Genomic DNA, 72,089 nt, shown 5'->3' on the forward strand with positions numbered 1-72,089 from the left:
ATGTTGGAATACGATTGGATATTTGATGCTTTAAAATTGAGCTCAATGAAATGAATTCATCATGTGAAATTGTGCTTGACAGGTGAACTTAGTAATTGTGTATATTGTATAAGTGTATGAATGTTTGGTAAGATTTATGTTTTATGCCAATGAACTTACTAAGCTTCTATAAGCTTACTTGAGTGTATTCAATGTCTCTTGTAGATTGATGTGAAAATATATGGAGGATCGGATCACCACTGAGGATCACACTATCCAAATTATCTTCGGTAGCTTTTGTAAATTTTCCTTTTTTTTAACTTATATGGCATGTATATAGTTTGATGATTATATAAATGCTAAGACTTGTTTAATGAATACGTATTAAAGTAAAGGGTGATGAATATGTTAAATGGTATAATTATAATAGTAGTATGATTTGATATCAAATTGGTTAAAAAGGATTGGTTGGTTTGGATTGGTTTCGATTTTAAAAATTGCAGGGAAGGTTGAATATTTATAAAGGGGTTATATTGAGCTTATAAAAAAAATTTCCTATCATTTTGGTTTAATTCCAGTTTGGTCCCAAAGTATGTTTTGGGCTTTAAAGGCCCATCTAAAGGACATCATGACATATTTCGATATATGAAAAGTATTTAATACGTAATAACGAAAAATTAATTCAGTAAATTCCAGTGATGCCTCGTACCCTATTTTGGCAACGAATACGGGTAAGGGGTGTTACAATGCATACATGGAATTGAATATGTATAAGTGTAATTGTTGATGTTAATAGATGAATAACCATAAGTACTTATAATGGTATTATGAATTGAATTGGTAGCTTGTAAAGGAATGGTAATTGACAATTTGGTATGCGTATAATATGAGTTAGTGCAGTTAAATTGAATTTGTGTATGTTATGTTGTATTGGAAATTTTTAGCAAAAAGTTTTATGTGAATTGGCTATAATGCGAACTAGATTTGAATGTATACATATGCTTTAAATTTGTAATTGTTTTAGCTTGAATCATGGAAATACCACTAAGCGTATTTACTTAGCGTACGGTTTATTTTCTCCGTGCATAAGTAAAGTAGATTCCTGATAGTTTGTGTAGTAGATCCAACATCCATAAAACATTCCCCGATCAAAATTTGTATAAGTTCTATTTTGTGTTAAGTATGACATGTACCTAGGTCGAGTCAATTTTGGTGTAATACTATATCTATATACACCTTTGGATTAGAACTTGATGTATGGAATTAGTCAATTGGATGCAATATGTATGTGAATTCAAAATATGGTTTGAATTGGGTTAAATGCTGCAATTGTCAAAGGTTTTGGTAAATAGTTATGTATGTTAAGATTTGAATGAACTAAGGTAGATAGTTAAATTATAGGTGATATGATATTGGTACAAATGTTGAATAAGGAATTGTAATTCATAATTTGATAATTGAGGATTGCAAATGTTGCTTGGATGTGGGAGATGAATGTGTGAAATAGTTAACTGAAATTGTAGGTTGATGTTCATTAATATTTTGTAGAAACAGTTTGTCACGTTGCGACATCAAGCATATGTCGTTACAACAAGATCAGACCACCATGCCACGACGTGACGTTGAGCATGGGTTATTGAGACAAGACCTAGTCAATATATTGCATCACAATGAGGAATCCCCTGACGTCATGACATCAACCTGGAATTTTGAAAATATTATAGTTTTGTCCTAATCTGGTCTTTGGTTTAACAATAGAGCTTTTGTAAGCTCATATAAACTCAGAAATGAATACCAAATGTTTTATATACCAATTTAACTTTTATTAGGATGGTTTTATGTTATAATTGAACTGTGAATCGATCGTAGTTGGTCAAGTAACGAAGGTGTCACCTTGTAACTCGAACCCAATGATTGGGTTGAGTATAGGGTGTTACATTTAGTGGTATCAAAGCTATAAGTTTAGCTAGTTATCGAACTAAATCGAGCTCGAAATTGAGTCTAGAGGTGCATGCCAAAGTCAAGTTGAGTTTGGTTCGGGATTTGGATCTTACTAATATATTTCTTCTGTTTTATAGCTAAAAATGTTAGAAGAATTAAGAAATGATGCTTGAGATGATATTTATAACAGAGAATGCTCTGATAATATTTCTGGTTAATAGTTTGATTTAAATTAGGTCTGGTTGATGCCTTGATGTACTCTTTTCCTTTTAGTGGTTTTGATTTGTTATTCACCAATTAAGTTTATGACATGTTATTAACTTTCAAGCCATTTAATACATACAAAGGCAAGTTAACAATTTTAACAAATTCACTATGTTTTTTAAATGTAAAAGGACTAAATTGTTAGTTTACAAAGTAAAAGGATTAAAATGAACTTCTCAGCATAGTAGAGGAACCTTTGTTATACTTTAACCCAAAATCTTACTATAATAATTTGAGAGTAAAAAATTGAATGCGTGCGATTATTAAAAAGAAAAAAGAAAAAAAGTCTAAATAGAATATATTATTTTTTAAGACTATTTTTAAAATTGTTGGAGGAAGTGATTAAATCTATTTTTCTTAAAATAAAAATCTTAATAGTTTGAAGTTAAATTGACGATTTTTCATGGTTAAATATTAATTTTTTCAGATATTCTAACTTAATTATTTGTAAATTTTAATTATTGTGACCCATTTTCTCAAATACTTGAAGAATTTAATTTAAGAAAATCACATGCAAAATTTTAAACAATCAATTAAGCCATAGAATTATCAATTATGCAATATTATGTTTATTTTTTTGAAACCGTGTCATTCAAATACCAAACAAAAATTTTCACCACTACTTTAAACATGTCATAGCACAATAACTCTACGTTTTTTGTGACAGCCCTAAAGTGACCCTAGTCGAAAAGCGGTTTCGGGACCGCTAAACCGAGTCACCAAATTATTTGAATATGATAATTATTGTCTAAAATATGTGAATATGAATGTGTGAAAGTTTTAAGCTTCGATTTAGTTAATTGCATGTGAATTTAGTTAATAGGACTTATGTGTGACACTTTTGAAATGTGATAGGTTAATCTATAAGGATCTATTAGTGCATGTAATCAAAAGGGTGGACTTGCATGTCAATTTCCCCACTTAATTGGTAGTGGCCGGCCATGACAATGAGGGTGGAAAAAATGTGATGGGTAAAACATGTCATAAACATGTTATGTTAGTGTTTTATGGGAGGAATGATAAAATAAGGAGCATGGGTAATAAAATAATAGTGGTTAGTAGGAGGAGAAAGAGAAAAAGAAAGAGAAAAAAAAATGAGCTAGGCTACTCCTCCATTGCCGTGACTTGAGGAAGGAAGAAGAAGAGGATTTTCTTGCTTCATGTTCGGTTAGTTGGTGTTTAGGAGGAGGTATGTTTGATGTTGTTCCATGAGATTCATGCATGTTTTTAGTTGTTAGCTTGAGTTCTACCTAGCCCATGGTTTAAATCTTTGCTATGTGATGGAGATGATATTCGGCCATGGGTGTTGTCTTCTTGGTTGGTGTTTGATGTTGTGGTGATGAGGCATGAAGATGAGTTAAGTTTCGGCTAAGGTGGATTTGTGTTGATGTCATTTGCATGCTAAATGTGAAGCTTTGTAATGATACATGTGATGGTGGATTGATGACTCTTGGATTTTCTTTTTAGCATTTTTGAGTTAGACATTAAGTTCTTTGTTTAACCCATGACCAAAATTGAAATGGTATGGTGTCTTGATGCATTCGGCCATGGTAGGAAGTAGAAGAGAAATATGGTTGTTGTTCATGTTATTTGGATGAAAAATGGTAGTAAGGTGAAGTGCAAATGTTAGTATTTGATTACTAGTGTATATATGTGTATTAGCCGAGTTTTGAACTTGAAACAAAATGGTATGTAGTCAATACAAGTAACCATATTTGTAGGAAGTATTAAGCATATAATTGGCCTCAACATAGACATGCATATTCGGCCACATGAGATAGATTGGAGTTGCATGTATTCGGTTATGGGCGAGCATAATGATGAATCTATCTTGACTTAGATAATCGGCTCAAGGAGAATTTGTTAAAGTGCTTAGTTAATTGATATTAGGTTAATGATGTGTGTATTCGGTCATAAAGGTGCACATGAGGAAATGTTAGATTAATTGTATTAAAATTGCTCAATGTGATTAAAAATGCGTATGACCATTTTGTATTTGAGCTAAAGGTGGCCATATGACCTATCAAACTCCTTGTCATATTCGGCCATAAGCTAGCATAATGAGACTTTAATAAGTTAAATTTGTTTGAATTAGCTCAAGAGCTTAGAGGACCAAAGTTGGATAAGGGAAAGGAAAAAGTGATCGAATAGCCGCCGAAATCGTTCGACAACATCCGAGGTAAGTTTTTGAGTAATGGATCTTAGATTATGATTCGATTAGATCATGTTTTAAGTAAATCAAAATCATGCTCTTTGTATGTAACTATTGAGCCGAAAATGATAATGCTTGATAAGTGACTTGTGTTTGAATTCTAGTTATGAAAATGAAATATAGATGTGTCATGATTTATTGATATGTGCATGGATATTCGGATGATAACCGGGCTAAGTCCCGAAGGCATTTGTGCTAGTGACTAATTCCGGGCTAAGCCCGAAGGCATTTGTGCGAGTTACTATAACCGGGCTAAGTCCCGAAGGCATTTGTGCGAGTTACTATAACCGGGCTAAGTCCCGAAGGCATTTGAGCAAGTAGCTATATCCGGCTAAATTCCGAAGGTACTTGGTTTGGGAATGAGCGATCTTGATGTAATAATTTCAATTAATACGCTCGTAAAATCCCAACGATGAGGTACGTTTCGTATATGCATTGGAGTAGTTGATTCCTTTTAAATATTATTCGCTCAGTCAATTAATGAGCTTCCGACCTTTGGTTAAGTTGATCCCTTATGTGTGAATATAAGGGTTGGAAATGTGAAGTAGGACTGATTTTTGAGAATATGTGTATATGAAATTATCCGTTTAGTTATATGAATGCTATACTTCAGTTGTGCCTAATTTCATTGCTCAAAACTTACTAAGCATTAAATGCTTACTCCGTTCTTTGAATCTCTGTTTTATAGATTTTGGTTCGTCAGCTATCGGACTCAGGATTGTCGAAGTCGAAGTCGTCCACACTATCAAAGCCCTTTTGGTACACTTTTGGTTGAACTCTGAAAATGGCATGTATAGGAATACCCTTTTTGTTGTTGGTCATGTACCCTTTGGTTTTGTATAAATTTGGATAGCCATGCGAAAATGGCTTATATATACTTTGAGCATAGCATTATAATCGTTTTGTATGTTGTTCATTGAGAGGTATGGAAATGTTTGGTAACGATTAGCCATTGGAATGGTTAATCATGATCATTTTGGTGTTTTGTATGACAAATTCTAGTTGATTCATGGAAAACCATGAAATAGGTAAAGTTTACCTTAAAAATAGATGCTGACAGCAGCAGTGGTGTGGATTTGAAAAATCACTAAAAATAGTAGGAATGGAATTAAATAGTGAATAAATTATTTAATCGAACCTTGATGAATCTATTTTCATATGAAAGTAACGAAACGATCATATGAGCCGTATTTTATGAGATGCTTAAGTTTTCGTGAAACAGGGCCAGAGCGATTTCTGGATCCCCTGTTCTGACTTTGGAAATTCACTATAAATTAACCAGAGATAATTAGAAGTCATGATCTATATTTACAGATTCCTTTTCGAGTGTAGTTTCTTTAGAAACAAACGGAATAAGTATTGAAGCACTGTACAAGGAGATATCTAAGTCGTAATGCATGAAGGTCAGAGTAGTCAAACCCTGAAATAGGGGAGACTTTAACTAATAAACTGTACTAATTGGCTTGACCAAAAATTCTAAAAAAAAAATTGTAGATGGATATATGAGTCTACTTTCAGATAAAATTTACGAAACTGGTTTTCGAGTTTTGGAACTCAAGATATGAGTTTTAAGGTGACAGTGACGCAGTTAGCCAGCTTGTCTAGAAATTTTTTAAAATGGACTGTGAAAATAAATGAATTAAGTCTGTTAGCACCTCGTGCTCGACTCCGGCAACGGTCTCGGGTACGGGGTGTTACAATTTTAATGTTTGACCTTACATTTTGAAAAAAAAAATCAAATGTATTCATAGACAAGGAAAAACGCAGTGGACCAATAAGAGGGGAGGACATTTAAGAACTGAAGCCAATAGGCTTACCCCATACACATTCCTAGATCCAACCTCCTCTACTGGTACATTAAAACGATTATCCAAGTCTAAAACATGTGAGAGACAATCTCGTGTAAGTCTGTCATTAATAGTAGTTTGCATGTTACAAGGTTACTTTAGCAAGAGAATGAGCTGCCTTATTAGCAACCTTAAGAGTCCAAAAAAGGACAAGAATTGAATTTGAAATCGAAGTTGAAGACAATCCTGAAAAATCATACCAAAATCATAAATATAAAAGCTTCAAGTTGATAACGCATTCCAAGCTTGAAAGCAATCCATATCTAAAAGAATATTGCCTATATGCATTGAAAGGAGCCAAGCTAGTACCTCCATAATAGCAAAATTTTCAATCATATAAGGATCCATCCTCAGTTTGACATGCATAGAAACATACTTAACAAACATGCTTTTTGCATTGAGAATGATAGTGGATCATCTCGTATCATTCTCTTCACTAAAACATGCAACATCAATATTACATTTCAACATTCCCATTGGTGATTTAGATCAAACTGAGACAACATTTCTATGAGAAAAAATGGGCATTTGAATGTTGTTAAACATTTGTTAGCTTGGGGACTTAAATTGCAATTAGCCAAAGGTTCAAAATAGTAATTAAACTGTAACACCATATACCTATTCGCCATGTCCAGGTATCGGATGATACAAAGACCCAAATAACTTAATGATATTTATAATTCTACTCTAATTACATTCTTAAACACTTAAATTCAAATCCAAATATATTAAAACTCATACTGAACTAGTGATAAGTTCTTACAAATTTGATTTCCAATAACAAAATACAAATTTAAATTTAATTTCAAATGCAGATATAATCAACTTAAACTCTAAGGCGTAGCCTCTAAGGGTACCCTTCTATATACAGAACGACTTACATGCCTAACCCTCAAATTTGGCAGTGCCTGGCTTGGTCCCTGCACTTGATTTCCAAGTCCAAACCTTTATCCTGCAAACATACAGTAAATTTGTAAGTTCAAATGAACTTAGTGACATTTTGTGGAACAATGCAACAACAATATTTCGTAATTTTCAGGAAACAAATTTTAAAACAAAGATTTCAAACTTCCTATCTATCCTCGGTCGTCTGCAGATTTCACCAAAGTGGTCAACGCCTTGCCCTTTTCCATAGCTCACCACTGGCGTACCTATTCTCTGTCTTAGATATAAGCACGTCCTTTTCAATAATGGTTCTCTATAGTTCTGGCCTAATTCTACCTCATCTCAGATTCTTTTATATCTTAGTAAGCTTAACTCTTTCACAATTAACCATACACTTGGATGCAAAGTTCATTGCCTACCACTGGCTGTCTTCCACTTATGTTCTCCTTAAATTCGAATCCTTGCCTTGATCTGTTCATCGAATACTATAGGATTTCCGATGTTAAAACTTCCTCCAGTCCAAATTCATAGTTATAAACATGATGATAAGCTAACTATATAAATGCCCCATCTTCTTGGCGGATTCGTACTTTACAATCTAGCCTTAAACTATTAGTTCACCTTGTTCCCATCTTCTAAAAAATTGGAATTAACAGATAGTTCTCAACGAACCATACTCTCTGCTACTTTCTGGTGGACGATTCTTCCAAGGTAGCCCTTAGCGAACTTTTTCTTTTATTAGACTCTGCAATCCATCCTGCATTACATAGTCATGGTCAAACTTCCTTCTTCATTGTAGATTTCTGGTAGACTTTACCAACTAGACCTTTCGGGCAATCATTACGTCCAAGTGAATCTCAACGAACTTACTCGTTTCTAGATGCTTTTTTTCCTGCGAACCTTTAAGCTCAGGTTCCTCTTGATCATCTCATTATCAACCTCAATTTCGATTCACTTGCCAAAAAAAATTGTTGACTCGTTCCTACGAATACTTCGTACCTCAACATAGTTATCCCTTCTATTTCCTCTGCATTGTTTAGAGTCACATATTTCAGTTTCTTTTTCGTAACAATTTGGTGGAATCCCTCATCAATATGCTTACTTGCGTTCTCAGACATTTCTACCCACTTTTCTTATCTTCGTAATTTGGAGGATCCTTGGACTAACTCATTTACCAACATTCTCAGACTTGTCATAATCGTCCGATCATGCTACTAACTATGCGAGTCATCAAAAGATTTCTCTTTCCTTGTCCTATAAACTTCCTAACTTAACATTTTGATGGAATTTATCTGACGTCATAGCCCAACTATGGTCTTACAATGTATGAACCCATGTTTAATGTCCTGGCAAACTCATTTTGATGCCATAGCCTAGCTATGGTCTTACACATTGTGAATCTCATATTTAATGTTCTGGTGGACTCTTGATTTTGAAGAATCACTAAACATCTTCTAAGGTGTCACTTAAAAGGATCTAATAACTGTTTACATAGTGTTGCTCCGAAGGACCTAAGAACCATTTCCTCGATGTCTCCCCGAAGGACCTGTCGAATACTGCTGTCGCGTTTTCACTCCATAAAGTCGAAGGATCATCTTCATGGTATCGTTCTAGAGAGCCAGTCGATAACTATTCTCGTGGTGTTGTTCCATAGAGTCTATAGACCATCATCACGATGCCACTCTAGCGAGCTAGTCGACAACATTCTACGATGCTGCCATGCTCCCTTGTTGTCCTTTAACAGTCTGCTCATTCCTCCATTCTGCCAATTATTCCTAACTTCATCTACCCTATCAAGGTACATTACCTTCGTACTCTGTATATGCTATAATCATGAATTTCATACAATTCATTGTGCTAGTTATTATCCCATACAGTACATCATGCGTCTATCCATCACTCCATAACCATATAATAGTCATCAACTAGACTTGCAACATTATGTATACACAATTTAATTAATCTCCATGTTCATACCCAAGTATGATTTTAGACACAACCTAGAGTAGACACGAATAAGGTTTAAGCAAGCAACATTACATCAACTATCATCCAAAAGTCGAGTGTAGAAACTCACCTTGCTTCATTTATCCTTAACAATCTAGCTTGTCCAAACACTAGAGACTCATTCATCCTGAAAGCTAAGCATAACAATTATTTATTTGTAAATTCGAAAGTATTTCAAACTTTAAAACACAAAATCCATAATTATACAGAAACTTTTCAAAAATTTTCACTTCTCTTGCTCTAATCCACGAGTACAAAGAGGCTTAGGGGCTTACTAGCTTATCCAATTCTCTTCTTCCCGGACTCGAATCCCACGTTTACTTTCTTATGCAAAGCCTTATTGAATTTCTTTTTCTTCCTCTTCGGAGTAACCAAAAAAGACGTTGCAGATGGGAGGGAGATTGCCTGTTAATTCAGGATAATTCTTTCCTTTCATCACACATATATATATATATCTAAAATTTGCTTAGTCTCTTTAGTCCATTCTAGCCATTCACTGTTAGTTATTTTGTCTCCTATTAAGGAGATAGCAGGTCCCAAACTAACTAAACTAGAATTAATATCCAACTAATCACTATTCAGCCACTAAAATTTTTAAATTTCCTAGTAAAGCCCCCCAATTCACCAATCCATTCAATTTAATCCTAACTTTCCTTAAATTTTGGGACATAAAAGATAACCAAGTGTGACATAAACCACGATCAATTGGGTAACTTCTTTCCTTGTCTTTTTAGGGCTATACATTGAGGAGGACAATGTGTTATCTAAAGTGCGAGGGATGGGGGAACATAGAAAATGGGTTGTAGCAGATTAAACTAGTTTTTGTACTTGAGGAGCTTGAATACAAGCACTTTTATTATATTTTAATCAAGTTTTTATAAGTTTAGTTTGCATTCAATAAAAAGTTTATTTTGAGTCTTTATTGAACTTAGGGACCAAATGAGGCCTAAATGTGAGCTAACATATTTAGTAAGTGTGCAGGAGACCATAAAAGGGCATAGGAACTCAATTTGGTCACTGTGTTACAACACAGGAAGTTCAATGTTGCAACATAGGGAGTAGAATACAATAATCTCGAGATTGCCTTCGGTGTCGTGACATAGTTATGGGATGTCGTGGGACACCTCTGATGCTACCTTTGAACCTGAGCATACTGCCTTCAATGTCGCGACACGGCACTAAGGTGTCGCGACATCAGTCCTATACAGGAAATACTTACGAGGGCGTTTGGCTCACACAACCAAAATTTAAACACGAAAGCATCATCTAACCTAGGGTTAAGAATGACAGCGACCCCAACTCTATAAATATGCTTTTAAACACTTGTTAAAGGAAAACTTTTTATATTCTTAAGTATTCCTTGAAATTTTAGTTTTTAGTTTTCATTTCTTTTAGGCTTTAGGTTTATTTCAGTTCTTCGTATTCATGTTATTTAGAGAAGCTGCTTTGTAAACTTGGAACAAATCTTATGGATTTTGTGCTTACAATCAATCAAATACAATTCAGGGTTTCATACAGAAATAGAGAAACTAGGTTTGCCTATAAAGACACTTTGATTTGATCGAGGTGGGGAGTACTTATTGGATGAGTTCTTAGGTTACCTTGTAGAGAATGGGATACTGTCCCAATTAACCATGTCGAGAACTCTACAACAGAATGACATGGTGGAGATAAGGAATCGAACTTTGTTAGATATGATTCAATCGGTGTTAATTATTCTCAGTTGCCAATTTTCTTTTGGGGATACACTTTACAAACATCTTGCTACATTTTGAAAGATGTACCAATTAAGGTCGCACCGAAAACTCCATATGAATTTTGGCACAATAGGAAGCCAAGCCTAAAGCATTTTAGGATTTAGGGATACCCAACCTACATATTAGAAAAAGATAAGAGCAAGTTAGATTCAGAGACAAAATTGTGCATATTTGTATAATATTCTAAAGAAATGAATAGTGGGTTTTTTTTATAACCCAAAAGAGCAAACAATCATAGTGTCAACCCATGCTAATTTCCTTGAGGAGGGTTACATGAATAACTTTAAACCTCAAAGTAAAGAAAAACTTGAGGAACTTTTGGGAAATACACAAAACCCTACAGAAACGATTACGGATCCAACTCCTAATAGTAGACCAGCAAATGGTCAGCAACATAGGGAGCTTCGTCATAGTGGAAGGATCTCTCGTAGGCTTGAGTTCTTCCAATTTGGCGAAAGAGTTTTTAACACTAAGTCTACCGAACAGGAAGATGATGGCTCACTCACATTTGATTAAGTGATGTAGGCAAGGGCGAATCTAGGGGGCTGGAAGGGGCGCCGGCCCCCTCTAAAATGGAAATTTTTTTATTTTGGCCCTTTAAAATTTTTAAAACTTTATATTAGTAAAGGTAAAATTGCACTTTGGCCCCCCTAAAAATGAAAAAAATTGATTTAATTTTGGCCCCCTTAAAAAAAATTTTATGGCTTTGCCCCTAGATGTAAACTGTTGATTCTAAGCTCTAAGGAATAATAACTATGAGAGCTGAATGAATTTTATGAAATCCGACTCAATGCGAGAACTTGTAGACTTATTGTAATGGATAAAACCTATAACGTGTTAGTGGGCTACAAGAAGAAAAGATATTAAAATAAGAAAAAAGAGTAAATTCTTTCAAGTCACTTGCAAAAGTACTTCAAAAAGTTGGGATAAAACACAAAAAAAATTTAGGGTAAACTACACCACTTGTCCCTAAACTTTGTTTAAAATTACATTTCGGTCACCCAAATTTTAAAAGTTATATAATAGTCACTAACATTATTGAATTGTTACATTTTGGTCAATTGTCCGTTAACTACCATCAAGTGAATGACATGACACATTAATTTAAATAGTTAATTACTAATTTAGCCCTTAAATTCTAGCTAAAATTTTATTTTGAAAAAATTTTAAAAAAAATCTTAAAATTACAGTAAAAATTATTTAAAAAATTATTTAAAATATTTTTAAAAAATAAATCTGCTATCGATTTTTTTTATCTTTCTTTATCTTTTTTTTCTTAAGAAATCAAAGCCAGATTTCCATTAAAACAAAATTAAACCAAATTTTATTAAAGCCAAAATTTACATTCAAAGAAGCCTTGTTTTGGTGAATCATGAGGGTTTTTTTTTAATAATTGAGCTCTTTTTCAATAACGGGGAAACATTTTCATTTTCAATAAAATTCTCGATTTGATGAGAACTATTTAATGCAAACACTAATTTTACATGTTGAAGACACTCTCTAATACAATTCTAAAAGCACCTATTTCAATAAAATCATGGTTTTATTACTATTGAAATACAATAAAAACAAGTAAACAAAATCTTTCGATTTTGCATCTCATGGTTACGAAGAAGAAGATGAAGACAAAGAGTTCCTTTCATTGCTTCTCCACTTCTAGAAATGTGTTAATGACTTTGGGATTTTATTTTAAATTGAAATTTCACTTTTCATAATTTATTTCTTATAAATTTAAAACATTAACATTATTTTCTAAAATTTCAAACTCCATAGTCTTTGTTTAGAACCCAAAATTTTATATTAAGAATTTAAAATCCAAAAATTCTTAAATCTAATAACTTAAATATTAAAGCTTCTTAGTGTATTAAACAATAAGATCTTCAAGTTGGAAAGTTTGTAATAGCCAAGGGTATGCGAAAATGAGTAATTGAAATTTTATAATGGTGATTACACACCATCAAGAGATACAAAAGTATAGAATATGCAAAAATGAGTATTCACTAAAGTAGAAGAAGTAAACATTAAATAAATTTTTATGTACCTTTTAGTTGGAAACATGGGTGATGAAGATGAAACTAAATATTAACAAAAGCATGAGAAATTTGAAGATGAGTAATCAAAACTTTTAGTCGATTTATTTTTTTGCTTCAATCAATTTTTTATTTATTTATTTTTAGCTTCAATCAAGCATGGAAAATATTTTTGATATTTTTAAGTTTTTTTAAAGTAGGGAAGACAGTCTTGTAAAAAGACGATGGTTTTTGGGTTTCGACTTGAAAGTTTGATAATTATTTAAATATTTTTGTAAATTTATTAGAATTTTTTTACATATATATTTTGAACTTTTAGAAATTTTTTATTTAATATTTTTATTTTTAAAAATACTTTAACTTAATTTTTAATATAGTTTAAATAGTCTATATTTATCTTAAAGATTTTTAAAAAAAAATTTAGAATTATTGTTAAGAAAAATTTTAAAAATCAAAATGCTATTTTAGATATAGTTTAAGCACCAAATTAGTAATTAATCATTTAAATTAACATTTCACGTAATCATTTAACAGAAAAATTTAATGGAGGGGCTAATTTGCTTGTTTCAAAATGTATAAAGACTAATTTACTCATTTTTCAGTAGAAAGGCCGAAATGCAATCCACCCTTAAATATGGAGGATTCCTGTATACTTTTATTGATTTCATTATGCCAAACTCCACAAATGATTTATAAATGAAAAATATTATTTCTTCAATTAAAATTAAAAACTTTCATGACTAGTACTTATTTAATCCTGTCAAAAAAATATGTATTTGCTTATAAAAAAAGTAAAACAATGGTAAAAATATTATAGAGGCCTCTGTAATATGAGTTAGATTACTTAACAAATAAGTAAATTAATTTTTGTACATTAAATCAAAGAACAATTTAGTTATTTTTATTAAAAATTCCATCTATATGTACTATTAAAAATTGGCGTATCCAAAGGAATAACCAAATAGAGACACGGTTTACCACGAGTATATCATGCTGACGTATAAAGATTAATTTTTAATATTAAAAATAGATAAAATTTTTAATTGAAGGAATATATTGTACTTTAATTTAATGTATATGGATTAATTTATTTATTTTTTTGAGTGGAAAGTAGAAAATACAATCTCAAAAACCAACCTATAATTACTTGTTTAGTGGTAGTTTTAAAGTATAATTACTTGTTTAGTAGTAGTTTAAAGACTTATTATTGTTGCTGTTGTTATTATTATTATTAATAATTTATGTTAAATGATAGGTAGAAAGACATTATGTACCACATATGACCAAACAACATTAGCATTTAATGTACACAACTGTTAGAGCAAAACCAACCATCTGTATCTCAATGGAGATTACTACAACCTTATTAAATTCATTCCATTTAGTTTCCTCACCCATTGAAAGAGACTATCCAGCCACCCCTTCTTTACAAATCCTTTCTGGGTTATATTCAGTTCTATAGCTCAGCTTCTGAAACACCTCCCCCCCCCCCCAAATTCCACCATTGAAATGGCCTCAGCTACCAAGTTTTCATACCACAGACTGAAACATGAAGAAGAAGAAGGCCATGTGCTTGAAGCTGATGAAATTGCAGAGAGGTTGATGATGATGGGAAGACCAAGGCCATGCGTGAGGCTCAAAAGGGTGTCTGTCAAGAAAAGGTTTAGGGTTAAGGTTCCAAGCTTGAGGAGGTTGTTGAGGAAGAAAGTGAAGCTTGTGAGGGTTTCATTTGGTAAGATGGTGAAGAGATTTAAAGAAAGTCAAGCCCATTTGGGTGATCTTTTTGCTGGGAATTATATGTTTATTCAAGTCAATCCTACAACCATGAAATACTGCTTTGAAAAATCTTATGGAGGCCTTGCTTTAAATGGCTTGCCTTCGTCTAGGTGTTCTCTCTCTAGGATTGCTTGATGTTTGAAGGTTTGAAATTGTGTGTGTGTTGCCTTTTCTTGTATTAGATCTTGACTCATACAGGGTAGCTGCAACTTTTCTTTTAATACAAAATAGCCTAAGGGTTCCAAAGCTAAGATTCAACTTATTAAGTTTGGGGTTCATTTGCAATATGTTGTATGAAAATGGGAAAAATTTTCCATTTATGGAAAACTTAATTTCATTTGTGCAAATGATTCAATTGCAAGTTGCTAATGTTGCATGTGGCATTCCAATTTGTAAGTTAGGAAAACTCAGTTTTCAATACTATCAAAAAGAGATTTGTGTCTGAATTTTGTGAAAAAAGAAAAAAAAAATTAGCAGAAGACAGTTGGGGGATGGGAGTTAATGTAAGAAGTCAATGTCATCAAATGTAAGACACGTGTTGTTTATCGTGACACTTGTTTTTGACCTTTTTAGATCGTTCAAGATAGAATCCGTAAAGGGCAATAGTTTGGTTCATCTAACCCAATGATTTATAATTGTGAATTTTTTAGTTACAGTAATATCAATATCAATCTGTATATGTATTTTATTAAATGATGGTAATTTATAGTTTTTGTTTATTTATTATATAAAAATTTAATATTTAGCTTTTTATTTTAATTTGATGTGGTTTTATTTTTATTATTTAGTGTTTTATTAAGTTGGTATTACTTTCAACCGAGTCATCAACTTGAGTGTTAAATTATGAAAATGATTAAAATAAATTATATTATTCGTGGTACTTTAATCTTTTTCATTTAAGAAAAAAATAAAAATATGCATATGATGAGATTTTAACTCGAACAATTGTACTAGTAAAACTTTTAATTTATTACTCAGTTAAAGCTTTATTTTGATATTTTTATACATTTTAATTTTAATTATGCACAATTTATTACTTCCATCAATTGTATATACTAATAACGTATCTAATTGAGTTGGTGCCACAAATTAACTCGACAATAACTCAAGATTAATAACAACACAATGATAAACAATTAAATCTAATTTTTAATTTAGTACATACATATTTCATGTGTAATTATTACTAATTAGTTTTAAGTCATATGTTTCATTATTTATTGTATGTTATTTTTAAATACACATTTGTGGTTTCCACACACATTCATATGCGATATGATTTCTAGTTATTATTTAAGTCATTTACTGAGTTAGTATCACGAATCAACCAGACACCAACTCGGTTATGGAAATTATTGAAATATTCTTTTGTAATTAATTTAAGTTACATTATTTGAGAGTACATTAACCTTTTTAATTTAACAAAAATCAATAAAAATATACAAATGGTGGAATTTGAACCCACATAAAACTTTAATTTTATCACTTAACTAAAGCTAAAATTTGATGTTTTTCATATGTTTACTTTAATATGCGCAATTTATTACCTTCATCAATCATATATGATCTATACTATTATTTAGTCTATGACTGAGTTGGTGTCATGAGTTAATGGGGCACCAGATTGATTATGAAAATTACAAAAATATCTTTTCTTAATTAAAATAAGTTAAAGTTTTAAGGTACTTTAGTCTTTTTGGTCTTTTTAATTTATTGTATGTAATTTTTAAACACATCTTTGTATTCAAAATATGTCGTTTTCGCATGCATACGCTTGTGATAGAATTTCTAGTGTCATTAGTTAATTTCTATAATCAAGGGGGAAGTTGGAATTATTTATAAAGGGAGTCGGCTATTTATATAAAGTAGACATTGTTATAGGCCAATTTGGCCCACTTACATTACACCAAACCTAAACAATAACCCTTACGCAAAACCCATTACAATTAAACCAATCTATTAAACCCACTAAAAAAACCCAAATACCCAACAGCCCAATTACACCCAAATCCTAAACCAAATTCAAAAAAGCTATCACAAACCCTAGCCTCCCCCCACTTGCCTCAGCGCCGCAACTACCCTCCCACTTGCCTCTGCCAACACCATCCCTTGGTGCCACCTGCCCCATGGTCACCTCCACCGGCCACCAACTCACCTGCAAGGTCAAGCAGACATGCAACAATAAGAAACAGACCATGTAAAGGCTATAAAAAGCCATGAAAACCATTGTAAAAGGGTCGGCTCTTTTTCTTTTTTTTTTCTTTTTGGTGTTTATTCGAATGTTAAGGGAAAATCAATACCTAAGTTAGAGTACAACTCACATACAAGCAGTGATTCGAATACTCAAAAATCAGAGAATCAAAGATATCAAAAATCAAAAACTAGAAACCTAAGGTAATATATATATTTTTTGTTTTAGTTTCGTTTTCTAGGCCTATTTTCTACATATATATACTAAAACATATAAAAAAATATAAAACAAATTTTAAAAATAAAAAGAAAAATTAAAAAATTTTACCTAAGGCGATTTTCGGCCATCGTGTACGGTGGCCGGCGCTGCGGTGCGACGGCGGTGCACGATGGTCCGATGACCGACCGGTAACCGGCCTTTGGCCGGAATCCCTTCCCTCCTCCTCTCCCTCTTCTCTCCCTCTTCTCTCCCCCTTTTTTTTCTTTTCCTCGTTTCAAAATGAATTAAATTTTTTTTTGTCTTATATAGGGACCAAAACGGTGCGTTTTGGTCCCCTCATTTTAAATAAAACGACGTCGTTTTGGCCCCGGGTCCGGTCGACCCGACCCGCTCCAGCAAGGATCCGCGCGTTTTTTTAAGGGAGGGGTTATTTGCACATTTAACCACTCCACTTTTTAAATGTTTTGCAATTAAGTCTTTCATGTTTTTAATTTGGCCACATAATTTTCTGAGGTTTTCAATTTAGTCCCCGTGCATACGCAGCGTTTTAATGACTGGGAATATTGCGCTTTTGGTCCCTTTACGTTTCTCGCGTGTTCAAATAAGCCCTTTCTCTTCCTTTTATTTTCAAATTCGCCCCTAAAACTTTGATTTTAATTCAATTTTAGTCTTTTTTTCATTTTTATTTATTTATTTATTTTCATTTTTTTATCATTCCTAATATTATTAATACTATTATTTCTATTATTATTATTATTATTGTTTTTATTAATATTCTAGTTATTAAATATTATTATTTTAATGCATTATTATTTCTAGTTATTATTATTTCTAATATTATTATTATATATAATATTAGTGTGTGTTTTATTATATATGTATGTATATACATTTTTATATACAGTATTATTTTAATTACTTTATTCTAATAATATTATTATATTATTATTATTATATTATACTTAGATATATATATTTATTTTAAAATGTCTCGTTGTTTTACTATTATGTACATATGTATTTATTATTATATTATTTATCTTCACTATTATTTTTATTTTTTATCATTATTATACATATATGCGTATAGATATTTTAAGTACTTATCATAAAAATATTATTTTCTTATTATATTATTATGTATATTATTTTACTCATTTCTTCATTATTTTTTATTTTTTATTTTTTTATTTTAATACTCTTATTTAGGTTTTTTTTAAAAAATTATATTTTTCATATATCATGTTTTTTCTTTATATATTATATTATTTGTATATTTTATTGTATTGTATATATATATTTTAAATAATTATATTATGTATATATTTGTAAGTATCATACTATTCATATATTTTATTGTTATTTCATATATATATTATTAGTTATATATATTTTTATACTATTTCATGTATGTATTTTTTATATTATCCTATTATTGTTGTTAATATTAGTATATGTATATATCTTTAATATATATATAGGTACATATTTATGTGACATTATTAATAGGTGTTTTCAACATTATATTTATGTATGTATATATTATGCAAATATTTTAACATTATGCATTTTTATATACTATGTATATATATACCTTTTTAGTATTGTATCTTTATATGTATCATGTATATATTTCAAATGCTATATTATATTTTTTCTTACATGTTATCTTATATATATATATTTTAATAACTCTATATTATGTATGTATTTTTAACATAATACTATGTATATACTTTGTAATACTATTATCATGTTTATATTTAAAATATGTATACGTATGTCTATAGGTAACATTATTAGTATTTTTAATATTATGTTTCCATCACTTTACTTATTATTATTATATGTTTATATATGTTCGTCTCTATTTCTTGTTTAATGCTATTATTATCGTGTTTAGTATCATATCCATTACTTTTGTTTTCTACTATTATTATCGCATATACATTGTTAATGTTTTATATATTATTTGCTTCATATATTTTTAACTTTTTATTATTATTTATCCGTTCCGAAGTTAGCATATTAGTTCACATCTTATTTCAACATCAATGTTAGTTTTCTATCACTTTTATTGTCCTATCTAGAAATATTTTCGTTCATGTCTTCAAATTAATTATGATAAATAAGGCAACGTACCGATTTAACGTTTAGTCATCGATTTCATCGCTATGTTGGGTGAACATCAATCGACTTGTGTTAAGACTGTATGTCCTTCTCAAAAATCAAAAGAATTGAAAATCAAAAGAATTGAAAATCCTTGTGTTTCAACCAGATCACGACTAAATGTTACTTTGAACTTGCAATTTTGAAAATTAAGACAGCACTTGTAAAATAGGATACCAATTTTGGGCGTCGTGAGGGTGCTAATACCTTCCTCGCGCGTAACCGACTCCGTTCCCTGATTTTTATCTGGCTTTTGACGTAGACCTAAATTTAGCCTTCTTTTTGTTAGAAGAAAATGAATTTTCTTATCAAAAGATGATTTATTAGGTGTCCGATAACACCTAAAAAAAGATCGGTGGCGACTCCCTTTTTTTCATAAAATCGAAATTCCATTTTCAAATTTTCAATAAATCGCCACAATTAGCGACCAAGCTAAAGATTTTACGTCGCGACAGCTGGCGACTCCACTAGGGACCCTTTTTGAGAGTCGTGTCTAGAATTAAACTCGCGTTGTCAGAATTTTCGAACTTCCTTGTTCAAATTAACATTTAGTCGTGATCTTCAAAATTTGTTTTCAAAAAAATTCATGCATTTGCATCATGCTGTAAATATTCTTCTAACTTGTTTTATCTTGTTGGTTTTCAGCTCTAAATTTTTTAGTTTTTATAGTTTAGTTTTTTAATAAAACGTAAAGGTTTGTGAGTTTCTCCCCACACACCGTGCACTTGCATTTTGCATAACATGAGCTCTCTACCCGGGCTCCGTCCGTTTAAGTGAAAGTAAACGCTATGCCTTCGTGAGTTAACCCGTCCCTCCGCACAGGCTAGTGAATACTTTCGGGTTACATATGACTTATGCTTTCGTGAGTTAACTTTTCCCTCCGCATAGGCATAAGTAAATGTGATCCCTCAAATTGAACTTGTGAGCCTGTGATGGGCTACGACCGAGGCTTCATATTAATCTTAGTAGATGACAGTATGGGTAATTCGAGTACCTGTATAGAACCGAAACCACATATAGTGAACCGTACGAGCCACCTAATTAGAGCCATGCCTAACCTCCGTCTGTTAATAGTCACCAAAATAAGTACATGGGAGAAACGCCTCTTCTTTTTTTATTTCTTTGACATTTACACTTTCTATTTTGATTTTCTGTAATTCATACTTGTTGTACTAACCAAGATGTTTGTCTGTGTTCTTATTTTGCATCATGCATTGTAGGCATCATATTAGGAAAGTGTTGACTAGAGATTGGTTGCCAAAAAACAGGTTTCTCATGGAAGAGTCAATTATACAAACAACCGAGAAGAATGTCGTGGTTCGGGACTGGTCTTTAAAAACTCAGAAAGAAAAAGGGGATAGTCTAGTGGAGGGATGTATTGCCAATTTGCCCGAGCACGTAACTGTGAATATTCACCAAAATAACCTTGAAGACTTGGTTCGGATTTGGAATCAGTGGGACTCAGACATTATGGGTATATTCACTGGGAAGTACAGAGATATAGCCCACTTGATCGCTATCAACATAGATGAGCGTTTGATTCAAGCCATGATTGGATTTTGGGATCCGGCCTACCTATGTTTTACTTTCAATCAAGAAGACATGACTCCGACTATAGAGGAGTACGTTGCCTTGCTTCGTGTTGAAAATGTGCAATTCTATAAAGTATACGTGAATGAGCCTAAGCCGATGACCTTCAAGAAAAAGTTGGTGAGATTGACAGACATGACTGACGCATGGGCCGAAAAACAGATAAAGAAGAAGAATGAAACAATTTGCATTCCATGGTCTTCCCTACGAGATTTGGTTCTGAACCATCCCGACATGTTGAAAAAGGTAAATCTATTTGCTTTGGCCATTTACGGTTTGATCATCTTCCCGAAAGTCCTTGGACACATAGAAGTTGCGGTGGTAGATTTCTTCGAAAGATTAAAGCAAGGAATCAACCCTGTCCCGACTATCTTGGCCGAGACCTTTTATCGGATGTGCACAGTTGCTCAATGTCTAGATTTTGAGCCTGAAAAGTAGAACGCACACCGTACTACATGTTTTCAAAAACCTTCGCTCCCTTGGAAGCCTATCTTGAGAGAGAATGGCCAAAAGACGTCATTGAAGAGCATTGGGTTTCAGTTTTTCAGAACCTTCGAGCCGAAGATGTAACCTGGAGAGCACTGTCGATATGCCCGTCAGTTCTGTTATACAAGGTTGGAAATCAAGATTGGGTACCACTACTCAGGTTATGGGGAGGAGTTGGATATGCCCCGCTATTAGTCCAAAGGCAATTTTCTTCACGACAATTCATACCCGCCACTGGAGGATTAGCACAGTCTGAGTTTGCTTTTGCGGGCGAGGGATATATGAAGAGGGTTCGAGCTATCGCAAAGTCTTGGAAAAGAATTCATCTCATGAAATTAGCTTTATACACTGACACTCTCACCTAAGATTAAGACATATGGAGGAAGCAACGGGTGAACAGTCAACAAATCTCGTCAACAAACTACACCGTCCAGAATCCTTTCTAGGAAGAAGTGCCATCTGAGTTAGAAATGGCAAGACAAGAATTTGAACAAGAAAAGGTCAAGATGTCTCGGGACCTTAGTGCTCTTCAAGAGGAAAACTACCAATTGAAGATCAATGTTCAGATTGAAAAATCCAGAACCGAGAAAGTACAAAAAGAAGCTGAAGTCATCAGAAATGACTTAAGGGATCTCCATCTGGAAAATAAGAAGTTAAGAAGCACAATAAAGAACAGTGGGCTGGGCAAGTCGTCGGCAGAATGGAAAGAAGAAATTAGCAACATCAAAGGAGGGATGGAATTCTGGAAAGGGAAAGCGAAGAAAGAGGAGGAAAAGGCTGTGCGGGTGATGATAGAACTAAGGAAGAAGAATGCCGAATATGAAGCTATGTCTGCCGAGATAATGATTAGTCGATCTAAACGTCAAGAACTAAAAGAGAGGATACGAGATTTAGAAGATATGCTGCAAGATCGTCAACAACAGCAAGATACTCTCTTGAAGGCTTTGGAAGAAAAGAATAGTCAATATGATAGAGACATTCGTGCTTACGAAGAGGGCCTCTAAGAAAAAGAAATGTAACTTAGCTGTTTGATAAATGAAATTCGTGGGGTAGCCATGCACGTGGTACAACTATCGGAAGAAGCTGAAATTCTCATTTGCCAATTCCCTCCAAGTCGAAGATCGAACATATCAGAATTCTTAGCACGAGTAAAGAAATATGGCGATATAGCTAGGAGTTTGTGTAATAGCTGAATCGAAAATGGCAAAATGTTTTGTAATGAACTCTTTTGATGAAAGAAATGCCTAAAAAGGGACTATCTTGAAATCAACACCAACTTCTTGCATTTCTTTCATGACTAACATTCATTTAACATTTATGCATTCATTCATTCATTGCATATCCCATAATCGTTCGCTGAGGTTAAAACATACAATTCGCAGTTGTAATACCACAAGACTGGAACCACGTCATTCGTATAGAACGTGCCGACAAGCTAGAGTAATGGAGGCTGAATTCAATGAAAGGATTGAAATGATGGAAAGAATTCAAAGGGAATTACAAAAGCAGTTGGCTAAGTTGCAGCAAGAGACAAGAGACTTAATGGTGAGGTCTCGAGAAGAATCGCTCGAACAAAGGGACCAACTGGCCAAGATGATAGAAATGATGTCAGCTCTAGTAAAAGGAAAGAGACCTATGAACCTTGACATTGTGGAACCACAGTCAAGGGTTAATCACGATCAGGATCCGCCCCATCCGCCAGGATTTACTCCACCGCACGCCCACGCAACACAAAGAGGGTACGTTTAATGGGAACCTATAGGCCTGGAGCAACGACCTGCGCCACCTGCTCATCTGGGGTAAGGAACGTTCGTATCAAACCCGGAGGCTAGTCCTGCTGATCCACTTGTTCCAGATTTGGACGATCTAGCAGAGATAGCAGGTTGAAATTGGATAATCACGATGCGAATAAGAAATATAGGAGCCTAGAGGAAAGACTCAAAGCGATAGAAGGCACTGAAGTCTTCTCCGCACTAGGTGCTAAAGAACTCAGTTTAGTGCCCGATCTAATTCTGCCTCCGAAGTTCAAGGTGCCTGATTTTGAAAAGTACGATGGGACAAGATGCCCAAAAGCGCATATCATCATGTTCTGGCGGAAGATGACCGGCTATGTGAACGAAGATAAGCTACTCATACATTGTTTTCAAGATAGTCTAGTAGGATCGGCTCTTCGGTGGTACAACCAGCTTAGTAGGGAAAAGATCCGATCCTGGAAAGACTTGGCGTCAGCATTCTGCGAGCAGTTCAAGCATGTATTGGATATGGTGCCTGATCGAATGACTCTACAAATGATGGAAAAGAAACCAGCAGAAACCTTTAGACAGTATGCGCAAAGGGGGAGAGATATCTCGGCCCAAGTGGAGCCTCCACTGACTAAGACTGAGATAACGGTCCTTTTCATCAACACGTTAAAAGCGCCTTTCTATGACAAACTGGTGGGAAGTGCTACGAAGGATTTTTCGAATATCGTAATATCTGGAGAACTTATCGAGAATGCCATCAAAAGTGGGAGGATGAAAGGTTCAGAAAGTTCAAAAAGGGCAGCGTCCATGAAGAAGAAAGAACCAGAAGCCCATATGGTGGGAATGGGAAGCCGTTATACCCCTAATCCATATCCAAACCAACCCCGACCTCGAAATTATCCTCCTCCAAATTTTTATTATCCTCCTTAGACCCCTTACTACCAAGCACCACCTCCTTCCTACCCCATATACGCCACGAACAACCAAAGGCCCGTCACCACATTCCCACAAAACACTCTACTCGCTTAAAGCCAACCCAAAAATGAACCAAGACCAGCAAGGCCCAATCCCGAGAGACTGCAATTTACCCCTATTCCTGTGTCGTATGGGGAATTGTACCCAAAACTTTTGGCACCCTTTAAACCTCCATACCCAAAATAGTACGATCCAAATGCTAGTTGTGCATACCATGCTGGGAACCAGGGGCATTCTACGGAGAATTGCCTTGCCTTCAAAAGGAGAGTTCAAGGACTCATCGATGCGGGCATTCTGCGATTTGATGGTACTAGTGGTACGGCCGGAAACCCATTCCCAAACCACACCGAAGGGAATATGAGCACAGTGGGAGAGGAGGACAAACGATAAAGTAGAAGATGGGTTTTGAAATAAGAACACCTCTGCAGAAAATCTGGGAGGTGCTAGTTGAAAAGGGGTTGCTCTGTCATCTTAACAGAGTATTCGAAGGAAGAAATGCAAAAGGTCAAAGTTTTTACGAATTCTATGGAATTGAGGGGCACGACATTCAATCTTGCGAGGAGTTCAGGAGATTACTGCAAAATATGATGGATAATAAGGAGATTGGGATTTTTTATAAAGGTAAAGAGGTCGATAGAGGAGAAATATGCACCTCTGACAATCAATCGTCAAGTTTCCTGTATAGCACCGACCGACCGTTAATAATCTATTATGACGCGAAGAAGGAGCCAGTGAAACCAAAAGTGATAATCGAAGTACCATCTCCTTTCCCCTACAAGGACAATAAAGCAGTACCATGGAAATACGACGTCAATATCGTCACACCTGAAGATGAAAAACCCAAAGCCATGACTGGAAGTGTTGGGGAAGTAGGTCATTTCACTCGTAGTGGGAGATGTTATTCGAAAGAGGTCGAACCTGTGAAGAAGAATAGTGACTTGAAACAGAAAGGAAAAACACTAATGCACGTGACTGAAGATGAGCATGAAACTGTGCCTGAACAAGAAGCTAAAAAGCCTGTAGACGAGGAGGAAGCACAGAAATTCTTAAAATTTATCAAGCACAGTGAGTACAATGTGGTGGAACAATTGAGTAAGCAGCCAGTACGAATCTCAGTATTATCTCTACTGTTAAATTTAGAGCCACACCGGAACGCCTTATTAAAGGTGTTGAATCAAGCTTACGTGGCAAACAATATATCCGTTGAGAAGCTTGACAGATGGGTGAATAACCTAAACGCGGATAATTTCATTTCTTTTAGTGATGATGAAATACCACCCAATGGTAGAGGCTCCGTGAAAGCATTGCATATCACAACCCCCTGCAAGGGTTATATAATACTGAACGTACTCATCGACAATGGATCGGCGCTCAACGTCATGCCTTTGGCCACACTTTCCAGAATCCCGATGGATCTGTCCTATTTAAGGCCCTGTCATTCCACAGTAAGGGCATTCGATGGGACAAGACGAGAAGTCATGGGAAAGATTGAGATCATTCTGGAAGTGGGCCCTTATATATACGATGTTGAATTTCAAGTCATGGACATTACACCATCATACAAATGCCTTTTGGGAAGGCCTTGGATCTATTCTGCTGGAGCGGTCCCATCATCCCTCTATCAAAATGTGAAATTTATCATGGATGGCTGTTTGGTCACTGTCGAGGGAGAAGAAGACATTGTAGCATCTATTTCTACTGATGCACCATACATTGAAGTGAATAAAGATGCTATAGAATGTTCCTTCCGATCCCTTGAATTTGTCAATGCCACATTCGTCGCTGAGGGAAATAGAATTCCCGTGCCAAAACTGTTGAGAAATACCAGGATGGGTATCAAGCTGACTGTGGGGAGAGGAGCCCGAGCGAGGAAAGGTTTGGGAAAATTTCAATAAGGAATAGTCAGGGCTCTAAAGCCAGTACACCACATATTTATGTGACATTATTAATAGGTGTTTTCAACATTATATTTATGCATGTATATATTATGCAAATATTTTAACATTATGCATTTTTATATACTATGTATATATATACCTTTTTAGTATTGCATCTTTATATGTATCATGTATATATTTCAAATGCTATATTATATTTTTTCTTACATATTATCTTATATATATATATATATATTTTAATAACTCTATATTATGTATGTATTTTTAACATCATACTATGTATATACTTTGTAATACTATTATCATGTTTATATTTAAAATATGTATACGTATGTCTATAGGTAACATTATTAGTGTTTTTAATATTATGTTTCCATCACTTTACTTATTATTATTATATGTTTATATATGTTCGTCTCTATTTCTTGTTTAATGCTATTATTATCGTGTTTAGTATCATATCCATTACTTTTGTTTTTTACTATTATTATCGCATATACATTGTTAATGTTTTATATATTATTTGCTTCATATATTTTTAACTTTTTATTATTATTTATCCGTTCCGAAGTTAGCATATTAGTTCACATCTTATTTCAACATCAATGTTAGTTTTCTATCACTTTTATTGTCCTATCTAGAAATATTTTTGTTCATGTCTTCAAATTAATTATGATAAATAAGGCAACGTACTGATTTAACGTTTAGTCATTGATTTCATCGCTATGTTGGGTGAACAACAATCGACTTGTTTTAAGACGGTATGTCCTTCTCAAAAATCAAAAGAATTGAAAATCAAAAGAATTGAAAATCCTCATGTTTCAACCAGATCACGACTAAATGTTACTTTGAACTTGCAATTTTGAAAATTAAGACAGCACTTGTAAAATAGGATACCAATTTTGGGTGTCGCGAGGGTGTTAATACCTTCCTCGCGCGTAACCGACTCTCGTACTCTGATTTTTATCTGGCTTTTGACGTAGACCTAAATTTGGCCTTCTTTTTGTTAGAAGAAAATGAATTTTCTTATCAAAAGATGATTTATTAGGTGTCCGATAACACCTAAAAAAAGATCGGTGGCGACTCCCTTTTTTTCATAAAACCGAAATTCTATTTTCAAATTTTCAATAAATCGCCACAATTAGCGACCAAGCTAAAGATTTTACGTCGCGACAGACATTTTCAAAGTAGGTCCGGGTCAGGCCTACTCTGTACAAGGTGTTTTTATATTCAAGTTAGTCTTGGTCACCCAAATCAACATTTAAAAAAGCAAAATAGGTTAAATGCTTAATATGTATTAGATACTGCAATTATTTATGTTTTTTATCAAATTAATATTTAAATACTATTTTATATTTAGATACAACAATTATTTAACATTGTTTTCTTACCAAATTAATATTTAAATACTATTTTGTATTTGTTTTTCAAATTAAACTAAAAATGTTACCAAACATTTTTTTATCAAATTAATATTTAGTACTACTTTGTATTAATTTATCAAATTAAACTAAAAATATTTCTAAATTTAATAGAAAAAATTATAAACTATATAAAAGAAATCAAGCTAAAATAAACATTAGAAAACTTGGGAAACACAAATTGTAAAATTTTTATATATGAATTATAATATCAAAATAAAAATTTAAAAAAACTTAAGGAGCTAAAATGAATATTTTTAATGTTAAGGGGCCGGAGCCCTTGCTACCCCTAAATCTGCCTCTGTGTATAGTTTATTTCATTAATTGTTTCGGATAAAAATTAAAATAATTTATTTCTTAAAAACATGCTTTGTAACACACAAGAAAAAAGAAAAACAATATTACTATTAGGAGTAAACAAATGAAAATTTTAAATTTATTTTCAAATTTCGAGTTAATCGAACTGGGTTATTTAGTTTTTTCCAAATCAACTTGAGTAAGTAATTCAATTTTTTAAATTTAAGATGAGTTGAATTTTACTATCCAAATAATTCGAATAACTTAAATAACAGATTGATATTGTTAGACAAAACACGTTATTGAACAAAATAAATTAAATATAAATAAACACATATGAAGCAAAATATAAATAGAATGATTTATAAGTAATTTATCAAATACGAAAATTAAATAAAACAATAATAAATAGTTGAAATAAAGGAGAATCGAGATTTTACGAAACGTTGAGCCCTATGAAACACAGTTTCCTTAAGGCAGATTCGACCGCTCCTACGGTACTTGGAGTAACATTGGTCGAATGTCTCCCAGGATACAATAACAGCAATGATCAAAGTAGTAGTACCTCTACAACGATTAACAGGCAAACAATGCCTTTTTCTATCACCGAAATGTTTGAAAATACAAAAAAGAAAAGGAAGAGTTTTGAGAGCAACAGAGTTTCGGTAAGAGAAAAATATCATAGATTATTTTCTTGTGTAAAACCCTTCAGAAATCATGACCTTTTATAGGCATGGAGAATGTTGAAATTTTAGAAAAAATATCCACAAAATCTGCTATTAAAAAATAAAAATTGTGTTGGGCTAAAATATCCATAGGCCTATTCGGGCCCGACGAGTTTGAACATTTCACGTCGTTCATGTCGTGCAGGTGCGCCCTAATCCCGTCGGGTTTGGAACTGCACCCCTGCGCACGAGGCAAAGTTACAAGTTTAGTCATTAAATTATTTTTTAAGAGGGTTTACATATATAAACACATCTCATAGTTTGGTATTTAACCAATGTGGGATCTAAACATTTACTTTTCCTCAACAATATTTCCATGTAGCATATTTTGAGCATCAATTTCTCATTCATCATTAAACTATTTTGAGCATATGATATATAGCATTGTAAAGGTCTCATAAAGTAGAATATGAAACCATAATTTTATGATTCAACTCTCCATATTTACCTATTGAGAATATTCCTCAAAGTCTCAAAGTTTCCATTAAAGCAATTTTTCCAATAGATATAAATATCCCTCGGGTCTATAACACTTTTGAAAATGTTCAAATTAGTCCTATAAAAGAAATTCAAAAAAATTCAAAATTATATCTAATATTCAATATATATTGAAATTTTAAAAAATGTATATATAAATTTAAAAAAAAAACTAAAAAATATTGAAAAAAAATCTAAAAACGCTATATTATATTTAAAAAAGAAGAAGCTAAAATGATAAATTTGATATCTAAATTATTAAATCAAGTTTATCATACTAATTATCTTGTTTTTTTCCTCTTATTTTGTTTTAAAAGAGCTTTCAAACATATGTGGTATTTATGTTCTTTGACTCGTAATTTAATCATATCATCAATAAGATTTCAGTATGATTGATTTATTTTTTTTAAAAAAAATTAACTTGAACAAATTCATTTGATTTGCTCGGATTTCATTTTACTCAACTTGATTCGAAAAAAAAATTAAATCAAGTTAGGATAATAAAATAAGACTTGTCAACTAGACTAACTCGAACTTTTTTCACTCAATTCAATCAAATACTCAACCTTAATTATCATGATAAGTTAGAAGGGATATTTAAAAAAAAAGTTCATGCTAACATTTTAACCAAAAAAATTAAACCGTTAACTATTTGGAATAAATAATGACATTATAAAACTAGAGGTACCAATTATGTAAAACAAATGCATATGAACTAAACCGAAATTTGAGCATAATGTAAGGATCAAAATCATATTTTAACCATTTTAAATATAAATTCAAGATATATTTTAACACAATGACTAAACTACCCATAATTTTCTATGCTTAAATTGAAAAATATAACATTCAAACCCACATCTACCATATTATTGCAAGTCAATCAAAGCATAAATTTAACATATCGTCGTATACAACAATTTTATATTAAAAACAAAAAAAAATCAAATTTTTATGGATTCAACTCTCCGAATTAAAAGATACCCAATTAAATCGTATACAATAATTATGTTTTGAGCCTCCTGCTGTGTATCTCCGTCCACCCTTTATCTCTCTATAACCTTTTTGTATTTGCTAGCATCCGCCGAAATATTAGTTTGTCTCTCATTGATAATTTATGCAATAATATGGTACGCCTTCTAAATAATTGCGTCTTTCGAGTTGGGGCCGTTATGACAAGTTTATATCGGATAAGGATAAATAAAAAAATTTATTTTCTTAAACAATTGAAATTTTATATTTTTGTATTTATATCAAACACTGATATTTCATGCAAAATTAATATTATCATCCAATTTTGCCCATAAAACTTTGAATATTTAAGCTCGAATTTTACCCTATGCAATTAGGCATCGAATTTTACCATATGTGAACACTGAGCAGATGTAGAAGGTAAAATGGTATCGATTCGATTCGATTCAGTTTAGATTTTCCTAGCCATTAATATTCTCCGTGAACACTGAGCAGATGTAGAAGGTAAAATGGGATGACATTGGTTTATATTTTACAGTGCAGTGAGTCAAATAGAATCGAAACGAGGTGAACAAATGAGTTCCTAGTTCAGTACAAATGAAAGACATAGTTCTATACATTCAGTGTCCTTACCGAGTTCGACAACACCTTCAAGGAGAGAGATTCATCAAAGCAATGAGATCATATAGAGATAAACTGGAAATGTGGATCAGATACATGCAACAGATTGTTTCAGTTCGTATTAACCACAACAACCACCACTCTGTGCAACGGCTCCATCTCTTGCACCTGATGGACCTTGGGCACGCCCATAGCCGATCTTGATGCCAGATGACTGTAATAGTTTCAAACAAAACGGGCTTATGTAAGGCATACTCTGGAGTTCCGATGGAAGGAAAATAATGAACTGGGAATGGTCTCTCGATTGATGGAAGATGGTTTATGGTTCAAACCAGATTTATCATCCCATACAAAAAACCGAATGATTGAAATCACGGATAAAATTTGGAGTGAGATGGTCAAATTATTACTCAATTATTACCTCATTGGATGCATCGAAGACTCCTTCCTGAATGTTCTGAAGGATCTTTGCGGCAGTCTTTACGAAGGCCTACGAGATAATTCGAGATTTTCAGTTAAAAATGTCAGTTAAAAGGAATACATAATACATTATAAATACCAGCTAAACCAACAATACTGGATATATAAACAACATGATTAGCCACTTAAGGGGAAATCCTTACCTCCTCAACATTTTGAGCTGTTCTCGCAGATGCTTCCAAGAATAAAAGCCCATTTTCCTTTGCAAACTGTTCGCCCTCTTCTTTGCTAACAGCTCTCCGGTGAGAAAGATCGCACTTGTTTCCTATTAGCATGATTGTCATGTTGGGATTTGCATGCTGACGAGCATCTTCCAACCAGCTCGCTAGATGATTAAATGTCTCTCTCCTGGTCAAGTGTGCAAATTTGCAGTTCAGTTGAAGAAAATTCAAATGCTCCAGAACCGTAATTGAGGAAAAAATACAGAGATAGGTATAGTAAGCTGTAAAAGTCGTAATGATAAAAAAGAGCAATTCGTTTTAGTGTTTTAACCCAGAGGAAATACAATTTATTAGTTACCATACCCCAAGTGAAAAAATCTAGAAGCAAAAGTGATCCTTCACCTCTTCCAAACCCATTACTTCTATGTTATTTGGACTTAGATGTGAATTTGGATACAGGTATATTCCATATTTTATAAGTTTTTGAATATAATTCCAGGATCCTTAAAGGGTTATTAGTATATCCCTATAACCATATCCGGATATGTATCAGTCAAAGGTACTTCAAGATGAATAAAAGATCAGGGCAACATAGCATTGCTTAAGCATGCTTGCACAACAACATACAATTCTACAACCAAAGACAATTTTGTCCCGGACCTGGTTATATCGTAGACCAGAAGAGCTCCGGCTGCTCCTCTATAGTAAGATCTGGTGATGGACCTGAAGGATTCTTGCCCAGCCTGAAATATATGCAAACAAAAGCTCTTGATTGAATCATCAAACAATGATATAAGAAAGTGACTACCAAACCAACATCATACATATAATTGAGATGAAATAAGCCATCAAAAGCATTAATAAGCTTATGTTTTGTTCATTCTACATTCCTCAAATAGGAAGCAACTGACGAAGGAATAACTAACTCTTAATCTCGTTTTTAATTAAAGAAGAGTTCCTCTAAAACAATAGAACCACTACCTAATGCAATCTATATCACCGATTTGCAACAAAAAGAATCATTCAAGGGCTAACTTGTATTTTTCCTTACAATACTACCAAGTTCAAAAACTTTCACTTATCATCTGCTCACTCTTACAAAATCTGAGAATTATCGAACCATAAACAAACTTTATACAAATCAAGCAAAAACAGCTGCTCGTTTATCATCATAAAATGAATTTCAATTCATAAGCTCCCAAATATGAACTCTTTTACATCCAACATCGTTGGTTCTACATTCCTTGTGTAGGAAGCAACAGACAAAGCAATAATTAACACTTCGAGCTAACCTCATCTTTCATTAAAGAAAGTTCCATGAAAACAAGAGAACTACTGCCTAATGCAATCCGTATCACCGGTTTCTGAGAAAGAGTGTCATCCAAGTACTAGCTTATAGTTTACCTTACAAGATAATTATGTTCAAAAGCTTTCACTTATCCACTGTTTCCTCTCACAAATCCGACAATTCTCAAACTATAAACCACTCTATACAAACCAAACAAAACACAACTGCTCGATTTTCCTCATAAAAGGAATTTCAATTTACAAGCTCCTAAATATGAACTCTCCTACACCCTCCAGCCAAGAAACCATTACTGTTAACATTTAATACCCTTTTTCCCCAATAGACAGCTAAAGAAAATATACAAAAATAGATAATTTAAACAGAAAAGTGAAGATTTCTACAAAAACCCTAATCTACCCAAGTCCTAACACTCTCTTTGGCTCCTATACAATTAAGTTATTCAACCCAAAAGCTAAAAGAAATTGAAATTTAATACCCTTATAACAAAAAAAAAAAACCAAAAAGGGAAGAAAGATTAAAAGTGAAGATTTCAACAGAAACCCTAATCTTCCCAAAGCCTTAAGTTGTATTCAAAGGCAAAAGCTAAAAAAAATTAATACCCTTTCCAGCAAAAAGAAACCAAACAAATGATACAAAAAGGAAGAGGGAAAAAAGGTTTAAAAATGAAGAAATTTACAGTATCCCAGATTTGAAGCTTGATGGGTCTGCCATCAATGGTGACCATCCGAGCACCGAATTCAACACCGATGGTTAGATCATGAACCGGTTGGAATCTCTTGTCAGTAAACTGCAAGAGCAAACATGATTTTCCCACGCCTGCATAAAAACCCAATTAAACCCAATAAAAAATTTATAAAAGCTCAAACTAGTTCTAAGCAATACTTTTTTTAAAAAAGAAAAAGGGATTTCAAAACAGAAAGAGATAGGCTTCTATACCAGTGTCACCGATGATGATGTACTTGAAAAGATAATCGTAAGACATGTTTTTTTTTTTCACTACGTCGTCGTTTTCAAGTTTCTTCGCTTTCTATGGAAAAAAAACTCTGGGTTTAGAGGAAAAGAGGAGAAAGGGGAAAAAATGGAGAACAGAGAGAGATATAATGGTGACGTTAGATTTACAGACAAGTTACCTGTTTTTGTCTTAAAAGCTTACTTCCAAGTTTTGGTTTGGTCGGAATTGTGAGCTTTCTTAGCGTGTTCTTTAATTATTTTATAAATTTATTAAAACTCTTGAAATTATAAAATTAATAAATTATAAGTTTTGTTTTTGTTTTAATAAAGTTTCTTAGCCTGTTTGCTTTTATCTTTCTATAGTTATTTTAAATGTTTTATTTTGTATCTTATAAAATTATAAAATTATATTATCATATATATTTTTATGATAGTGTTTTATATTTTTATATAATAAATTAATAAAAAATTAATCTTTGAACCCAAATTAGTGTAGGGCCCAAAACATCAATTTTTTATGTAAATATTTAATAAATATATTTGCTACATTCATATGTTAAAAGCATCGTGGGATGATGGCATGAATGGTCCTAAAACTTGAGCAAATTTTATAATGTAATATTTATTTTTTTAATTGAGCAAATTTTATAATGTAATATTTATTTTTTTAACATGTTAATTTTTGTACTTAAAATTTCTTTTCTTTAAAAAATAATATTATAACGATTTTTTTCTCTAACACTATTATTATTTTTTTAAGTCGCAAACCATTTGAGTTTTAATTCAGTTGGCATTATTGTTATTATAACAATTAATAAGACGTGTAGGTTTAAGTACACCTAAGTGTATATTATCTTTTGATTTGAGGGTTTATAGAAAATAGTAGAAATTGTATAAAATAGAAAAAAAGAGATACAACAACATTTAGTTTGTAGCACCCCTCGCCCGATCCGAGTAAGAGATGCAACATTTAAAAACTAAACTCACCATTTAAACTTTTCTTGTTTCATTATATCTAAGGTAACTTATAACATATATGTTAGACTCAAGAATACTAAGAGGGGGTGAATTGATAATTTCTACGAGCATTTCTAAATGATAGGAAAAGGGAAGAAAAACTTGAACAATTCAGTTTATAGTGTTTTGGTACCAATTGCCTACCTTCATTACCTTGGTATACCTAAACCAAGGATTTCACAGTTTATTATACTTGAATTATTACCTTTCAAGGAAAAGGTATAACCTTTACAATCCTTATATCTTTTTCACAATGCTAAGATGGAGCTTCTCCCTAATTTTTATGGCTAAATTAGAACTCTTCCTAGTTTTTGTAGTTATACAATATTTCTCTAGCCTTTACAATGCTCAACTATAACCTTCTATAAATCACTTAAGGTTTTATACCTCAAAAGCCTCAAGTGGCCTTTATAAGCACAAATAAAAAATACAAACAATAGAGACCTCTCAAAGGTGTGTGATTACAAGTGTTAGCTCTTTCAAAGAATAGAAATGAGAATGATAAGAAGATCTAACAATAAACACCTAAGAGATATAAGCAAGAAAAAAAATGAAGAAATAAAGAATTAGAGGTTGTTCTCTTGATTTCTATATTTGGATATTCATCTTTTGTGTTTGATGTGTCTTTGACTTGTATTTATATTAAGAAATGAGTTTATAGACGTTTATGGTCATTCAGGATGAATTTTAGTTGTTAAAAGTATTAATTTTAGGCTTAAAAACACTTGCAAAGTTTTGGGTGTATCTACAAAATTTGACTGTTGAGCTACAAGTATTGCACCCCAGCTAGAAGGGTATGGTAGCTCTTGAGTATGGTGTGGTACCTGGGTGGAAGGGTATTGTACCTCTTGAAAAGGGTGTTGCAACTCTATGCCTTCTTGCTCATTGACTTCTAACACTATGTTTGGTATGCCAATACACCCCTAATCGGTGGGCCCCACTTATTACGCCTCTAATCCGTTGTTTGGTTCAATGTATTGCTATTTCGGGGCTAAACCATTACTGATCTAATCGGTGAAATTCACCGATTTCTAATCCCTTCTTTGAGCTCAGTTTAGGCGCTCCTTCAGTTTTGTTCCCTGTTTTACCCTCCCAATTCCTGCTTCTGTTTTACCCAAAATCCACGTCTTTTGTTTCTTCCTTCTAGCTTTCTTCTCCACTCTCATCGCCTCTTCTCCTTCTCTTTTTTACCTCTCTTTTTTATATAGGTTTTTTCACGTGTGGTGGGCATGGCATGGCACTGGTATTTATATACAAAGAATCTTAATTTTTCCCTTTATTTGATTTCAGTTCTCATCGATTTTTTTTAATTTCTCGAGAGAAAAAGCAAATAAATTAAATAAAATCAAACACTATTTTTTGCTTTTATAATTTGATTTCTCTCTCAGATCTGTTCGTAGATCTTCAATCACCGTCTTCCTTTTATCTTTTTTTTTCAACATTATCTGGTAATTTTATTTGTTTTTTCTACTATTTTTTTATATAATTTTAATGCGTGAATTTGAGTAATTCTTTTTCTTGGATAGGTTTAAGAAATTTGCATGAATTATTGGAAATTGCATTTTCGAAGAAATACATTTACATCTTCTTCGAATTTTTGGATTTTCTCCACCTCGTAAGTAATTTTTTAGTTATATTCTTATTTTCTTTGTATTGCTGTTGTTGTTATTATTATTTCTGAAATTTGATCTCTTTTCTTATGGTAGCGTTGATAAACAAATTTTAAAAAATTGGCTCCGCAAATGCGATCGCAGCGCCACACGGGTGGCCAGATGCAGCAAAGCAATGCTGCTGCGACGGCGTTTTACGATCACGCTGGAGGCGGCGGGTCCTTCAACAATGCTGGTCCCGCCGGCGGAGATGCTGGTGATGCTGTTATGGCACGGTGGTTGCAATCTGCTGGATTGCAGCATCTGTCCTTTCCTTTGACTTCTACAGGCATCGACCAACGCCTCCTTCCTAATCTACTCATGTAGGTACTGTTGTTCCGCTTTTAATTTACCACATGTATTTTATTTGTTTATGTTTCTATTGTTTCTATGATTCTATGCAATTTGATTTAGGTTAATGTACTTTAAATTGCAAAATAGCAAAGTAATGCAGATGCCTCTGCTTCGTCATTCATTGCCAATGAAAAGAGATCAGTACAAGGGAAAATAATGTTGCTAAGATTAAAGTTGTGGTATGTTCTGTCACTGTGTTTTATATTATCTGGGCAGGAATAATTGATGCGTGCTCGTAGCACAGTCTTCTATGCCTTAATTTTCAAGTTTCCTATGAAGCTTAATTTTTTCTTGCACATGGTACAAGGTACGTAAAAGACCATTAAACAAGAAAGAAATTTCTCGGAAGGAGGATGATATAGTAACTGTAGATGAGAATGCTTTAACGGTCCATGAACCCAAGCTAAAGGTTTGTCCCTTATTCACAAAAGTTAATGTGAGGTTACTATGTGTTGTTGAGATGAATTTTTTAGAATTATTGGTGCTTGTTTGATATGTCATCTCTTCTCATGCTTATATCTGCTTTGCTTGTTATATGAAAGGTGGACTTGACAGCATACGTAGAGAAGCATGAATTCTGTTTTGATGCTGTTCTGGATGAGCATGTTACTAATGATAAGGTAATGCTTGGTTAAAAATTAATGCCTTGTTGCCATCTAAACATAGTTCCTGGATAACATTGAGTAGATTATGACCAATTTGTTTAGTGTTTTGCTAGAGCCAAAGATTGATTTTTCCCCCTCTTGTTCGCTTCAACAGGTTTATCGTGTTACTGTTGAGCCAATTATTCCCATAATTTTTCAGCGAACAAAAGCCACTTGTTTTGCATATGGGCAAACAGGTACGCACAGTTTCAGACTTTTCTTCCTGAATGTCATGTGTGCTATATATGTTATTTTTTGCTTTTGTATGCTTGAAGCACTATTAATGTTAGAAGGAAATATTTTTGAATCTCAAAGCTTACATGCATCTTGGATGGTGTATAGCCATCTATTCCTTTCAGTTTCTTCTAAATATAGCTTTTTCGTGAATATTAAAGTGGTAGTTTTTGAATCATTGTAAATCCTCAGAACTTCATAGTGAATTAGTTTTGGCTGTTAAATGTGTAAACTTCCTTTTAGCGTCAATCTTATTTTATATTCCATCAATTTACATTTACTTTTGCGCCCTTATGCCTTACCAGGAATGGTTGTTTTGGTTTAGAAACATTGCCAGACCCCAAATTCAAAGAGTCATGAAGAAATTAGATTCTAGTTGGAACCATAGTTTTTTGTAAATTGATGTACATGATATTTTAAACAGAATGGAGGAAACTATTTGGAAGATTTAGAATTATTAGTAGAAAATTGATGCATATGATTGGGTTTCAGAATTTCGAGATTGATGAGAGAATTAGTGCTAAAAGAACTAGTTTCTGTAAAAGAGAAGAAAGCTCTGTTGTAAACTAAAGAAATCACATTAGCCTAAGACATGATAGTCATTTTCTTATTTTCCTTGGTTTATAGTCTTTTGTTTCACATCTCCTTGTTTTTGCAGTTCATGGTTCTGTGGTATTGTTGCTAATTTCCAGTTCACGGAATATATTTTTTATTTCAGGTAGTGGTAAGACGTTCACAATGCAGCCATTACCTCTCAGAGCTGCACAAGACCTCATTAGATTCTTGCATCAGCCAGTTTATCACAGTCAGAGATTTAAATTGTGGCTTAGCTATTTTGAGATATATGGTGGAAAACTCTTTGACCTTTTGAGTGATAGAAAGTAATTCCCTTTTCTTTCCTTGCTTATTTATTTATGCATGTCCATGTGTGTTATAAATCAATTTTTTTCTTAAAAGCACTTGATTGAGTATGATGTGTAATCAATTTTAATTATCTTCTGGTTTGACCTTCTATTATGTATCAAGCCATTTGCCCTTCACACATTCTCTCTTTCAATATGTATTCTGGTATAAATGTGCATGCACATACATATTCGAATTTTTTAAAATTGGAACATTAGATATAATCAACTAAAGAACTTGATTAAAAAACAAATATTCAATATATTAAAATTGGATCTGTAGATATAATACAATGAATAAATTGTAAGGTGATTAAAATTGAATGAATAAATTAGAAAAATTTTATTAAAAATAAAACTAATTAAATGTGTATATTCATATACACCGCATTAATTAAAAATATTTTTAAATAATTAAAATAAAAAATATTATTTTAATAATATTACATATATATCGACTTTTGAACCAGTGGCAACTACTTCAGTACAAAATAAAAAAGGTAATTAATAAGCAGGCTCATTCATAATTTTTTCCCCACAGAATGAATGATGTTATTTGCAAACAAAAGCAGTCCTCAAAAATCTTCTCCCAAATTTTTTTTGCCATTGATATAAATATAAACCGGTTAATGTGGTATATTAATATATAAAAAGAAATGTGTATATAAATTCATATAAGAATATTGATTATTAAGAATTTATTAAATTATATATTTTAATTATAATATATTTAATAATAATTATGTTAAAATATGATTAAATTATTTATTATTGATATTAATAATCTTATTAAAATTTAATAACAATAACAATAATTATTTACCTAAACAAATTTATGCTAAGGGTATTCTAGTCATTTTAGTTTTTTCCATTATGCTATTACACCTCTATTCCATTCAACCAAACACAAGATTACTATTACGCCTCTATTCCATTACATTCAACCAAACAGTTGATTTGCTATTACATCTCTATTCCATTACACCTCTATTCCATTACACCTCTAATCCAATACAGCGAACCAAACGTGCCCTAAGTATTGCACCTATTGGCCAAGGTGTTGTACCTAGTTTGATAACACTTAAAAAGTTTTTTAAAAATTATTTTTCAAGCCTTTAAATTGTTTTGAAAATGTTTGATAAAATTTTCATTCACATTTTAACTAAATAACTTAGAAAATATAATATATAAAATTTATCTTAAATGTTGTTATATTAAAATCTTGGGACATCAAAGTTAATAATCTTCCCCTTTTTGATATAACAAAATATTAAGAGAAATCTGTATTTTGAAAAACTCTCCCTAAATCATTTAGACATTTTCGAAAACATAACTCTCTCTTAATAAAATATTTCTTAAAAATTTAAAACAGAAACACTTAAACAAAAGCATTAAATTTCAGTAATAGATATGACAAATAAGTATATATGAAATTCAATAAATGAATGCAAGACTTAAAAATTTCATGCATTTAAACAATGAATCAATAAGTATACATGCATGAACATTAAATCATTTGTATAATCATATGGAAGATAAATATAAAGTAAAACCTATGCATATGCAAATTTCATTTTCTTTTCTCCGCATTTTTAGCATATCAAAAAGCAATAAAATAACAAAGCATGATACCAATTGTAAAGATATTTTGAAAATCAAATCTTAGGGAGAATAAAGATGGCTTAATGATAAATTTAATCACTAACATTTGTATATTTTGTTAAAATGATCTTAATCATATTTTTTAGCCTTTTTTGGCTATCAACCTTTGTTCTTTTTTTTTTCAATCTGTTTTTTCTAACAGATTTAATGAAAGTACATTTAAAAAGTTAACCAGGATTATGTGGAATTTCATATGTGGAATATTTTTAGTGAGATGTAATTTATTACTAAGGTAACCCAATAATATAATTACATGTGGTAAATAATAAAATAAATAATTAAAAATAATACATTAAATTAAAAAAACAACTCTTAATTTAAAGAAAATAAACGTAATTATCTAAAAAAATTAACTCAGTAGAAAAACTTCTCAGTAAACAAATGTATGAAAGATTAAAACCTTTTGAAAGAAAAGAAAATTTGAAATCTTGAATTTATTCATTGAATCTATTAGAATTAGCGGGTTTTTTACTTAAATATATTAAAAAAATTAAATAGCCAAATAGGTTGTCAACTGGATTATTTACTAAAATGATACATTTTTTTAGTCGCGCCTATCTGACAAGCACGACTCTTTTTTTTAATATTAAAAAATATATATTTTCGTTTAAATAAAATATTAAAAAATTTTCCGAATCAGTATATGACCCGTGTATAGATACGAAAATAGTATACAAGTTGAGCCTATTTGCTAGGCGCGACTAGGCGCGACTAGTTGAACCTATTTGACAGGCGCAACTAGTTGTGCCTATCTCAGAGGCGCGAATGGTGGGGCCCACAGAAGTGTCTGTTGCTTAATTTTCCCCCTATATATACCCCTGAAAATCAAATGAGTAACAGACACAAAATTTAGCAGAACGGAAATAAGAAGATAGGGAGAAGAAAAAAAGAAAGGAAAACAAGAAGAAGGGTAAGGTATTTTAGTTTATTCCTTTTAAATAGAATGTAGAATTTTGTTAGTAATTTTATTATTTTCAAATTTATTTTGTTAGGTTATTAATTTTGTTAGCTTCTGAATGAAAAAAATTGCATTAAAAATTTTATGTAATTTTTCTGCTATTCGAAACTGTTTTGAGAATGAAAATTTTTTAACAAATCTAGTATTGAAGATGGAGACTCAGTTTTTCGTATGTGTTTATTTCGATGGAGAAATTTTGACAACAACCATGGGATGTATATTTGAATGTTGTAAACAAGTAGCAATGAGATTTAATAGAAATATATCGTTTGATGATATAAAGGAAAAAATTAGTGAAAAAATTTATAGACGTTGTGGGAGAAGGATCTCGAAAATTTTCTACAAGTTTCCAGTTTCGACGGATCCCATAAAATTCACCGAAATGGAACTTGTAGATGATGAAGATGTGGATACAATAGTCGCTCTTTATTGTGGGACTCGAAGCAACCAAAATGCACCGATTCAGTTATTTGCTGAGTTAGCTGGTGTGGAGGCAACTGAAGATCCCACTCAACTCGGTGAAGAAATAGAGCTCAAGAGTCGTGTATGGAGGTTCCGATATCGTACATTGATAGTGAATCAACTACACACGGGATCGACATTGATCTTAATACTGCACCCGAGACTGATGTGGTTGGTGATGATGTATACCATAGTAGTGATCTTTCTGATCACGAAGTCAATAGTGAGAGTGATCCCAACGTGGACGAGGTCTCGGATGATATTGACGATGAAGGCATGAATGAGGATGGAAACGTTAACGCATCTTTAGTTGGGAACCAGATTCATTGTATTGTGATACACAATAATCCTGGGGAACACATGTCTCGGATAGATCCCGATGCGGTGCACGTAGCCGAGTTTCTAGAGTACCCTGAAATACTACCTGCTCACCGGATGGCCGTATATTCTGATCCTGAAGAGTTGTTCATGGGCCAGAGATTTGAAAGTAAGGAAGAATGCATATTTGCCATTAAGCGATATAGCATGAATATATCAGTAGACTACAAAGTCGTGTCTAAACCGACATTATATATTGGAAAGTGTTGGAAGTCGGTAGAAGGCTGCAATTGGCGGATACGAGCTATATTTATCCAGAAGTCTTAGATGTAGGAGATGCAGAAATTTGTTGGGCCTCACACATGCACTTCAACACGTATGACAAAAGATCATTGAAAACTTGATTCTGAAACTATCTGTACGTGCATCATGCCAATAGTGAAACACATGTCGACCATTAAAGTTTCTGTATTGATTACCGAAATGCAAGCACGATTCCAGTATCAAGTATTATACTGGACGACATGGATAGCTAAACAGATGACAATTGAGCAATTTTACAGAGATTTCGATGCATCATACAATGAGTTACAGGGATGGATAGCCGCTATGAGGGAGTACATGCTTGAGACTGTCATTGAGTTATAGATACGACCTTATTACGGGCCGGATGACCAACTATAATAAGGAAAAAAAATTATCCATTGGATGTTCTAGACGTTTGATCCATGTGTGCGTGATTTCCCCACTGCAAGCCGTTTGTGCAAGTAGATGGAACCTGACTATATGGAAAATATACATAGATACTACTTCTTGCGGTTGCTCAAGACGACAACATGAACGTGCTCCCAATAGTATTTGCCATCGTCGATAAGGAGAACATGGAATCGTGGAAATTCTTCCTTACCAATCTGCAGAGGTATGTTATTAGCAACGATAATATTTGCACCATCTCCGATAGAGGGAAGGGATTAATTGCCGCCATTAGGCGTTCTGGTGTGCCATGGAGGTCTATTTACTGCATCCGACACATCGCAGCTAACTTCTAACGAGATTATAAGAATGCAGACTGGAAGAGACAAGTTGTGAGAATGGGTAAAGGATTACCTTATCTTTTCAATATAAGTTTTAATGTTTTAGGGCAATACTGTAACTTATCTTTTATTAATACATATGCAGCGCACGAGCTAAAGCCACACATTTTCTGCCAAAGAATGACTCGACTTGAGAGTGACATGGAGGGTCAAACGAACACATCTTTCTGACAATGGTTGGGTACCATGGAACTGTGGCAATGGGCTCAAAATTTTGACGAGGGCTTTCGTTATGGTCAAATGACCATAAACTTGGTGGAAGGGATCAATGCTATGTTGTTGAAAACACGACATCTTCCAATTTCATCTGTCTTCTCAGCTACATTCTATAGGTTGGCTACCTTGATGCCAAAAATGGGTCAGCAATAAGTCAACTAGATGGAGGTGGGACATATGTTTATAGAAGATGTCAGGGATGCAACGGTTGCAAACCGTCGGATGGTGAGGTCAATAACTGTAGAAGTATATTCACGACGTAATGAAATGTTTCGAGTTATACAGACCATCGGTCATCGACCTGGTATACCACCTAGGTCCTACAGAGCTGATCTCCGAAACAAACGGTGTGATTACATGAGGTTTCAAACACTTCATTATCCATGTGCAAATGTCGTGGCAGCTTGTGCTAAAGTCTCGCTCAATGTAGAATAATTTATTGATGAAGTGTACACCCTAGAATGCACGTTGCATGTATGGGAGAACGAGTTCCCCGTGCTTCCTGACCTATCTAATTGGGGGGTACCTCCGACGACCTTCAAGCTTGTCCCAGACAAAGGGTTGCGTAGGAACTCGAAAGGTTGTCTGCAATCATCCAGAATCCATAACGAAATGGACATTAGGGAGAAATCTGACGGGAAGCTGTGTGGCGTATGCAGATTAGCCGGTCATAATTGGAGTAAATGCCCGCTCCAAAACTACTATGTTGGACAATCGTCGCAATCGGGTAGAAATTGAGATGTAGTTCATTATATGTTGAGAGGTTTGAATCACAAATTTGTCTATAATTTGTTGCAGTTAATCTAATTTGACTTATATAATTAGTATAAAATTTATTTATTTAACTTGCAAAATAAAAAAAAACCATAAAATTGATAAATAAAATGACAAAAAAGTCATTACATAAATACAAAGTTGACTATTTAAATTGCAAAAAAAATAAATTATATAACCTAATCATAAATTACTAACAAAATAATTATAAAATATATTTTTAAGAAAATACATAACTATAAAATTATTTTTAAAAAATTCATGTACATGCATTTAACTTTGAACATTGATATTTGTGGGTGTTAAATTTTTTTAATTAAAATGTTAAATAATTTTAATAAAAGTATTTATCAATATCTTAATTCATACTTGGAGTCAACTCTAAAAGTGCATTAAATGGAATTCGAAGATTCATATTCTATTTGTTATTGTAGATATAAATATCCATATCCCATGTTTTTTCACACAGCCAAAACTCTACTCCCATTGTTCAAAATATTTCTTAATTATGACATTTGGAAAACACTTTTAATTGATACTATTAATGTATTATTATCAATTTTTTAATTTTTTTAAGTTGTTGTTAAGTATTGGTATGTTAATAATTGATTTATATTCTTCAATATATCTACAATCATTTTTCTTATAAAAATAATTTTAAAGTATATAAATTTATGAAAAGAGTCTGTTATAATTAAACTTAGATAAATTGATATCCAAGTTTATATAAAAAAAATTAAATGAGTTAACAACAACTATTAACATAAACAACTTAAAAAAAGTAAATGAGCTTAAACATCATTTATCCAAGTTCATTTTCAAAATGAAATGATTTTTAATTTTTTTATAAACTTATATGTTTTAAACTCACCAAATACTAAACTAAACACAATAATTTATAACTTAATCCTAAATTACTAATAAATTAATTTTAAAATAATTACAAACACAAAAATTTATAACATAATCCTAAATTATTAACAAATTAATCCTAAAATAATTACAAACACAAAAAATTATAACATAATCCTAAATTATTAACAAATTAATTTTAAAATAATTATAAAAAAGAACTACATTCATACAAAATATTAACCTAAAACCATAGACACTAAACATAAATAATTTATAAAAAATAATTAATAACAAAAAAATTTCACAACATCTTAATTAAACTTTTTAAATTATAAATAAAATTATTTATTAAAATAATAATTACCTTTTTTTCTTTCTTTTTTCTTCTTCTTCTTTTTTTCTTCTCTTTTCTCTCTTTTCTTTCTCTCTTTCGGTGGGTGAGTGCTTGGTTTGGGGACCATGCTTATATAGTCCCCATTTACAATGGTTTTTTCCTTTGAAGGGACAACACATATAACTGCTCAGTGGCAACAGCAAGCAGCAGCAACCAACAGGGGGATGCAGCAGGGCGCTGGGGGAGGGGGTGTACATTGTGGGGACAGGGCATTAGCTCCTATTTGACTGGTGTGACCTATTTTCGGATACCTTTTAGCCTATATTTTGACCAGTATAAAGAATTAAATATTTTTAATAAAAATAAAAAATAATATTTTATTTAAACAAACAAAAAAATATATTTTTTAATATAAACAAAGGAGTCGCGTCTGTCAGATAGACATGACTAAAAAAACGTACCATTTTGGTAAATAATCCAACTGACAACCTATTTGGGTATTTAATTTTTTTAAAATTTATTTATGTAAAAAAACTCAGAAATAGCAGATTGAAAAAAAGAACAAATGTTGATGGCCCAAAAAGGCACAAAAATATAATTAGGGCCATTTTGACAAAACATAAAATGTTGTGGCCAAATTTATCATTAAGCCAATAAAGATTAATGCAAGAACACAATGAATCATACTATATTCATGTAAAGATCATGTCAATTGTATTCTTACAAGTAAACATAAAACTTCAAGAAACAATCATATGTAAAAGAAGCATACTTGAAATCCATTTATAAAGAACATTTATGCAAAAGTTTAATGATAATACAAATAAGATTAATTGCATAAATGTTCAATTTAAATTCATGCCTAATGAAATATACCAATTGATACTTAAATAAAGATACTGATTGTTAATAAGAAATGTGAATAATGCATGAATTAAGAATCAAAGAATTGCGTGCTAAGGATTGTGACAGCCCTAAATTGACCCTAGTCGAAAAGTGGTTTCGGGACCACAAAACCGAGTCATAAAATAATTAACTATTAAATTCTGTGTTTATTATATGTGTAAATCATGTGTGAAAGTTTCATGCTTTGATTTGGTTATTTGTATGTGAAATTTTTAAGATAGGACTCATGTGATAAAAATTGAAAGTGTGATAGGTAAATTTTAAAGTACTAAATAATGCATGAAGTGATGACATGAGGGATTTGCATGTCAAATGCACCAAATTTTCCTTAGTGGCCGGCCATAAATGATGTTTGATGTAAGATATATGTTTTGTTTTAGAATTATAATAAGGGATGGCTTTATTTTTATTTTAAAATAAAGTGATTAGTAAAACAATAAAAAAAAGTATACATGCTCATCTTTCTTCTTGATTGCCGAAATGGGGAAAGGGAATTTTGAAGAGGAAAAACCAAGGTATTCGGCCATGGCTATCCTAGTTTAAGGTATGCATTGTGATTTTTCTTTTTAATTGACTATGAGATTAAATTGATAAGTACATAGCTTATTTAACCCATGGTTTAATTTCATGAGTCAATAGATAAATATCCATTCGGCAAGTGCTAAATTGGTGTCATTTTGATAAGTTTTTTTTTTTGGGATGTTAATTACTTGTTAAGTAGCTTAAATGATGTTTGAATGAGTAGAATTCATGGTTGAAAAGTACAAATTGAAAGTGGCCGTATGAGTGTATATACATTTTAGAAAGAAAAATGTTGTTGTTAGTTGAGTTGCATTTGATAAATATTCATTCGGTCAAATGGGAGAAGAATAAGATGAATTTAAATGTTGTGGTTTATTATTTTAGTTGGTTAAATGATGTGGTCATTGCCGAATACAATTGTGTTAAAGGAAATAGGATTAAATGTTGGTTTGATGAACTAAATGCTAATGGATATTAGGATAAAAGGAGAAAAATGGTTAAGTTATAAGAGAATTGAGGGATATTCATATTTAGACATTTAGGGTTATATAAATTTTGGTCATTGAGTTATGCGTTATGTGAAATATTTAATTTATATACATAATCGGTCATGGTTTGACAAATATGTAACCTATGTGTAAATTGCTACAATTGATCATGAGATAGAATTTGTATATAAAATTTAAGTTGTGTGGTTAGGGCCGGATGAGATATATAAGATATTAAAACATGTTATAATTATATATTGGTGTACATGGTTGTAATTAATCCTCTACTTGAATTCGATTAGGTATGGTCATGATAAGAGTTTAGTAGGGTTAATACCTTAAAATTGAATGGAGTTTCAGTTAATCTTTTGTGTCGTGTTCGTTAAAACAGCTGAGGATTTGGGTATTATTATACGTATTTAGGCTAAAGATATTTCAGCTATGTTTTATATCTATGAAATAATTATAATGGATAACATGTAGGAGAAATTTCGGCTTGTTAAAAATGTGGTACGTGTATGGCAAATTGTATATACAATTTGCATTGAAGTTACCCTCTAAGGTCAAAATGGGTAATTAAATTTTTGGTGTGTATGCAATTTTTTTTATTTGTAACTTGGCCTGCGAAATAGATGTATGATAGTTGATATGTGTGCTTAAGGTGATGTGATAAAATAATTATGTATATGGTTTGGTTTCATTATTGAGTATAAGGGTTAAATGCTTTAAAGAAGCTTTTAATATTCGAAATGATTAAACAAGTTCATTTGTTTAAATTAAGCCCAAGAGCAAAGAGGAACTAGACCAGACAAGGGAAAGGAGAAAGCGATCGAATAGCCTACCCGCAACTGTTCAAAAATATCCGAGGTAAGTTTTCGAGTAATGGAACTTAGATCATGATTCGTTTAGATCATGTTATATAGCGAATCAAAACCATGCTCTTTGTATGTGGCTATTGAGCCAAAAATGGTAATGGCAGATAAGTGCCTTGTGTCTGAGTTCTAGTAATGAAACGAAATAAAAATGTGTTATGATTTGTGGACATATGTACATGATTATTCGGATGATATCCGGGCTAAGTCCCGAAGGCATTTGTGCGAGTAGTTGCTATACCCGGACTAAGTCCCGAAGGCATTTGTGCTAGTGACTATTTCCGGGCTAAGACCCGAAGGCATGTGTGCGAGTTACTATATCCGGGTTAAGTCCCGAAGACATTTGTGCGAGTTGCGATATCCGGCTAAATCCCGAAGGTACTTGGTTTGAGAATGAGCGATCTCGCTGTAATAATTTCAATTAATACGCTCGTAAAATCCAAACGATGAGGTATGTTTCGTATATGCATTGGAATAGATGATTCCCTTTAAATAGTATTCGCTCAATCGATTAACAAGCTTCCGACCTTTAGTTAAGTTGATCCCATATATATGAATATAAGGGTTGGAAATGTGAAGTAAGTATGATTTTGAGAATATGTGTATATGAAATTATTCGTTTAGTCATATGAATGCTATACTTCAGATGTGCATAATTTCATTACTCAAACTTACTAAGCATTAAATGCTTATTCCGTTGCTTTGATTTTTCTGTTTTATAGATTTTGTTCGTCAGCTATCGGACTCGGGAGTGTCAAAGTCGAAGTCGTCCACACTATCAAAGCCCTTTTGGTACTCTTTTAGTTGAACTTTGAAAATGGCATGTATAGGACTGCCCTTTGTTGTTAGTCATGTACTTTTTGGTAATGTATATATTTGGATAGCCATGCGAAAATGGCTTATATATACTTTGAGCATAGCATTATAATCGTTTTGTATGTTGTTCATTAAGAGGTATGGAAATGTTTGGTAACGATTAGCCATTGGAATGGTTAATCATGATCATTTTGGTGCTATGTATGACAAATTCTAGTTGATTCATGGAAAACCATGAAATAGGTAAAGCTTACCTTAAAAATAGATGCTGACAGCAGCAGTGGTGTGGATTTGAAAAATCACTAAAAATAGTAGGAATGTAGTTAAATAGTGAATAAATTATGTAATCGAACCTTGATGAATATATTTTCATAGGAAAGTAACGAAACAATCATATGAGCCGTATTTTATGAGATGTTTAAGTTTTCGTGAAATAGGGCCAGAGCGATTTTTGGATCCCCTGTTCCGACTTTGGAAATTCCCTATAAATCAACCAGAGATAATTAGAAGTCATTCCCTATATGTACAGATTCATTTTCGAGTCTAGTTTCTTTAGAAACATACGGCATAAGCATTGAAGCCCTGTACAGGGAGATATCTAAGTCGTAATGCATGAAGGTCAGAGTGGTCGAACCCTAAATAGGGGAGACTTTAACTAATAAAATGTACTAATTGGATTGACTAAAAATTCTATAAAAAAATTTGTAGATGGACATATGAGTCTAGTTTTAGGAGAAATTTACGGAACCAGTTTTTGAGTTTTTTAACTTGAGATATGATTTTTAAGGTGACAGTGACGCAGTTAGCCAGCTTGTCTGGAAATTTTAAAATGGACTGTGCAAATAAATGAATTAAGTCTGTTAGCACCTCGTGTTCGACTCCGGCAACGGTCTCGGGTACGGGGTGTTACAAGGATAATTAAATAAGGTCACAAAAAATTTCTATTTCTATTATACCCCCGTAAGATGTATATGCTAATGGTTTTCTCCTCATTTCTAGATATCAATTTTTAATTAATAAAATAAAACATGCAAAACACAAAAATAGCTAAAATGTGGATATCAAAAGCTCATTAAAGCTACAATGATACCAATTATGAAGAGTATAAGAAAGAGAAATTCATACAAGATGTACATTATTGAATGACCAAAGCATATAGACAAGCAAAAGAGATTTCATTCAATAAGTAGACTTAGCATCGCACAATTTCACAATGTTCAATAAAGTCAAGGTTTTCTAAAGCATAAGACATGACAAAGACATCCATTCAATAATATAGCAAGTAATCATACAATGGATACTAATGTGAGTGAGATGTGATGGAGGAAATTGTGACATGTTTGTTCAAGTCAAATTTTAAATAAAAGCATAAAATATGTCATGGAAAAGGTATCTAAAGATAATATGACAAATAATAGCAAGATACCAATGTAAGGGATTCTAAGGCATAAGTGTTAGAAAAATTGCATTTTATAGAAATTTGAGGCATATTCTCAAAAGCTAAAGGTGGAGAGTTGAATCATAAAATTATGGCTTCATATTCTACTTCATAAGACATTTACAATGTTATATCATATGCTCAAAATGGTTGACTAATGAATGAGAAATTGATGCTCAAAGTAAGCTACTTGGAAATATTTGTTGAAGAAAAGAAAAGCTTAGATCACGCATTGGTTAAATACCAAGTGTGAAATATGTTTATATATGGGAACCCTCTTAAAGGATGATTGAATGACTAAGCTTGGAACCTTGCCTCGTGCGCGAAGGGGGTGTAGGTCCAAACTCGTTGGGGTTAGGGCGCACTCGCATGACGTAGGCGACGCGAAATGTTGGTACTGGTTAAGCCCAAAATGGGCTTGCAACCTACAGATATTTAGCTCACACAAAATTATTTTTCTCAGCAAACATAATTTGTTTATATAAGGACACCTATCTTATTTATTTGATTCCAATCAATTTGATTTAATTTTTAATCAAATTGATTTATTGGCTCCTTTAATGGCAGATTTTGTGGATATTTCCAAAATTCCACCATACTAAATGCATATAAAAGGCTATGAAGTCTATATAATTTTTCCTACACTCATACTCTCACACACCGAATCTTTTGCTCTCAAAACTCTTCTTTTCCTCTCCATATTTTCCAACGTTCCGGTGATAGAAAATGCAACATTTGTTCATTGATCGCTGCAGAGTTGCTATTGCTATGATTATTATGTTATTGTATCTTGGGAGACATTTGACCAATGTTTCTCCAAGTATCATAGGAGCGGCCAAATCTGTCTTAAGTAAATTATGTTAATCAACCCTCAATGTTTAGAAAATCTCTATTCTTATTTTCGATTTGAACTTTTTATTATGATTTTTTATTGGTTTACGTATTTGACAATTGAAATATAAAATTATTCTATTTATATTTTATTTTATATATAAATATTTATTTATTTATATTTATCTATTTTTCTTGGTAACATGTTTTGTCAAACACTAAGTCCTACTCCTTAGACTAGATCTAATCCTAAGTTCTAAATTTAGTCTAATTCTAAGCTCTAAATTTAAGTTAAGTTATATGTTCTAAGTTCTAATCTTAGTTTTATGTCTAATTGCAGACCTAATTCCAAGACTCCTCCTAAGTTTAATCTAATTCTAAGTCTAGTTCTAAAACTAGTTCTAAAGGCTAATTCTAAGACCAATTCTAAGTCTATATGATAATTCTAGTCCTAAGTCTAACCTTAAGACTCTAAACAATTTCCAAAGTAAGAACAAGTATCTTATACACAACCTAAGTAATGGGGTAATAAGAGCTTAAGAAAAGATTTCAAAACTTTAATACTTTGTAAAATGACCATAAAAGGTTCATGACATGATAAAAGCATTTTTGATCATTTAAAAAAAAAAGGTGGATAAAGCAAAGTTGTTCAAATGACATTATGGCCTTAATTTCAAGAAATTAAAAAATAAATGTCTTTAAACCTTACATTTTCATGAAAAGTCTAATGATTTTCAAAAAAGATCAATGAGATAAAAAAAATATTTTTATTTGATCATTTCTCATAAACTTGAACTCAAAACATCTAATCTCAAATAATTGCAAAATTTCCAAACTTCTTTGTCTAAGCAAGCTAAAAGAAATTATCAAAACATTAAAACCATTTTATCAAAAATCACTTGCTCAAACAAATTTTAATATTCTTTTTGCAAAAATAATATTTCATCAATAAAATTATTAAACTTTGCATGCTCCTCACATGATGTATGAAAATGCAATGAGTTCTAATATTCATACATCCTATCTCCAAGCATGATCATATTAAACCAAATAATCCAAAAACCATTCTTGAACATCCTAAGAATATCTCTGAACATGATATCACTAATATCCATCAATTCAATCGAAAATCATGCTTAGAAGCAAAACATTAATAGACAACTAATTTAATCATTTTCAATAAAGTATTAGTTTAGAGGTTACCCATCCTTCATTTTTGTGTGCTAAAAGCATCTAAATAATTTTGCTTTGTTTGTCATTGCTCCAACAAACCTATAAGAGACACTTACTTGGATTTTGGTACCCAAATTTCTTTAGGTCCTTGGAAGTTAGTTATCATGTTTTTAGTTCCTTTTGGAACTAATACTTGTCTAATTTTATATGGAGTCATTTTATTAACAGGACAAGTATGTGTAGTATGACTATGAAAATGACAATGTTCACACTTTGCCATATTTGAAAAAGAGTTTTTTGAAATTATTTCATTTTTTCTATTTCAAGCTTTCAAATTTCATTTTTCAACTTCTAACATCCCACTCCCAGCCTAGACGTTATGGTTGAATCTTGAAGAATTACATAAACTTGTTTTAAAAAAGATTTTGAATTCAAAAATGTGTGTTTTGTATAATGTTAAATTTTGGTAAATCGCTTTTTGATTTTTAGGAAAATACTCGTTAAAACTATTTCTTTCATTACATAAAAACACTTTAAGTGTTTAATTTATTTTGCAATGAAAAGTTCTAAGTTATTAAGTTTTGAAAACTGCGACTCAGCTTGTAAAAAAACATATAACTTTGCATTTTTAAAACAATAATTACTAAATTCAGCAAAAACAAACCAAAAACGAGAAACAAAGTCCCAAACAGTTACATAGTCCAAAAATTCCAGAAAGTCCAAATGAGTTTAAAAACACAAATCGTCTTGACTAATAATAGAAAATCAATCTGAGCTTTAGCACACCATCTGATCCTAAGTTTACTAATCACTTGAAAAGATAGAAATATTTGAGTGAGCTTATAATCTAAGTGTCTAACTCAGCATATAAAAGCAGCTCAAATAGCATAATTCACACAAAAGTCAGTTACTGAACATAATACACCGCATGGCATATGACACAATACAACATAAATATCAGATCAAATACGGATGACATGGCATATCATGCGATGCAACACTTAATATAGAACATATATAGATCCTATCCCTATCTGCTACACACATCTTTGTCCATCCCTGCACACTAATTAGGGTAATAAATACCCATCCAACCCCATATACCTATAAGTGAGCGTATGTCACTTTTCAAAATAGTGTAATCAAGCTGCCAGAAATAGTACAATAATATGCTAGTATTAGATAAGTGTGGTCAACCCACCAGAACAAATATATGGTTAAAACCACTAGATGAGATAGATCATTAAACTACCATCACTTCCTCCATAACATCATAATCCCACCCTAATGTACATGCTAAAATATAGAACATACTTAGATGCACGCAAAGGTATCAAGCTTAAATAGATTTCCCAGTGATCACATTTCAGATGCAAAGTTAATACTTCTAACATACTACAGAAGTCACACATTCAATATCAATATCACATATATCACATACAGAAGTCATATATATCATATTATAAACCCTACAAAGTAGCTAACCTCAAAGCGTACATCAAACACGACTCTAACTAGTATATACAGAAAATGAGCCCATACGCCCGTGTGGCCCACACAACCTATATAGCCCAGCATGTGTAGCCCAAATGGTCTAGCACATTGCCTAACACACGTCTATGTGACTCAAATGGTCTGGCACACGACCGTGTGGCACCGATAGTGGGTTTTTTAACGTCGTCTTGTTCACTATTTTTATGAGTTCTAGTTACACACTTGGTCGTTTTTCGATGCCAACATAATAGTTACAATTCCAACACCTAGAAAACGACATTCAGATCAAACTAATTAGCAAATCTCGTACTAAATATGACCACTAAATCGGACGCAAATAATCAATTGTTACGAACTAACAAAATTAACCTTTAATTGAAACTTCCATCCATTTTCCCTTGGAAGAATAAAAACTTCTATTGACACTTAGATTGTCAGAGGAGAGTTTCGCGTCTCTCGATTCTCACCTAACAATAGCACAATAGGAATTAACCCAACAGAAATCAATCAATGAAAATTCGCATTCACCATTCATAACCCCATGAATAGATTTCACTTACACCAGAATTTTAATACTGTAGCGGTGAAACTTCCAAACACACAAGACCCAAACTGATATCAAGGGAATAACAACTGCTCGAAATGGGATACAAAATTTGAGTTACGCAACACCAAAATAGGGATGGAAAAGGGATAAACGAATAAAAATAGAGAAAGAAAGAAAAGGAAAATTTTTAGAAAAAGGAAAAAAAATGAAGAATATAGAGAAAATCTTTTACAGTTGTCTAACATGAAAAACAAAATTAGAAGAGTGGAGAGAGAGTGGGGAGATGACGGTTGAGGGAGATTTTTGGGGACGAGTTTTAGGATAATTCAATTCAAAAACTAAAAAAAAACTACCCATATCCCTTACTAAATCTGATTAGTTATGCTATCAGATTTTCCCAAGAGTTCAAATTCAACACAATTTCTACCACACGGGCGACACACTTAGTATGAAGTAAAAAGAATTCTGATTTTGCACACATAGTATTCAAACTCGGGACCCTTGGGTAATTTGAAGCCTTACCACTAAACCAGTTGGCTCATTATTGTCAATAGTTAAGCAAAAATAATAGATAAGCTAGATGTTCAAAGATAGAGGTTAAAACAAATATAATAAAAATTCAAGGGAAGAGATTTGAACACAATAGCTCAAGTACATAAGTAGAACACTTAACACTGAACCAAATCAATTCACTTGACATGATTTAACAATTCAAAATTAAAAATTTTGGGGTGTGACAACTTTTTCCTCCTTAAAATAAATTTCGGCATCAAAAATTACCTAAGTCAAACAGATGTGGGTATTTCTGTCAAATCAAGTCTTTCGTTTCATAAGTGGCTTCCTCAGTACCATGATTTCACCACAAAACCTTAATTAGAGTAGCACTCTTCCTTCTCAAGACTTTTACCTCTCGATCCAAAATTTGTACATACTCCTATTCAAAAGTCAAATCTGGCCTCACTTCAATTTCCTCAATAGGCACAATGTGAGATGAATCAGAACGATACCATCTTAACATGGAGACATGGAAAATATCATGTATGTAGTCCAACTCTGGAGGCAACTCCAACTGATAAACGTCCAACCCCACTCATCTCAAAATTTGATAAGACCCAATGAACTTAGGGCTCATGTAATATCCCATTTTTCAGTGGTAACGGAACAGTGGTTTTGGGACCACAAATTCTGATTGGTAAAGTCGTGATTTATTATTTAATTAATGATTAAATAATTACATTAGAGCTGTATTGATTTTTGGTGAAGAAATTTTAATGTTTGCCAAGTTAATTTAAGAAAAAGGATTAAATAGTAATAGATGTAAAAATATAGTTATAATTGAATTATAGTGATTAAGTGGTGTAAATCTATAATTAGAATGGTTTAATAGGAAATTATACCATTCTTGTTTAATATGGATGGTTTAAGGATAGAATTTAGCTAATATATATGTTTAATTAAAGGGTAAAATTGTAATTCAATAATTTTAACTTAAGAAACAAATAAAATAAAGCATTCATCTTCTTCCTTGTGGATGTTTCCATTGAAAGTTGAATGGTAAAACACAATTGAAGGGTTTGGAGTTTTTACTAGCTTGTAACCTTTGCACAGTAAGAATTTGTTAACCGTTTTTAGTAATTTCTATGTTTTTGATATCATTACAACTAGGTCCAACTGACCCATAGCTTCATTTTTAAACTGTTAAAAATTTTGGATATTGCCATTGTTAAATCCTTGTTATTTAGATGTTAATTGATGGAGTTGAAGTGTTAGTTGTTATATAGATTAGTTTACTAATTGGTTTCTTTGATATTTTTAGAAAATTGAGTAAATATATTAAATACTTAAAGTTTCATGGAAATTAAGTAATTAATGAGTAATGGTGGGTTGCCTTAGCTTGAAAGGATATTGGTTAGCTTTGGGAAGTTGTAAATTTGTTAATTTGGGAAATTTTGGGTATAGGGACTAAATTGTGAAAAATATAAAAGTTTAGGGAAAATGTGTAATTAATGAAAAGCTAAGGGTCATGTGCATTGAATTGAATGTGATTTTAATAAATTGTATTTAATTACTATATAGATCAATATTTGATTCAAAAAGACAATAACCGAGGAAAAGGAAAATTGCGCAGTAGTCATTGTGTTTAAATCGAAAGTGCTTTAGAGGTAAGCTCATAATATTTCAATATGTAAATGAAATTCTATTTATAATATTATATTATTGTTCTTTAGTTAAAATATTTGTATATAAATATTGTATGAATGCACATACATGCCCCTGTTTGGACTTTGGTACCCCTGAATGAACATATGTGTCCCTGTTTGTACTTTGGTACCCCTAAATGCATATCCATGCTCTTGATTTTATTATGGTACCTCTGAGAACTTTATATCGTCTCATCATTTCATCATTTTTATTCTTGAAATCTTATTAATCAAATAATATGTGAACCGTGTCTAATTGTATTTAGATTAAATGTTATACTATGTCCTTACTAAGCTATATAAGCTTACGTGTTTTTATGGATTGTTTTGTAGACAAATGTTGCTGAATTTTTGGAAGGATCAACCAACCAGCTCACTCTATCCATCTAAGTTGGTAGTTTTTGTATCCTTGGGGTAGTGGCATGTATATATAAATAAATATGTGGTTTTAAATGTTGATAAATGTAGTTCATGAATGAGATATGTGTTTTGCTTAGGGTATGTTTTGTATTGATGAAACAAGTATACATATATAATGCATAGATGAACACCTTGATGTTTAGTTTTTGAATGAAGTGGTTTTAATCATAGTGCAATCCTTATTTGTTTAATGTCTTATAAAGGAGGTCTTTTGATCATTTTTGAGATTAAATGTTTAGTATATATGTGGTGCATTTGAATGGCATATTGGTTGGATGAAATAGGTTGATTTATTTCGTGTGTTTAGATGTATTGGAGTAGTGCCTAAGACTATTGAATGCATGCATAATTTGAGTGATGGAATAGGTATGGTTTGGTCTTAAAATGGCATGATTTTTGGGTCAAATTTGGTGCACACGGCTATGTGTGGCAGGTTAGAGTGCTACACGGCCTGGTACACAATCTGCGACATAGCCGTGTGAACCTACTCAGTGAGTTACATGGGTGAGGACACAGGCTAGGACATGGCTGTGTCCCTTGTTTGATTGTTACACGGCCTGAGCTATGTCACACAGCCTGGCCACATGGCCATGTGACCCTTGTTTTCATATTTTGATATAAATTGTTTTGGAATTGCTTGGTAATACTCTGTAACCCTAATTCGGTGACGGAGATGGGTTATGGGTGTTATAGCTCAACTTGCCATTACGTCTAAATATGAGAACCTTCTTCCATGGAGATACCTCAAGGAAAACTTGATCTTCCACAACAAACTCTATATCTTTCCTCTTTAGATCCGCATAAGACTTTTGTCTAATAGAAGTTGCCTTAAGTCGATCTCGAATCAACGTGACCTTATTCTTAGTTTTAGTAACCATATCTAGACCTATAATCTTCCTTTCACCCAAGTCGGTCCAACACAATGAAGTGCGACACTTACGACCATATAGAGCCTCGTATGGTGCCATTTGAGTACTAGAATAAAAGATATTATTATAAGCAAATTCAATTAGTGACAGAAATTCATTCCAACTACATCGGAAATCAATAATGCAACTCCGCAACATATCCTCCATTACCTATATCACACTCTCAGACTGTCCATCAATTTATGGATGAAATGCAATACTGAAGTCTAACCGAGTACCCAGAGCCTCATGTATTTTCTTCCAAAATAAAGATGTAAATCAAGGGTCTCGATCTGAGATAATCGATATAGGAATCCCATGAAATCTTACTATCTCGAAAATGTATAATTTTGTTAACTTTTGTAGAGAATAATTGGTCTGAAATGGAAGAAAGTGAGCAAACTTCATCAATCGATCCATGATGACCCAAACAGAATCCTTCTTAGTGGGTGTCAAAGGCAACCCACTAATGAAGTCCATGGTTACCCGTTCCCATTTCACTGCAGAATCTTAATTGTTTGCAGCAATCTAGAAGGAAGTTGGTGGTCAGCCTTAACTTGTTGGCACTCTAGACATTGAGACACAAAATCAGTCACCTCTCGTTTTAAGTTAGGCCACCAATACAACTCCTAGAGATCACGATACATTTTATTACCACCGTGATACATAGCATAAGGGCTACTATGCATTTCTCGTAGAATATTTTGCCTCAAATCCACATCACTCAGCACACAAATTTGACTTCAAAAACATAGAATACCATCATTATAAAACCCGAAATTTGAAGTCTTACCCTTTTCAATCTCCTGAACCTGACTATCTAGAGACTAATCCAGAAGTGGCTTATCCCGAATCTCATTAACCCAAGTCAGCTTAACCTGTAACTTGGCCAATAATCCACTATCCTCAAATAGGTTTAGGCGAGCAAACAACGGCCTTAACTCTGACATCAATCTCCAACTAAGTACATTAGCCAGTATATTGGCTTTACAAAGATTATACTCTATAGTGCAATTGTAATCTGTAGGCAACTTAATCCATCTACATTGCCTAAGATTCAACTCCTTCTAAGTGAAGAGGTACTTGAGGCTTTTGTGACTATTGTATATGATACACCTCTCACCATACAGACAATGCCTCCAGATTTTTAGTGTGGAGACAGCCGCAACTAACTCAAGATCATGTGTTGGATAGCTGCCTTTATGCGGCTTAAGCTATCTAGATGCGTAAGCCACCATCTTACTCTCTTGCATCAAAACACAACCCAACCAGTGTGAGATGCATCACTATAGCCTACGAATTCTTTTCCAGATTTAGGTTATATCAAAATGGGTTCCTTAGTCAAAATTGATTTAAACTTCTTAAAGCTTGATTGCTACTCATTAGTCCACGCAAAAGGGTCATTCTTACGCAACAGCTTAGTCAAAAGAGTTGCAATAAGCGAAAACTCATATACAAACCTTCGATAATATCCCTTAAAACTGAGAAAGCTCCGAATCTCAAAAATGTTCCTAGGCCATTTCCATTCAAGAATAGCCTCAACTTTTTTTGGGTTCAGGCAGATATCCTCGACAGAAACTACGTGTCCCATAAACATAACTTCCCTCAGCCATTAGTCACACTTGCTTAACTTTGCATAAATCTTCTTCTATCGGAGAATCTGTAAACCACTTTAAGATGTTCATCATGTTCAACCTTGGTCTTAGAGTATACCAAAAAATCATTGATAAACATTACGAAAAACTGATCTAGATACGGGTAGAACACCTTATTCATGAGATCCATTAATGTAGCCAGAACATTAGTCAGACCGAAAGGTATAACAAGAAACTCATAATGACCATAATGAGTCCTAAAGTTGATCTTATGCATATCAGATTCTTTTACCTTCAAATGATGGTACCATGATCACATATCAATCTTGGAGAACACAGACGCTACTCAGAATTGATCGAACAAATTTATTCTTTATCGTTAACTTGTTAAGTTGTTAGTAATCCACACACATCCTCATTGTACCATCCTTCTTCTTGACAAAGAGTACCGGTGTTCCCTACGAAGACACACTGGGTCTAATGAATCCTCTATCAAGAAGTTCTTAAAGTTAAATCTTTAATACTTAAGCTCATTCAGTGCCATGTGGTATAGAGCAATGGACATCAAAGCTATCCCTAGCAGAACCTCAATCTTAAACCCCACCTTTCGGTCCATTGGTAACCTAGACAACTCCTCAGAAAAACATCTAGAAAATCCTTAACTGTTTGAATGCCCTCAACAACTGAACTCACCACACTTGTGTTACGTGTACAAGCTAAGTACGTTTCACAGCCTTTTTAGATTAAGTTCTCGTGTAACACCCCTAACCCTTATCTGTCACTGGAACAGGGTTACGGAGTGTTACTGGACTTTATGAATTAAATACGAACAGTTCATAAAATTTAATATACATATCAGAAACCAATCATAAAACACTCATATTGTCCCTTGTATGAGCTCTCGAGGCTCAAAATATACATTAGAAGCAAGTCGAGACTAAACTAGAAACTCAGAGAATTTTTCCCAAAATTTCAAAACTTTTCTTAGGAGTAAGGGTTACATGCCTATGTAGTTACACAAGAGGCACGTCCGTATCTTAGGCTGTTTGTGCATTTGATGTGAGATACACGGCCGTGTCCCAACCCGTGTAACTCTCTGACTTGGGTTACATGGTTAACCATACGCCCGTATGTTAGGTCGTGTGTAGGGTTCATGGGTCACATGGCCAAGCTACATGCCCATGTGCTAGGCCGTGTGCAAAAACCTGGGCATTCTATTTTTAAATTTTAAGATGCAGGGGGCACTCGACCAACCCATATGCCCATGTGCTAGGCCGTGTGTCACACACGGCTAAGACACACGCCTGTGTCTCTACCCGTGTGGACGAAAATATGCCATTTTAAGGCCACTTTTCTCGCCCAATCTTGATATTAACCTATGCACAACCATTTCCACACTCACATATCCACAACCATTTCCACACTCACATATCACAACAAAACCTTCAATTCAAGCCAATATCAAGTGTTTATAAATAACATATCATCACATATATTCAAATATCTTAACTTACCAAATTAACTATTTACACCTATTTGCATATTTTGCTAAATTCAATAGTTCAAACCATGTCTCATATTCCTATTAATTAACCATCATCTAAATTCGCAACAAATGCTGAACCTCAGTTTACTTGGGTACTTTTTTCGTCAATTCATCCTTTGCATATACCGTCAATTCCTACTTTGCATTTTACCGTCAATTCATCCTTTGACACAAAATGATTGTACTCAATCCCACATTCCACTCTTTTTGAGCATTCAATTCAATTTCATATTTTTAACAATAATCTTATTTTCAATAATAGGTATGAATAAATACATAATACCATTCATTAATTTAATAAATAAACATTAAAGTTTAACCATACGAACTTACCTAGGTTGATTTGTAAGATTTGTAGTAGTTCAGGGACTACTCTACTAATTTCCCTTTTTCACGATTATCTATGGGCTCTTGATTTGAAGCAAAAATATGAAAATCAGCTTAAACTCTCTCTCCCATGGTTGTCTGTCGAAGTTTAGAAAATGAATAGCCTAGAAACTTATCAAATTTCAATTTGTAAATGTAATTTTGCTTTATTTACCATTTTTCCATTAAATGGCTATATTTTTATTAATTTCCTTACTTATGCCAGCTCATCCCTTAATTTTGGGCTTAATTGTTTCTTAAGTCCTCCTTTATTTATTTATTAAACCATTTAATCACTATTTCTTATGATTCACAAGTTTTGTAACGTTTTCAATTTTGTCTTTTTTAATTAATTGACTATCAAAATGTTAAAATTTTCTAAAAAAACTTTAATACTACCTTATTGACATTCTGTAAATATTTATAAAAATATTTACAGCTCAGTTTATAAAATTGAGATCTCAATACCTTGTTTTCGAAACCAATTAACCTAATAATTTCTTATAACACACTAATTACTATTTCAAAAATTCTCCTAAAATCACATTTGGCTCGTAAGCACTAAATAATAAAATTCACGAGCTTACTCGTTGGATTTGGTGGTCTCAAACCACTACTTTTGATGCCGCTAAAAATTAGGCTGTTACATCTCGGCTACCGAAGCAAAGATTACATTAGAGAGATAATCTCGATGCTTTCCAACCAGCATAATTTCTACACAATTCTCAATTTCAGATTTACCTTCTTTGACACACAATCCAAACTAACTTGATGTTCCACAAGCCAGCCCATGCCCAAAATTAGGTCGAATTCCCCAAACGATAACTCCATTAGATCAGCTGGAAACACAATCCCTAGACACCTCCTATAAATTTTACTGATTTGCACAGACTGACCCAATGGACTAACTATTGGAACCCCACTAGAAGTATTCTCAGTAGGAATCCCCAAATTACCAGGTACTGAACTAGCTATGTATGAGTGTGTAGAACCAATTTCAACCAATGCAAAATATGGTTGAGAAAGAATAGTAAACGTACCGGCTATCATGTCGGGCAGATCTTTGTCCTTGCAGTGCCTTACCGTATACACTAAAGTAGACTATCTCACCTTAGTCTGATTAACACTTTTACCTGGTGCCCTCTGTCCTCGGCCCAAACCGTTACCATTTCACGCTTGACCTCGACCCCTAGGAGGCTGCTGAACTACCTTTTATGGCTGAACAAGTGCTTGCACCTGATCAACTCGATATAGACAATCCTTGAAGCGATCTTCCAAAGACCCACATCGCAGATACGCTCCTATCCTCCTCCAACATTTGCCCTGATGGTGTTTACCACAGTAAACACAAATCTGAATTCCACTAGTATCAATCGTCGCCTCAACTTGCTAAGGCTTATCAACCCTGGCCCATTTTTTAGCTTGCGGAGCCGAGCTAGAAGGACCCAAATCCCTCTTATTCTTATTATGTCCCATTTCTTGCTCCTTTCTCTCGCGTTCCATGTACTTAATTTCGTCAGTAATCTTAGTGTTCTCTACTAACATTTTGAAGACTCGCTTCTGCTATGGAGTAACCAATACTTTTAGATTATATCAAAGTCTGTCCTTAAAATAGACACTTTTATCATATTCGGTGGCTACTAAACTCTAAGTTACCTGCTCAATTTCAAAATCTCAGCCTCATATTCAACCACAAATCTTTCGTTCTACCTAATCCCAATGAGCTCCAACCTATGGGCCTTAATGTACCTTGCCCCCATGTATTTCTTTTGGAAGGCACTTTGAAAGAAATCCCAAGTTACATACTTAGCCTTTGTGTGTTGCACTACTAATTGTCACCATTAGTATGCTTCATTATCAATTTCTGCTCTAGGGTGTAGTCTAAGCCATCCATGATTCTTTCTATGGCCTCCAACCAATACTCAGCCACAGTCGGTGTAATCTTGGTGACACCCCTAAACAACTCAACCCCTTCAACCCTCGTCCCCCAGATCTAGATTGGGTCCCAGTGACCCTTTGTAATACCCTTAACATAACCTGGGATAGTGCATCATCCCGTACATTCTTAGTTTTAGTCTCTATGGTGGGTGCCTTTATCGTCTCACTAGTCTCTAAACTGGGCATGCTACTTAGGGAAAAAGGCTCAGCTCGAGCCCCTCGACGATGTCCACCATGCTTTCAAGTGCCAAAACATTGCGCACATCGTGTACTCATTTTTAATTATTTACAGTTTCAAAAATTTTATGGATTAACTTAAGTTATTAAAAATCCTAAGTCTAAATTTTTATCAGAGTTTATATAGAATTATCACAGTCTTTAGCTAGAGTGTAGTAATCTTAGGACTATAGTTTTACTAGTTTGTCTAGTATGGCTAAAGTAAAAGTACTTACTAGATTGGTGCCGAAGTTTCGGATTCTCTTTTTACAGACACAATTATAAAAATATAGTCAAAATCCATATATACATTTTTCAAACAGTTTTTAATGAAATTTTAAAACCCAAAAACCACAGATCGGGTTTTGAACCTGGGCTCTGATACCCCCAAATGTAACACCCCACACCTGGCCTAAATGTTATGGTCGAATCTTGAGGAATTACATAAACTTATTTTAAACCCATATTATGAATTCAAAAACTTATGTTTTGGACAATGTTAAATTTTCATAAATCGTTTTCCAGTTTCTAGGGAAATACTTATTAAAACTATTTATTTTATTACAGAAAAATACTTAAGTGATTACTTAATTTTTCAATGGAAATTTCTAAGTTATTAAATTTTGAAAATCGTGGCTCAGCTTGTAAAAAAACATATAACTTTGTAGTTTTTAAACAATAATTACTAAATTCAGAAAAAAAACAAACCAAAAATGAGAAACAAAGTCCCAAACAGTTACACAGTCCAAAAAATCTGTATTAGTTTGAAAACATAAATCGTCTTACTTAATAACAGAAAATCACTTCAAGCTCTCACACGTCGTCCGGTCTTAAGTCTGCTAAACACCTGAAAAGATAAAAATAATTGAGTGAGCTTACAAGCTTAGTGTGTAACCCAACCCATAAAAGTAGAATAGATAACACAGTTCACATAGAAGTCAGTTATTGAATAGAATACACCACATGGCATATGATGCAATGCAACATAATTATCAGATCATTTATGGTTAGTATGGCATATCATGCAATGCAACACTTAATACAGAATAGATATAGATCCTACCCCCATCTGCTACACACCATCTCAGTCCATTCTTACACACCAATTAGGGTAATAAATACTCATCCAACCCCACACACCTATAAGTGAGCATATGTCACTTTTCAGAATAGTGCAATCAAGCTACTAGAAATAGTGCGGTAATCTGCTAGAATCAGATAAGTGTGGTCAAGCCACCAGAAGAGATATGTGATTAAAACCACTAGATAAGGCAGATAATTAAACTGCTATCTTTTCCATTGTTATGTCATAATCCTACCCCAATTCACATGCTGAAATATAAAACATACTTATATGCACGCAGATGTATCATGCTTAAACATATTTCCCAGTATTCACATTTTAGATGCAAAGTTAATACTTCTGACATACTATATAAATTACACATTCAATATCAATATCATATAATTCATATAAAGAAGTCATATAAATCACATTATAAACCCTATGAAGTAGCTAACCTCGAAGCGTACATCAAACATGGCTCTAACTAGTTTTTGAAGAAATTGAGCCCACATGCCCGTGTGGCCCACATGGCCTCTCTTGCCTAGCTCATCTAGCCACTCAACTTGTCACATTCTTGTGTGACTTAGATGGTTTGTGTAACAACCCGTTTTTAGTCAAATCGAAACAGTGGTTTAGGGACCACAAATATGAAGTCAAAATAATTATTTTATTATTATTTTAATGTCTATAGTATGATAATATGTTTGTGCAAAAGTTTTGTTAAATAATTGTTTCATTTGAATGGTTAATTTGATAAAAAGGACTAAATCGCGTAAAGTGTAAAACTTGTGTTTTGTTAGCTAAAGATATTTAATGGTTATAGAACTTTAAAGTGGATGTCCTTAAGAGGAAATTAGGCCATTAGTGAGTTAGTGGACAATTATAAGCTTGGTTTTATGGAAATTATTAAAATTTTTAAAGGTTATATTAGTAAATTAGTTATTAAAGACTAAATAAATGAAAAAAATAATTATAATCTTTTTAGAATTCATCTTCAATCGATCTTTTTCATTCATCTGAGCTTATATGTGTAATTGGTGAGTATTTTTTGTCCCGTTTTTAATGATTTTTATGTTTTTGAGATTGTTGCAACTAGGTCTAGCTAGCCCAAGGACTAATTTGCAAAATTATTAAAGGTTTAGGATATTTCCATTGATGAATCAGCATGTATTTTAATGATTGATGATAGATTATGAATGTTTGATGATAGTTATACAAGTTTTGTTAAGTGATTTTTACTGAAAATGCAAATTAGGGATTAAATTGTGAAATGTGGAAACTTTATGGTTAAAATGTGAAATAAATGAAAAATATGGGGTACTAGGGACCTAATTGAAATTTTTCTAGCATGGGTTGGTATTAAATTGCATGAATTTGTGATATTATGAAATAAGGACTAAATTGTAAAAGTTGTGAAATATTAAGGGCAAATGTGTAAAAGTGCCTTAATGTGAGTTTTGGACTAAATTGAAAAAATAGATAATTAAATAAGTTAATTTTGATTATATTTAGATCAAGAAAGGCGAAATACGGACTTAGATCGGGGAAAGAACAAGGTTTCGGATTAGCTAACTCGTGTCGTCGTTTTTACATTTGAGGTAAGTTCGTATGTAATAAATTTCATTATAAATGTATTTTAAATGCTTTGATATTGCATAAACTGTGAACACAAGACTACGTACATGTTCGATAATGATTCGATGACGATTCGGCATTGAAATCCCGGTTGAACCTTATGAATAGTTTAGGATACTAATGACATGTCATTATGGGTTATTGTGATTATGTGATCCGGGTGTTGGTCTTGTACGTCCTACCGGTGGCTGAGTATACTGGCATGTGTTGCAGTTACTTGATAGCTTGTGTGAGTAGCACCGTGTAGCTACATCTTGACTGATAGCTTGTGTGAGCAGGTCCATTATAGCTTAATAGTGAGTATTATTGAGATATGATATTGTGATAGCTTCGGCTATATATGTTTATTGGCACTTTGGATGCGAGATTCCTGAGTATCTTGTATTATTCCAAATGGTTCAACGGGTAAATGAAAGACGTGGTTGAGTATGAGATTGATACGAGATGGTACAGGTATGTACATGAACCATATAAACTTTAAATCGAAGAAATTGTGAAGTTTGCATATAATCTTATGATTAAAGAGGTGAAAGGTTTGTTATTTAATATAAGCTACATGTTGATATATTCAATTTGTTGAATTATGTATTTATGATTAAATTGAGTTTATTTCATACGAGCTTACTAAGCTATAAAGCTTACTTTGTTTATTTTGCCATGTTTTATAGTGATTTCAAAGCTAGCTCAGATTTGGGGATCGTCGAAGACTTTCAATAATCATACATCAGTATATCATTATATTCACTAACAGTCAACATTCAGTCATAATCAATAATCGATAACAGTCAGTCTGCAGTACCTTTATATACCCCTATTAACATAATTCGGACCTGGACGGATACACGGATCCAATCCACACACCGGGATAGCATGCAGTGTTTCATCAGCAGAAGCCGGAATACACCATAAGGGTAACAGTAACAGTAACAGTAACAATAACAGTCAAGTACTGGGTACCTCTTCGGAATGAATCCGGAACAGTAACAGTAAGGCGGCACTTATAGTGTCTCATCGACACAAAGTCAGAATATCCCTGAACACTTCCAATCCTATGGCATGCAAATTATATCCGACTAGCCCGACTCTGTTAATAGGGTTTTCATAATTTGTTAATAAATATACTTACCTTTATTTTCATTTATTATATATTTTCAGGAGTTACATCAATAAATATGCAATAAATTTAGTTTATAGAAATACAGACCGTAATTCTCGAGTTTACTCGATATCCTCGTTCGCTTTCTCTTTTCCCTTCTTCGATGACGTTTCCGGTGCTACGTTAGCTACATAATAATTAGCATTTAAAAATTATCAATATACTATATCACATTACACATTTCAATTTCTATACAACTTTTGCTTAAATTCCAATTTAGTCCTATCACCATAACCATTCTTTCTCTTCAAAATAAATCCTATATTTTCATTCAATTATCACTTTAAACTATTCCAACTCTTAAATTTTACAGCACAAAACATTAATTATAAAATCCTCTGAATTCAATCCCCACTATTACAAAACTTATATTCTCTTTTACAATTCAATCCTTCTCCCACTTCTAACTTAGATTCCTATCAAGTAAACTCATAAATTTTCCTTTTATTCAACTTAATCAACATCTAAAAATTCAACAACTTTCTAAATTTCAACATCACTCAAATAGTATTTCTTCCTAGGATACCATAGACACCAAAATTACAAGAAAAATGATTAAATTGCCATAGACACCAAAATTACAAGAAAAATGATTAAATTGACTTACCAATTAAGCTTGAAACTCCAAAACCCTAAATTTTCCTTTTCTTTTTCTTTCCCTTTTCCCTTCTTTCTTTCCCTGCTATTCGTGCCTTTCTTTTTCTTTTTCTTTATGTTTTATTTCTTTTATTTTCTTTATTTATTCTTTATTTATTTAATATATTATAATTATATAATATAATTTACTTTATATTATTATTTACTTATATAATAAGTAAATACATATATATACATACATTTGTACTAATTAAAATAATACACATGTATTTATACTTACCACACACTTGTCACATAAGGCTTATTTGCTAATTTTGTCCCTTAACTTTTCTATAGTTTATAATTTACCCCAAAAACTCTCTTTTTCAATGACTTTAAAATTTGGGTCGTTACAAGTATACCCTACAGGATTGGCACGGCTTAGCACACGGCCTAGCACACGGGCAAGTGTGGCCATTTTTAGGGCACACGGGCATGTGTGTTGGCCATGTGACCTAAGTCAAAGAGTTACACGAAATCAGACACGGGTTGGGACACGACCATGCGATCCCATTTCGAATGTTCACATGGCTTGTGACACGAGTGTGTCTTTGGCCGTGTGAGACACATGGTTGGGCCACATGAGCGTGTGTCCCCTGTTTTTGAGAAAACTTTCAAGTGTTCGAGAATTTCTAAAGTTATCGTTTTAGTCCCGAACCACCCCGAATGCATGTTTTGGGCGTCGTAGACTCGTGTTAGGGATGATATGAATGTTGTTGATTGATAATTGCATGAAATTGAAAATGTATGTGAATTGTATGTGTAATTGTATAATATGTTTGGTAATGCTCCATAACCCTATTTTGACGTTGAATACGGGTGAGGGGTGTTACAGTTTGGCACACGACCGTGCGGTGTCGACAGTAGGTTCTTTTGGCTTCACACTGTTTACTGTTTTTACTAGTTCGAGTCACACACTTGGCCATTTTTTATGCCGACACAACAGTCGCAATTCCAGCACATAGGAAACGACATTTAGAATGAACTAATTAGCAAATTCGACCAATAAATCAAATGCAAATAACAAATTATTACGAACTAATGAAACTATCCTTAATTAAAACTTCCTTCCACTTACACTTGCAAGAACAACAACGTCTATTGACACCTAAATCATTGGAGGAAAGTTTTGCGTCTCTCGATTTTGACCTAACAATAACACAATAGGAATTAACTCGCTATAAATCAATAAAAAACCACAAAATGAAAACTCGCATTCACCCTTCATAACCCCACGAATAGATTTCAGTTACACTAGAATTTTGATACTGCAGCAGTGAAACTTCCAAACACATAATACCCAAACTGATATCACTTGGTTAACAATAGCTCAAAGCGGGGTACAAAATTCGAGCAGTGCAAGACCAAAACAGAGACGGCCAAAGGATAAATGAATAGAAATAGAGGAAGAAAGAGAAAGAAAATTTTTAAAAAAAGGAAAAAGAAAAGGAATAACACATAGTCTAACGTGAAAAGCAAAATTGAAGAGTGGAGAGAGAGTGGAGAGATGGGCGATTCAAGGAGATTTTGGGAAGGGATTTTAGGATAATTTCAATTCAAAAACGAAAAAAAAATATTTATATCCCCCTACTAAATCTAATTAGTTATCATATCAAATTTTCCCTAGAGTTCAAATTCAACCCAATTTCCACCACATGGTGGTGACACACTTAGGAAGAAGCAAAAATAATTCCGCTTTTGTACGCATAAGATTTAAACTCGGGACCCCAATGTAAGTTGAAGCCTTACCACTGAACTAGTCATCTCATTCTTGTCAATAGTTGAGCAAAAATAATAGATAAGCTAGATGTTCAAAGATAGAGGTTAGAAGAAATATAATAAAAATTCAAAGGTAGAGATTTGAATACATGACCTCAAGCATTTAAATAGAACACTTAACCACTGAACCAGATCAATTCACTTCGCATGATTTAACAATTCAAAATTAACAATCTTAGGGCATTACACAACTCAAAATCTTCTTTTCCAAAAAATTCAACTTTCTTTTAGGAAGCCTCAAAAGTCATTTTCAATTTTTCATTTTGGTTCTCCAAATCGATTTATGTTTTTAAAAGAAAATCATTTTCAATTTTGAATTTTAAAATTGTTCTCTAGTATTTGGAATTCAAGGTTTTAAATTCCAATACTAACTCATTGAAGGCATCTTGTAATTCATCAAAATAATATAAATTTGAATTACAAGACTTAGAAGATATCTTTTGCTCTTCAAGAGCTATGAAACACATCACCTTTGGATTTAAGGGGTATCTTTCACTTGATTTCTCGTCTTTGCTTTCCTCATCACTAGTTGTGCTTTCTTTCTCACACGGCTCCTTAGTTTCATTTTCTTCCTACTTGTATAATATAAAGTATAAACATAACTTACCATTTCATTTACATAATATAAAGTATAAGCATAATATAACCCAAACCACAAGCTTGGCGCAAGCCTATACATCATCATCAATACACAAGTTAGCACATTTGCACATAGATAAAATGAATCAACCATAATATAAGTCATTTTTCATATGAATTACATCAATTAGTTCATGCATGCTTTTCATAAGATCATGCTTGATTCCATTTGAATTCTTACCTTTTCAGTCCCTTTTCTTGCCCGTTCAACCATCTAGAATTTCATCAAATACTAGGGAAAGCTCACACAAAGTGTGCCTTTACATAAAACCATAACCTTTTATTTACATCATTGCTCACACGAGTTGTGAAATGGGCCTGCTCACACAAGCTGTGGGTCGGAATGTAAGCTATACGATGCTGCTCACATGAGATGTGGAGAATCCGCAACAAATGTAGGACCTCAGCCATCGGTAGGACATTCAAGACCAACACCCGAAACATGAAATCCCTAATGACATGTCATTTGTATCCTACGAATTCCTAAGGTTCAACTAGGACTCGATAACTGTCATAGCATTGATGTATTTATACATCGTTAAAATAAGATTATAAATAACATATTAACATGCAATTTAAATAGAATTACTACGATAAACGTTCATACGAACTTACCTCGACTATTAGGGGCGTAGAAGTTAAATCAAGCTAATCCGAAGCTTTTGCTTTGCCTTGATCTAGGTCCATACGTGATTTATCTTGATCTAAATAGACAACTTCAATCCATTTAATACTTATAGTATTCAATTTAATCCACATTTCATAATTATGTAAAATTACCATTTTGCACCTAACATTTTAACTTTTTCAGAAAAATTTAGTCCTTAGACTAATAATTTAAAATATAACCATTTTAATCAAAATCCATGTTAACTAAACATGCAAGGGACCTTGAAACCACCCATATTTATCATCATTTCATAATAAAACCCTAAAATTTATACCTTTAACAAATTAGTCCCTAATTCCAAATTTTATCAAAAATCAATTTGTAAAACTTGTTTATTTTTCAACAAAGATCCATAAGCTATCATTCAAAATAAAATAAAAAAATTCAAGAACATTCATGGTATAACCCTCAAACTTTAGAATTTTTACAAATCATTAAAAATGGGGATCGAAAACTCATCATGCACTCAACCAAAGCTTGACCAAATGCTCCATCTTCTCCAATGGCTAAAATAATTTTTAAGGTATTGAATGGAGAAGATGACACAATTTTGTTTTATTTAATTTAAGCTTAATTTACCCAATTACCATTTTAACCTTTAAAAACCTTAATAATTTCATCAAAACCATGTCCATAAACATCCACTATCACCTCAATTGGTCTATTTATCATTCAAGTTATTTTTTTAAGTTTCATACCATTTGACTCCTTTAACTAATAGAACTCCACTTTTACACTTTTTACGATTTAGTCCTTTCACTTAGTTAATCATGCAAACATCAAAATTTCTTAACAAAATTTTAATATGACCTTACTAATATCCCATAGACATTAAAATAATAATTAAATAATAATTTAATAGTCAAATTTGTGGTCTCGAAACTACTGTTCCAATTTCACTGAAAACGGGCTGTTACACTTTTCAAATTCCATTCAATGCATGGATATGTAATGTAACACCCCAAACCCGGCCTAGACGTTATGGCCGTATCTGGAAATGTCACACAATAGTGTTTTTGAAACCTTGTTGTTACGATGAAAATATTCCATGTTATTATCTTTAGTAAACCTTTGTTAGAACTTAGGAAGTCGTCTTTATTCATTTAAAACATTTGTTTTGAAACATCCCTCGTTGCGAAAGCTTTAATAAAACAGTCTAAGTGATCATGCGTTTAGAAAAATATTCTAACTTTTTGAAAACTAAATTTCCTACGACCAGCAAGTATAAATCCATAAAGTAAAATAAATAAATAAATAAAAACCCAAATTTAAAACCAAAGTCTCAGAGGGTCCTTAAATTACAACCCAAATAAACAATAATAATCAAATTATAAATCGTAAATTGAAAACCATGAAGTCCAAAAATTACTATGGTC

The 72,089-nt window shown here is 32.7% G+C and overlaps 3 protein-coding genes and 1 long non-coding RNA gene across 5 annotated transcripts; 3 read left to right on the top strand and 1 right to left on the bottom strand.

Annotated features, from left to right (window-relative positions):
* The first annotated feature begins 14,271 nt into the window (after positions 1-14,271).
* LOC107892137 (uncharacterized) lies at positions 14,272-15,144 on the top strand. 2 transcript variants are annotated; one of them, XM_041077524.1, is made up of 2 exons: positions 14,272-14,783; positions 14,833-15,144. In XM_041077524.1, the coding sequence occupies exons 1-2, from the start codon at positions 14,432-14,434 to the stop codon at positions 14,838-14,840; spliced, it is 360 nt and encodes a 119-aa protein (XP_040933458.1). In that variant the 5' UTR covers positions 14,272-14,431; the 3' UTR covers positions 14,841-15,144. The 2 variants fall into 2 exon arrangements, with proteins under 2 accessions (XP_040933458.1, XP_040933459.1); XM_041077525.1 differs by having other exon boundaries at positions 14,272-14,779; positions 14,829-15,144.
* Positions 15,145-30,358: 15,214 nt separating this feature from the next.
* On the bottom strand, positions 30,359-33,622 carry LOC107892138 (ras-related protein RABB1b). The gene is made up of 7 exons (XM_016817137.2): positions 33,562-33,622; positions 33,368-33,458; positions 33,108-33,247; positions 31,783-31,865; positions 31,105-31,309; positions 30,903-30,971; positions 30,359-30,695 (listed from the first exon to the last, which is right to left on the bottom strand). Exons 2-7 carry the CDS (start codon positions 33,411-33,413, stop codon positions 30,603-30,605), a joined length of 636 nt encoding a protein of 211 aa, XP_016672626.2. The 5' UTR covers positions 33,414-33,458; positions 33,562-33,622; the 3' UTR covers positions 30,359-30,602.
* Positions 33,623-35,932: 2,310 nt separating this feature from the next.
* On the top strand, positions 35,933-37,024 carry LOC121206544 (uncharacterized). Its single transcript, XR_005901590.1, has 4 exons — positions 35,933-36,014; positions 36,106-36,581; positions 36,710-36,811; positions 36,945-37,024. It is a non-coding gene; the product is annotated as an uncharacterized lncRNA (long non-coding RNA).
* A 68-nt stretch (positions 37,025-37,092) lies between these two features.
* Positions 37,093-38,318, top strand: LOC121206545 (kinesin-like protein KIN-13A). The gene is made up of 2 exons (XM_041077526.1): positions 37,093-37,243; positions 37,999-38,318. Exons 1-2 carry the CDS (start codon positions 37,093-37,095, stop codon positions 38,163-38,165), a joined length of 318 nt encoding a protein of 105 aa, XP_040933460.1. The 3' UTR covers positions 38,166-38,318.
* Positions 38,319-72,089: the final 33,771 nt, after the last annotated feature.

This window comes from Gossypium hirsutum, chromosome A09 (assembly GCF_007990345.1).
Source record: "Gossypium hirsutum isolate 1008001.06 chromosome A09, Gossypium_hirsutum_v2.1, whole genome shotgun sequence".
Lineage (NCBI taxonomy): Eukaryota > Viridiplantae > Streptophyta > Magnoliopsida > Malvales > Malvaceae > Gossypium > Gossypium hirsutum.

Bases quoted from the DNA above. Each gene is read 5' to 3' on its own strand.
- LOC107892138 (XM_016817137.2), bottom strand. From the start codon at position 33,413: ATGTCTTACGATTATCTTTTCAAGTACATCATCATCGGTGACACTG. The intron at 33,248-33,367 runs GTATAGAAGCCT...GTTTTTATGCAG, and splicing joins CATCATCATCGGTGACACTG to GCGTGGGAAAATCATGTTTG. The intron at 31,310-31,782 runs GTCCGGGACAAA...ACACTTGACCAG, and splicing joins CTGGTCTACGATATAACCAG to GAGAGAGACATTTAATCATC.
- LOC121206545 (XM_041077526.1), top strand. From the start codon at position 37,093: ATGACCAATTTGTTTAGTGTTTTGCTAGAGCCAAAGATTGATTTTTCC. The intron at 37,244-37,998 runs GTACGCACAGTT...TTTTTATTTCAG, and splicing joins TTTTGCATATGGGCAAACAG to GTAGTGGTAAGACGTTCACA.
- LOC107892137 (XM_041077524.1), top strand. From the start codon at position 14,432: ATGGCCTCAGCTACCAAGTTTTCATACCACAGACTGAAACATGAAGAA.